General features: G+C 33.3%; 3 protein-coding genes across 4 annotated transcripts; 1 reads left to right on the forward strand and 2 right to left on the reverse strand.

Annotated features, from left to right (window-relative positions):
• Positions 1-24,359: 24,359 nt before the first annotated feature.
• On the reverse strand, positions 24,360-29,374 carry LOC142636077 (uncharacterized). The gene is made up of 5 exons (XM_075810153.1): positions 29,240-29,374; positions 27,007-27,304; positions 26,801-26,923; positions 26,110-26,400; positions 24,360-24,823 (listed from the first exon to the last, which is right to left on the reverse strand). The coding sequence occupies exons 2-5, from the start codon at positions 27,268-27,270 to the stop codon at positions 24,614-24,616; spliced, it is 888 nt and encodes a 295-aa protein (XP_075666268.1). The 5' UTR covers positions 27,271-27,304; positions 29,240-29,374; the 3' UTR covers positions 24,360-24,613.
• Positions 29,375-31,407: 2,033 nt separating this feature from the next.
• Positions 31,408-45,501, forward strand: LOC142636075 (beta-galactosidase 8-like). The gene is made up of 19 exons (XM_075810152.1): positions 31,408-32,033; positions 32,279-32,374; positions 32,539-32,651; positions 33,039-33,105; positions 33,201-33,293; positions 34,212-34,355; positions 34,521-34,609; positions 34,719-34,824; positions 34,905-34,992; positions 35,412-35,530; positions 36,420-36,584; positions 36,932-37,131; positions 37,700-37,806; positions 37,940-38,049; positions 39,601-39,708; positions 40,275-40,385; positions 40,849-41,060; positions 41,597-41,924; positions 45,086-45,501. Exons 1-19 carry the CDS (start codon positions 31,857-31,859, stop codon positions 45,194-45,196), a joined length of 2,544 nt encoding a protein of 847 aa, XP_075666267.1. The 5' UTR covers positions 31,408-31,856; the 3' UTR covers positions 45,197-45,501.
• Positions 45,502-56,588: 11,087 nt separating this feature from the next.
• On the reverse strand, positions 56,589-60,170 carry LOC142636240 (cysteine-rich receptor-like protein kinase 10). 2 transcript variants are annotated; one of them, XM_075810392.1, is made up of 7 exons: positions 59,316-60,170; positions 58,715-58,849; positions 58,503-58,567; positions 58,159-58,369; positions 57,640-57,877; positions 57,300-57,450; positions 56,589-57,198 (listed from the first exon to the last, which is right to left on the reverse strand). In XM_075810392.1, the coding sequence occupies exons 1-7, from the start codon at positions 60,106-60,108 to the stop codon at positions 56,872-56,874; spliced, it is 1,920 nt and encodes a 639-aa protein (XP_075666507.1). In that variant the 5' UTR covers positions 60,109-60,170; the 3' UTR covers positions 56,589-56,871. The 2 variants fall into 2 exon arrangements, with proteins under 2 accessions (XP_075666507.1, XP_075666506.1); XM_075810391.1 differs by having other exon boundaries at positions 56,590-57,198; positions 58,503-58,600; positions 59,316-60,169.
• Positions 60,171-72,089: the final 11,919 nt, after the last annotated feature.

The raw sequence follows: 72,089 nt of genomic DNA on the forward strand, positions 1-72,089 counted from the left end.
ATTAATTATTTTGACAATTATATATATATATATATTTTATAAAGGTGGTATTAAATTTTTTTTATAAAATAATCAATTAATAAATATTCTAAAAGTACCATTTTACATGACTTTTGAAACAAAAATCCATACAAGGCATTGATGACTAGGACGTCAGCAGGACGGGTTGGATCTTGAGTGTCAGGATGAAATCAGGGCATGTTAGAGATATTTTATTGATCCTAATGAAAGTGATAAAATATATAAGATATAAAAAGGAATGGCATTAGTTCAATTTTTAAGAGAGAAAGAGAGATAGGTATTTTGGAAATAGTTAAAAAAAAAAAAATGATAATTCAATAGTTGGGAAGTGAGGAATTTGAATTGAGCTATGTAGCTCTTGGTTGAAATGGTAATGAATATGTATAAAATTAATAATAAGTTATAACTAGGATATGTATAGAAATAATATTTATATATACATTAGGTGGGGTTAAAACCCAACCCCATCTCCCACTCCTTTGGAATGGGAAAAATTTGCGTAAGGCGAATCACAGCAGGACAAGTCATGCACAATAGGATGTTTTTGCCATCCCTCCATTGGTTCAAGTGGTAATTTTTTTTAAGAATAATTTATTATGGAATTCATGTTTAAAATCTTATCTGCCTCATTTTTTTAGAATTATTATTATATGATTGATTTGATAAATTCAAATCTTATCATATATATATATGTACACACACGTTCGATACTAATCTAGTTAATAGAGGACGATTCTCCAAAAAAGAAAAAAAAAATCAATGGAGGACTATAAATACTTTTTTTTAGATACGATGGAATTTAAATATGTAGCGTCCGTTACATGATGATTGTTCTTTATTATTAGATCAAGACATTAGTTGATTTTTAGTATAGGCAGAGTTTGAATTCGAAATCTTTTATCCGATGTCAAAAGAGTTAATTGGAACCCACATCAATAAATATATAAATACTTTATTAAGGAAAAAAACGTTAATATATTTTCAAGATATGTATCAATTAATATTCACAATTTCTCATAGTTAATTGAGAGTCAAATCAGCTAATGCGTGGTGCAATAAATGGCAATGCTATACTAAATTCCCATGGAAAAATTTGCTAAATAACATAATTTTAGGAAAAATTTGCTAAATAGCACCAAATCAAACTTATTAATTATGTAACACTTTTTTGGAACTTTGAGTTTGATAAATATTTTCAAAAATTATGCCAAATTCCCATCCAACCAAACATATTTCAGCCATGCCAAAATGTGACTCACTCAACCCAAGCGATTTGGTCATAGATGATATGATATGAGGTCTTGTATTCAATTCTTCCCGCCAATAAATTAGGTTACACTCTAGATATTTTTTCCTGTAAATACCTAATGCTTGTGGGACTTGGGGATTATGATAAAATTTGGTTACACATTTGATTATAGTCAATAATAGAAAGATGACATGTTCCTATCGCATGACTTACTAAATTATACTTAAGTGATGATTGTACACAATTATGTTAAGTGATTAAAGTGTAAGGGACACGTCATATTTTTATTGTTGGTTGTAACTAAGTTTGTTACCAAATTGGGGGGAGAGAGAGATTCAATCCTTGGATATATTATTTGGAAATATTAGGAGGTACCGATCAAATGAGTTAGAAGGCTCTTGCTGACTCCCAAATTTTGCCACCAACAATTAGGCCAATGTATAATAAAATGTTGTGTTTTCTTTACAAAAATATATCTGAAATTGAACATTATGATGTTTAAGGAAATTCAATATTCATCAACCGGAATCTCTCCACCTAATCGATTGGGCAACCCAATCAATCATACTAGGAAAGCTGTATATACATAGGGATATTGTCTGTGGAATTATTTTATATAAACAACAGATAAAAGAAACCTTGGTTTGGGTTGGTTGGACATGTTATATTAGACTTTTCATATTAGTCAGCTCAGCATGACTCTGATGGAATAACAGCCATAATCATCTTTACAACTTGCAAACGACCATTGGTGCGAATGAATGATTAGTGTTAATCGTGCTAACTTTTGGTAATTGAGAAAGTGTCACAAGCAAAATATTAAAGCTTTGGACCACGAATATATAATTAGTTGATTAGTTAATCAGGAAAATATGAAAAGCTAGGAATGATTGAAGAGAAATGCATACCCCCAAAGTCAAATGTTACAGCTCAGGTACTCCATAATTCTATATCTATGTTGTCGGTATTTTGGTGTTTGGACTTATTTTGGTCCAATTAACTCCTTCAAATGCAATGGAAAATGAATGAAATCATTCTATTTTCATGGAACGCCCACACAATACTTATTGTGGTTTCATTATTATTATTATTTTTTGGGGTCTTAGACCCAGTGTAATCCCAAAACTTTCAACCAAGGGACTAATTACTGTAGCAACGGGTGGACAGAGGTAAATCGTTGGCTCAGGGAGTTTTTCCAAAGTACTGGGACTAGAACTCAGACTTTTTCACCTTCACTTAAGTAGCCACTTTGGGACTGAGTGCCCAACCATTAAGCCAACTCCACTGGGTTGTGGTTTCATTTTCAAACCATATTGCGATGCTCTAAACAATATAGAAAAGAAAGATTTCCATTTCTTTTATAGTCTATTGCTTGACCATAAGCTTGTTGGATTATTCTGGCATGATTCTCCAGTAGTGAAACTTGGACCATTGCTAATGCTAATCATAGCTTCAGCTAGGATGTATTCTTACATTAAGCAATCTTTGTACCAATTAACTAGAACAAGTTAAGAGGGCACATGCGAAGCTGGAAGAAACTTGGTTATATAATTGACATAATAACTGTATAAAAGCTTATCACTGATGCTTGTTCAACCAAACCATTAAACCAAATTCATTACAAAAATCCCTTTGCATTAATTTATAGAGTTGGATAGGAAACAGTGAGTTTCATTATGACAACACTGTTGTTGTGTAGTGTATACGCCATGCATAATCACAGGTTGTATCTTGTGGGAATATATGTATTAGTATTACCTGACCTAAACATTTGAGCAACCAAATCAATGGCATCATATGTGGAGACTGTTAGCTAGCAACTCAGTTTGTATTTGAATTTTGCTGCTAGCCTTTTCCATTAAAAGTCAAAAAGGGCTAAATTTTCAACCTTGGGGGTAGGGGCCTTTTTGTTTGGTGTTGACACGTGTCAAGAGGATGACACATGATTTTTATTTTTGGGCCCTGGTTCTTGATAGGAACCAGATTCGAAACTTTTGCCAGGCCATAGACTGCCAACAAAGCGGCTCCTTGGGCGTGCAGAGTGCATACTGTTTTACACACAAGATGAGAGGTTGGGTATATGATTACCTCCTATGGGTCTTGGATGAACTCATCCAGAATCTCATGGAGATAGAATTGTTGGGTATATATAAGAAATATTATCTATATAATCTATATATCATATTATACATATAATAAAAGTTGGGTTTAAACGCTATGGTTACATCACGAGTCTTTACTAAATTATAGAAATTTTATTAAATTTTTAGATTTTTAAAGAACTAAAAAGGAATAGTATATTATCAGGATTCTAATTCATTTTTATCATTAAGTAGTTTATCTCTTTAAAAAAAATAAAGAAATAAAAAACTGCTTCACGTCTACTTCATGTAAGATTGTAAGTATATATTAATATTAGATTAATCAACAAAAATATTCATGTAAGATTGTAAGTATAGATTAATATTAGATTAATCAACAAAAATATTATATAGTAAGCATAAAATAAAAACTAATATGTAATTAACCCAAACTTTAATTCATTCTTATCTTTAATTCATTGTTATTATAAAGTGAGTGTATCTCTAAAAAAACATACTGCACGTTAACTATTTTTATGGGATAAAGTATTTTAAAAAAAACTAATATGTAATTAACCCAAACTTCTTGATTAGGTAACTTTAAGGAGTTTAGAGTATTTGACTTTTACTTGGACTCCTTTTCTAGGTGGAGTATGTATCTATATACACCGTTAGTTGGTGTAGTTTTTCATTCTCTAACTTATTGTACAGTTTTTTATTTTTATTTAGGCTTCCATTTTTCTATCTACAATCATGTAGGTATGTATTTTTTACTCTAATTTTTTATTATAATAAATTAAATACATTTTATGTATTTGTTGCCTTTTGTTTAAGCTAATTTCCTAATATTTTTCTTTTTTTGAGGTGGTAATTTCCTTATGTTTGATCTAATTCATATGTTAATGGTTTGATCCAATTTGATTATTTTGTTGTCCAATATATATGTAAGTTGTCGTAGTAAATTCCAATCATAGACTATTAAATTTACATACAATTTTGCAATCTATATGGTACTTTGTTTTTTTGACTTTGTTTAATTTTCTTCTTGATTTTTAAGTATTTTATCTCTTTAAAAAAAATAAAGAATTAAAAAACTGCTTCACGCCTGCTTCATGTAAGATTGAAGGTATAGATTAAAAACAAAAATATTATATAGTAAGCATAAAATAAAAACTGCTTCATGTAAGATTGTAGGTAAATTAATATTAGATTAATTAGGACTCTAATTCATTATTATCATAAAGTAAGTGTATCTCTAAAAAAAAATGAAATAAAAAATTGTAGATTAATATTAAATTAATCAAGACTCTAATTCATTCATATCTCAAATTCAAAGAATCAGGACTCTAATTCATTTTTATCCCTAATTCATTGTTATCATAAAGTAAGTGTTTCTCTAAAAAAAAAAAACATACTACTTCCTGTATGTTTTTTTATTTTTTAATTAACTTTAACGTAAACAAAAAAAAAAAAAAAATCTAATAACAATCTGGCTAATAACGTTAATTATTTTTTTGGGATAAAGTATTTTTAAAAAAAAACTAATATGTAATTAACCTAAACTTCTTGATTAGGTAACTTCAAGGAGTTTAGAGTATTTGATTTTTACTTGGACTCCTTTTCTAGGTGGAGTATGTATATATATACACCGTTAGTTGGTGTAGTTTTTCATTCTCCAACTTACTGTACAATTTTTTATTATTTAGGCTTCCATTTTTCTACCTACAATCATGTAGGTGTGTATTTTTTACTCTAATTTTTTTTATTATAATCAATTAAATACGTTTTATGTATTTGTTGCCTTTTGTTTAAGCTAATTTCCTTACGTTTTTCTTTTTTTGAGGGGGTAATTTCCTTATGTTTGATCTAATTCATATGTTAATGGTTTGATCCAATTTAATTATTTTGTTGTCCAATATATATGTAAGTTGTCATAGTAAATTCCAATCATAGATTATTAAATTTACATACAATTTTGCAATCTATATGGTACTTTGTTTTTTTTTAACTTAGTTTAATTTTCTTCTTGATTTTTTTTTTCAGGTTTGTCAAAAAAGATTTCAAGTATCCTAAGAAAGGTTTGAAATCTAGATGTAGAACTTTGCAAATTTTTTAAATTAGAACAAAGGTTTTATTCCTTGAATAGTTCTATCTTTAAAAAGTTGCCAATTTTATGTTACTTTGTCTAAAAATTTTAATCATTAATATTATTATTAACAATACTGCAAATCACTTATATTGTAGATTCATTAGATATAAAATTTATATGCGAATAGTTTGATACATGTAACTACAAATGATATTATAGCACAATTGTTATGTTAGAAGATAATTTTGTATTAAGGTGTTATCATTTTATATTTGATGGTTGTTATACCAATGCAATTTATTCCTTTCATTATAATAATTACTTATTTGGTTATAATAATTATATAAATTCTACAAGATTTAACATAAAACTGTGCAACGCACGGGCCTTCAACTAGTATATATATAAAACCGAAGCCTCTAAAACTCTTACAATTTTCCACGTCAGCATAATATTTAAATAAAATTATTATATTATTTAAATAAAATTATTTTTGTTTAGTCCAAACTTGACAAGGAGTGAAACTCTATCTCTCTAACAAATCTAACTAAAACTCAAACTCATCACAATTTTCCACGTTAGCACAATATTTAAATAAAATTATTTTTGTTTAGTCCAAACTTGACAGGAAGTGAAACTCTATCTCTTTAACAAGTCCAACTTCAACTTAAACTCATCATTATCATTTTTTAAAAATAAAATTATTTTTGTTTAAGTCGAAACTTTTGAAACTCTTACAATTTTTCATATCAGCACATAATTGAAATTATTCTTTTGAATGTAACTCACCTTTCTCTTATATTTCTTCATTGTTTAGTCATGTATATGTTGTTTTCTTTAAATAATTTCTAAGTAATGAATCATCTGATTCTTTAATATTTTTTGGTCTTTTAGAAGTTTTAATATATATCTGAATTTTTGAATTATTTTTTTTTGCAGTATTTGAAACTGTCTGACAAATTTTTTATAAGCTATTGCACGTTCAAGGCTTCTTCATCAAATTGTAACATAAATTGGAGTCATACAAGAGCAAATCATACAATGGCATAGTTTCTTAATTAATTTAAGATTTTATAAAATTATTTTTGTCTACCTCACAAATAGGTAGGTTCTCGTGCATAGCGGCACGCTTTGCACGAGTTAGTGACCAGTAATATCTAAAAGCTAAAGTGTAATATTTATTATTTTTTCGCTTATATTGAGTCATATCAGCGTAGTATTCGGTTCATTTTAATTGTAAGATCTATTAGCAAATAACTAAATGAGTTAATTTAATTATTTTGTCCAAATCTATTATTACATGACGTCATTTAGGCATTTTAAAAAATTAATATTAATAAAAAGTATATTTTAAATAATGCATCTTATGAATATTTTCATTTAAAATTTTAATATAAAAAGAACATTTAAACTATATCATTTACTAACTACAAAGTGATATTATTTTTTAGTTTCACATCAACAACATAATAAACAAATTCCTAATTATTTTTTAGTTTAGAATTAGTCAACCGATTATGATATATATATATATTTTAAATTTAATAACATCTTCTCTATTTATATAACAATATTATAATTATGCAAAATATATTATATGTTCAATTACATAAAACTTATAAAAATATAAAATACTTTTAAATGAGATGCATTATTTAACATACAAATTTGACATTATATTCTTATAAAATAATTATATTTTCCTACTAATGCGTGAGTTTGCAACTAGTATGAAATAATAATGAGAAGACTAAATGATTATATGAGATAGTTGGACCCAAACTCATTGGCATAAGCATAAGTTGCAACCTAGTAACAATAAAACTAGAGTAATGACCCAAACTCATTTTCTGTGTTAGAACCCCTTTCCCTCTCCCTTGTGTGTATGTGTTTGTTTCTTAAAAAAAAGGGTAATTGTCCCACATTGCTTAAGAGAATGTATTGTGTATAGTATAGCTTGTTCCACTCTCCCTTGAAAGTTACCATGACTTTTGAGTGAAATAGTGGTGTGCCTTGTGTTAAAGCCTCTTTTCCTTTAAAAATAAACTAGAGAAAATTCATAATCAATGGGTGATTAAGAGATGGGGGAAACGTAACTTTTGTACGCTTTGAGGGAAGTAAAACTTTTAGCTAAAATTATTAGCATTAAGAAGGGGTTTACTTGTGTTAGGTTATTTTTCAAGATAGAGTCTTGATTATGAGTAATCATATTGTTTTAAAGAGTCGAGTGTTATTGAAACTATGTAAATGACCTTTTGATCAAAACTGTACGTTACTTTTAGCTTCTTCCCACCATTTGACATGAAAATTGTATCCCCAAAGAGGGACGATAGAGTGGAACATATATATAAAATCATCTACGAAAGAAAGTAATAAAAATAGCATGCATTATATTAAAACAAATTTCCCCCTCAAAAATAAAATTAAAACAAATCAAATCAATGAAAAAGATAATCAACAGAACAAATACAATAAATATAACACCCTTTTCCAAATGTTGCAAAATTGACACTATTTGAAGCCATTATTTTTTTTTAGAGAGTTTCAACCTATAGCGTCCGCTTCTGATAATTGCTTTTTATTATTAGACTAAGACACCGGTCAGTTTTTGGTGTAGGCGGAGATTGAACTCCAGATCTCTTATACAACCATCAGAGACTTTACCAGTTTAGTTAATTGGAACCCACTATTTGAAGCCACTATTAGTGTAGGTAAAATGAGGTGAGAGTGGAAAGGAATTAATAATCATTAAACTGCCTTGCTATACTTCAATTGCATATGAAGTATATGAACTTTGGGGTTGCATATGAAGTATATGCATATTGTAAAATTAGTAAAATTTTGAACCTTTTGTTATTATGTACCCTTGACAAATAGAATTATTTATTTATTTATTTTTTATCATAGAAATAACAGTATTTCATTACAATTAAAATTCAATGTTCCATATTCCATATCACAACTCTTTTTTCAGTCCAAAACAAACAAATTTTCTCACAACACTTGAAACTCAAGATAGCGGAGGCTATATTTTAAACTCAAAATATTTTTTAAAAAAGAAGAAGAAAGTGATGCTTCTGTTTTATTTACGGCGACAAAACTCTCTCCATTACCAGAACCTTCTCAATTTCTGTTTAACAAAGACAAAATCCTTCTATTTGACGAATACAAAACCCTAACTGTAGAGAAAGACCAAGTTAGCGACCTACCAGAGTCGTTAATCGTCCACATCCTCACTTTCTTGGTCGTGCTCTACAATACACAAGATGTAATTTGTACAAATGTTTTGTCACGGTGATGGGGCAAGTTGTGGATCTCCGTTCTCTATCTCCATTTTCAGTGTGTGAGGAGGTGTTACATGCCCAGTGTCATTGATAATACCATGCGCCAATACCATGGCAAGAAACTCGAAAAGTTCTCAGTCCATTTCGATGTAACCGAGCCACACTATAAGCCTCACGTTGATCGCTGAATTAGTTTCACTTATGTCATATTTAAAGGAACCATTAAATATGTGGATTTCAGTTAGCTCAACTGGTAAAATCTCTGATGGTTGTATAAGAGATCTGGGGTTCAATCCCCGCCTTTACCAAAAATTGATTGGTGTCTTGGTTTGATGATAAAGAGCTATCATCAGAAGCGGATGCCATAAGTTAGAAATTTCTCAAAAAAAAAGAAAAAAGGAACCATTAAATATGATGTAGGTACCATCATATGTGACATATGTACTATTATATATGACTAAGGTATCATTCAATTTGAATGAAAAATATTATGAGAACCATCATATGTGACATATTTATACAATTGTATATGACGTAGCTACAACATATGTGATGTTAATAACATTCGATGTGACTAAAAAATATTGGAACCAATTTTTTTTTTTAATTTTTTTATTTAAAATTAGGCTTAATGTAGCATTTAGCAGGCCATGTGGGGAAATTCCAAATTTAATTAATAATTAAAATTACAGTCCCGTAATACTCATTTTAATTAAGAAAGGGTATAAAAAATAAAAATGGCTATAATTAAATAATTAGTAATTTATTAGATATTTTAAAAATTTTATTAACAAAATCTTAACTAGAAGATATTTTAATTAATTGAAATGTTTAACATAAATTTTCTTTAAAGTTAATTATCTTAGTAATTACATTTAACAGATTTTTTTTAAAAGACTTTGAGAAACTTTGACAAAACCTAATTTTCATTCTAAGTCTACTACCCTCTTAACTTTGACCTAAAGAGCCTTTAAATAGGTCAAGAAATCCTATTACAAGTTGGATTCCAGTTTGGAAAAATTCAAGGGAGTCAATTTTGTATCTGAGGTTGTTTCAGTTTGGCAAAGGGAATGAAATATTTCGGTACTGGTTGATATCAGTGTACTGTTTCAGAATTATCGCTATTTAAATATTTCTATGCATTTATATACATTTATGTAAGTACATTAATCCAATATATTAGCTTAAATAACATGTTTTTCTCACAAAATTTACAATTTTTTTTTTTTACATTTTTTTATTTTTTTTATTGCACTGGTTGAAACACTCAAAACATCCTGGTACAACTGATACAAGCCAATACAACTTGGTATTTCACCATATATATTTTAGAGGAGTACCGGTATTAATCTAATGGCTTGTACAATATATTTCTCCATTACAATTTTGACTTAGAAAAAAATCAATGATTTTTAGGTTACACTTAAATGAATATTGTTTCGCCCATAAAACGTTAAAATATGGACTTCTGATAAACTACAAATTTGTAGCCTTCGAGTTAGCTTTTCAACCCAACTTGAATCATTGCAATTTGATATTTAAGCTAAATGTTATGCTCAAAATACTAAAGCATGCATAGGTTGGAATCCTAAACAAAAATGGTGTTGGATTAATGTGAATTTCTTTTGATTCCTTACTCCAATTGGACTTAAATTTTTAAGAAGAAATGCTTCAAACTTTTATTAAAGAAAAAAAAAATCAGCCATGATTGGCTAAAAGAATAGCATGGAGGTGTGGAGGAACATCCTTCATCCACGCTGATAAACCTCTAACATGTCTAGCATGTTTAGCTAGGTTGTGTGCTATAGTATTGCATAGTCTACAGGCTTGGGAGTAAGAAATATTGTTGGAGGCAACTATAGAGGATCTTGCCGAGGCAAGGAGGTGACCAAATGAAGCAAATGACTCATTTTTGCTGTTAAGAGCTTTGATGACCACCTCGGAGTTTCCTTCAAGGGTAAATGATGAAAAACCCAGCTCTTGTGTGATACCAAGGCTTCGATATCATCTAAAGGGAAAAATCTCTTATGTGCTAGGTGCATGAGACTTGCCTCTCACAGGCAGGTGGAACCCATACCAGCTTCATCTAAAGAGGGAGGGAGAGTGACTTTTTTAGAGAGAAGGTGAGAGCCAGCCCCTTATCATCTTGAATAATCACTCTCAAACATGCTGCCCAGGGACGGACACAGGTGGGGGCCCGGGCCCCCCTGGCCCAATTTTTTTTAGTAGATTAATTTTCAAAAAAAAAAAAAAAAAGACTTGGGCCCCCCTTACTTTATAGCTTGGGCTCCCTCCAAAATTGTGAACCATTAACCCAGCCGACTAGCTCACATGTCAATCTAAAAAAAAAATGGTAAGTCCAAAAATATAAACCTAGCAGTCCAAAGACTCCAAACTCCAAATGGAAAAACAAAAGAAAAAAAACAAAAGAAAAACTAAGAGGTAAGAGCCACAAGATAGAGAGAGTGAGGGGAGAGAGACTAAGAGAGACCTTGCCACTGCCCATGCCGTGAAGCTGCCAAAATGCAACAGAGAGGTGAGAGCTTGAAATCTTGTTGCTGCCCACGCTTGGGCTGTCCATCAACCCGTCAAGCTTGATCCACTTGTCTGACTTGATCCTACCCAAAGGCCCACGGGCGGATTTGAATGCCCAACGGGTCAAGTGCGGGTCCATCAGTTTTAAAAATTCAGTTTTCGGTTCGAGTTCGGATTCCACATTTACTAACCCGTAGAAACTAACCCAACCTGTTAGAAACTTAAAAAGAAAAAGAATGGGTTTTTAGTTTTTCACATCTCAGTCTCTCTTACTCACCGTTTTAGACTTTTTGTATTTTTTCTATTTCACGTTCCGCCTCTCTCCCTTCCTCTCTCAAATCCCTAGCCCTAGCCCCCTTATTTTCGTCGCCATTGTCAAGTTGATCGTTCTGCCACTACCGTTGACTCACCGCCATCCTAGGTTTGGTCTTGCTTAAACCCCTCTCTCTTGAAGGTTCCTCTAATCTACTATTTGAGGTTCTAATCTTGTGCATCTGATGGTGGGTCAAAATATTATTTTTTAAAAATAAAATTTTCACTAATCTTGTGATGGATGTGGTGATGGTGGGCGATGGAGTGGTGGTGTTACCGGTTTAGTGTTTTCTTTCTCTTTGTTTCAATCTCATAGATCTGGGTTTTGTGGTGTGTTATTTGATTTCTGTAGGTTTGGATTGTGATTTTTGTCCTCTAGGTTTTTGATTTCTCTCTATGTTCTTCGGGTTTTTTTTTTTTGAAAAATCTCTATGTTCTTTAGGTTGATTTCTATTGGGTCTGGGTTTTGATATCTATGTAACTGTGTTCTTCAAATTTTCTGTGTTCTTGTTCGTGGTGTGTTATTTGATTTTTGTAGGTTTGGATTGTGATTTTTGTCCTTTGGGTTTTTGATTTCTCTCTATCTTCTTCAGGTTTTTTTTTTTGTTGAAAAATCTCTATGTTCTTTGGGTTGATTTTTGTTGGGTTTGGGTTTTGATTTCTGTGTAACTGTGTTCTTCAGATTTTCTGTGTTCTTGTTCTCTTTGTGCTTCAAACCTGAAATCACTCGACAGCTCCGACTTGCTCATTTGACGACCCAAGCCACTGGGTTCGACCATATGTTCGGGCGGTTGCGGGTCTATTTTTTGTTCACTTGATTCGATCGGGTCAGGTGTAGGTTGAGTCAAAACTCGATTCGACCTGACCCGTGGACAACCCTAGCCCACGCTGTGACTCCGCCACCATGCGAGACCCATCTCGCAAACCCACGCGACACCCACCACGCAACACCCATCTTGCCATGATACCGCCACTGGCTTGATTTGCTCCAACCTTCACATTTCACACTTCACACTCAAGTATTTAATCTATCCTTCAATATCTTAGAATCTGTGCTTATGGTGTTTGTGTTTTTATTGATGAGTGAATCTGTGCTTGTGGTATTTTTTTTTTTGGCTTTTTGGCTTTGTGACTTTGTGTTTGTGACTATCTCACTTATATAATAGAGAGAGAGAGAGAGAGAGAGAGAGAGAGAGAGAGAGAGAGAGAGAGAGTAGAGTCTCTAGAAATTAGAGAAAATATCAATGTTTGACTGTTTGTTATGCAGTAGTTAGCCAATAAAATAGTAAGGAAGTTAATACCGTACCGTATCGATCGGTACAGCTGGTTTTTTTCGTATCGGTGGACTGATAGGTACCAAAACCCCCCTTGATTCGTACCGCTCTGGGTATCGGCCCATACTGGACTGTTTCGGCCTTATTGGCGAAAATTGGATGTTTCGGCTGGTAAATCTAAATTGGGCTGGTACAAAAAAGAAAAAGAAAAAAAGAAACCCAAAAATCATCAGTTTTTGTCGTCACAGCCACTCACCATCATGTCGCTGGTCACTCCTATGTCTCCAGCCACTTCCATTTTGTCAATCACAGTCTCCCCACCTGCTTCAACTTCTTCTTCCTCGCCTCTTCACTTTTCCGTTCTTTGTTTTTCTTCAGCTTTTCCGCTTCTCTGTTCTTTGGTTTTTCTAGTTTTGGACACCCACTAGTATATCTTGTTTTGTAAGCTAGAGTCCCACTCCCACATGAATATACTGAAGTCATTAAGGCTACGTTTGGTTAGGTGTAACATATTTTTTGGGTGTAAAATAATTTCAGATGAAAATATTTTTAGGTGTTTGGTGGCATTTTAAAAAATATTTTGGAAAATATTTTCAGGTGTTTGGTTGTGATCTTGAAAATATTATAGAAAATACATTTTCTACTTGTTGTTCACATTTTCTTAGCTTCCAAACAAATATATAACATCATTTCTCAACAAAGAAACACAAAGGAAACATAACCAAAAAAAAAAAAAAAATCATAAAATCTGGGAGAGAAGAAGGAACAGAGAGAGGCGAGATCGAGATTGCGTGATCGCGAAGGAGGCGCGATCGCGAAGGCTGCGTCGGTGCTAGGGTGCGATCTCGCTAGTGCGTCTGGGGTTAGGGCGCGATCTAGCTCACTCTCTCTACTCTCTCTCTCTCTCTCTCTCTCTCTCTTTGCACGTCTGTGAGCTTGAAAATGGTTTGAAGTGAAAATAAGAACGGAAATAATTTTACGCTTGGAGTTCCTTATTTACAGTCAACCCTGAAAATATTTTCAGTTTGACCCTATTTTCAGTAACAACCAAACACACACTTTTACGAAAAAGCATTTCTGAAAGTGGTTTGAAGCCAAAACAAACACAGCCTAAATGAGTCGAAAGTTTTCAAAATTTTCAAACTTATCCCCAAGCACCTACGTGTCCTAGTTTTACCTTTTGCACATTGATTTTTATTTCTTTTGTTTTTTCATTACTGCATTTAGTAAGCACATGTACTTGGTACTATTATTAAAGTACAACTCTTCTTAAAATAAAAAGTTATACTACAACCATAATTATTAATATTTAAAGGAATTATTATTATTGGTCAAACTTTAAATCATTTTATATTTTTAAGAGAATATATATATATATATATATATATATATATATATATATATATATATATTTAGCGGTAATCTCAAAACGGTATAGTGGTACCGAAATATTTCGTTTCTTTAGCTAAACCAAAACGGCTTCCGGTACGGTATTGACTCCCTTGTAAAATAGGGACAAGTCACAGAAATAGGAAAAGTGATTCAACTTTCAAGGAATAAAAATGGTAAAGTGTTTGTTGGTAGTGCATGATAAAGATTGGGTTAGTGGCAGAAAAAAAAAGATAAAGGCAAAAATACAAAGACAAAAGACAAAGATAAGTCATATAAAATAATAAATTGTCACATAAATTTATTAAAATAATAGTGATTCACTTGCACCTATTATTAACTATAATGCTATAACTAGTGATTTGAAATTAGATAAATTTATAAATTGAAAAAGCAGTGAGAAATACTATTTATAATTAAATGCATCATGCATATTACTTAGATTCTAGTATTTTTCTTTACATAGTAACAACAATTAGTTTGTTTGTGAGATAATATATATAATTCTTATTTTATTTGTAGATCATGAGAAAATCAACTACAATGTTTGATTTTTTCAAAAGAAAAGATTCAAATTCTTCGAAAGTTAATGTACTATTGCCAACAACTAAAATGCCGATGTTCCGGTTCTAGAAAATGCCGATGTGCATTTGATTTTGATTTTGATTATTTTTATTTTTTTCGCTTATCTCCGGCCCCTCCTAGCCTGAATTCTTGGGTTCGTCCCTGATGCTGCCCCTATATCCTTGAATGCTGTCCCATTAAAGTTGATTTGAACCAATTGAGGGAGGGATCCACCGAACCTGTGGTTGACTGGGGCGGGCTCTGGGCCGCTGATGCAGGGTTGTATCGATGAAAGTCAAGAAGAGATTGAGTAGCATTGGAAAGTACCTGCCAAATATGGTAGTCGATGTTGCTGACTCTGATCTAGTTTCTTCGGTGCCATGTAGTCCAAACTACCATCGCAAAGAGTGCCATATTATTTCCTTTGTCATTGATATAGTGAACTAAATCAAGGAACGTAGAAAGATATACTCGTTGACAAGACAAGAACGAAGGAAGAGCATCCCAGATAGCTGTGAGAGATGGGCATTGGACTCAAATTTAAATGGTTGGCCATCTTTAAATTCATTATGGCCCTCATAAAAATACAGTCCATTAGCCTTTTTTTTATTTTTTGCACAAATCTACTCATGTCATTCTTACTATAATTAATTTTATTCTCCTACAAAAGATATATTCATGCATTAATTCAATTTAAGCACAAAACTTAATTATTCAATATTATTCCAAAACCAATGATAAAATACATGAATTAACACAAAATTATTATTATAATATTTTCTAATAATAATATAAATATTCAAAACAGAACAATGAGCCCAAACCCCAAAGTACTACCTTTAAATCTTTGTTTCATGCTAGAAAGCCTAATTTTCAAAATACCACCCTTAAGTCTTTGTTTTTCACCAAAAACCTTTATTTTCAAAATTCTTTGTCAAAAAATCTGTTTTCCACTAAAATCTTTGATTTCGAAGTTTCTTTTTTCTCAAAAACCCCCTATTGGCTAATCAAATCATGAATGAGGTCTCCCATTATGTAATCACTTAGTTCAAACCTCATCAATTGACGAACCACATCATTCATTATAGAGTGATGGGATCTTGGCGTTGGTTAGGATGGCCCCATCAAAATGTGAATGCAACATAAATAACGTTGAGACTTTTAGTTTATCTTGACATTAACTCTCGCAAGTCACATGTTTTTCAAAAGGTTTTTCAAACTAAAGCCATTTTCATTTTTCCTCTAAAATTGAAACCATAAATATCTAAACACATGCAGTATTCTTGATGCATAACCACTAGATTAATTTTTTTGGTTCTAGACAAGTTTTATCCGATTTAGGTTTAGAGTAACTAAATTTGGAAGAAAAAAAATTAATAAAAAAATATTAGATGGCCAAACATTTTTTTTTTGAGTAATAATAATAGTGTTTTAAACCAAAATTATTAGACGCTATTTTATGACTGTCCAATAATTGGTGTCAAGTGTCAACTCCACATGTTCTTTCGTACACACTTCTCACAAACCAGGTCAAGCGATGCACCTAACCAAAGCAAGTGAGATTTGAAGTTTGTTGGGCTGGTTGTTTAAGTGAAATTTGAAGTAACTCTCGATGCGTGGAGTCTGGCTCTACCTAAGTCCAATTTGTGGGTCAGACCAAAAATGGCTCAATTTAAACAGGCCCATGGGCCGGGCCCTAACCAGAGCAAGGACACAAACATCAAGAACAAACTGTACAACAAAATGAGCTGCATAAAAGTGATGTATCGAGAACACTCCTTACATCACCAATTCTTCGAGAGGTACCAGCAATAATTTGCCCAAAACTATCTCTAATAACAATCCCCAGACCAGCAGTCATCTCTAATAACAATTAACAAACCCTGAACCAAATCAATCATACTAGGAAAGCTGTATATAATATATACCAGAATACACAGACACAGGTACGGGTACAACACAGTGACATGAGCAATTTTTGAAAAATTATAAATACAGTGACATGAGCAATTTTTGAAAAATTATAATATAAAATAGTAGGTACAATACCGGTATGACACGAATACGACATGAGTATGACACTCTAAATAAAGTTGAATTATTTTATATAAACAACAGAGAAAAGAAACCTAGATTTGGTTTGGTTGGACATGTTATTACAGACTTTTCATATTAGTCAGCTGAGCATAACTCTGATGGAATGACGTCACTTTGAAAGTCACAGTCATCTTTACAACTTGCAAACGACCATTGGTGCGAATGAACGATTAGTGTTAACCTTTATCGTGCTTACTTTTGGTAATTGAGAATTTGTGTCATTGCAAAATATTAAAGCTTTGGACCAAGAATATATAATTAGTTGATTGATTACTCAGGAATATATGAAAAGCTAGGAATGATTGAAGAGAAATGCATCCCCCCGAAGTCAAATGTTACAGCTCAGGTACTCCATTTATGTGCAATATTTGGACTTATTTTGGCTCCAATTAACTCCTTCAATTGCTTTGGAAAATGAATGAAATCATTCTATTTTTATGGAACATCCACACAATGCTTATTGTTGTTTCATATTAAAACCATATTGGGATGGTCTTGAGGATATAGAAAAGAAAGATTACCATTCTTCTTTTATAGTCTGTTAAGACTGACCATTACTAAATACTAATCATACCAATTAAGTCTCACTAGGTAGAACAAGTTAAGAGGGCACATGGCAATGCTGGAAGAAGCTAGCTTGTTTATATAATTGACATAATAACTATGTAAAAGCTTATCACTGATGCTGGTTCAACCAAACCATTAAATCAAACTCATTACAAAGATCCCTTTCCATTAATTTATGGAATTGGATAGGAAACAGTGAGTTGCATCATGACAACACTATTGTTGTGTATACGCCATGCATAATCACAGGATGTATCTTGTGGGAATATATGTATTAGTAATTTAGTATTACCTGACCTAACCATTTGAATTTTGCATGTAGCTTTTTAAAATCAAAAGTCAAAGGGGGTAAATTTTCAACTTTGGGAGCAGGGGTCTTTTTGTTTGGTGTTGAAATGTGTCAAAAAGAGGATGACACAGGATTTTTGGGTCCTGGTTCTTGATAGGGAGCCAGATTTGAAACTTTTGCTAGGCCTTAAACTGCCAACAATGTGGCTTCTTGCGCATGCGTGCTGTGTACACACTGGATGAGAGGTTGGGTTTGTATATGACTAATTTGGTCGGGTGAGGGCTTGGATGAACTCATCCAGGAGCTCATGGAAACAGAATTGTTGCTTTGTTGGGTAGACAAGTGAGTGAGATATGGTGAGGTTCAATTAGCTCAACTAGTAAAGTTTTTGATAATTGAATGAGAAATCTGGAGTTCAATTCCCACCTATACTAAAAATTGATTGCTGTGGTTTGATGATAAAAAAGTTATAATTAGGAGCGAGGCTATAGGCTGAAACTTCAAAAAAAAAAGTGAGTGAGATGTGTCTTTTATATAATAATATCGCAGTTTGGTCCATTAGGCCCATTTCAATTGTAAGATCTATTAGCAAATAACTAAATGAGTTAATTTAATTATTTTGTCCAAATCTATTAGTACATGACGTCAATAGGATCTTTTATATAATGTTTTCATTTAATTATGAATGTTTTCATTTAAATTTTTAATATAAAAGAACATTTAAACTGCACTGTTTACTAACTACAAATTGACATGCTTTGGATACTGTTTACTAACTACAAAGTGACATAATTGGTTAGTTTTACATCAAGAACATAATAAACATAATTCTTAATTATTTTTTAGTGATATTATAGTTAGTACAAATTTTACTACATATAAGTCTTACAAATCTATATTTATATAATAAAAGCGTATAATTTATTATTATTGCGCTCGTTTTGAGCCACATCAATGTAGCATCTTAGTCCATTTGGTCTATTTCGGTATTTTTTGGTCCATTTAGTCAACTTTGGTCTGGTTCAGTCCACTTAGGTCTATTAAGTCCAATTTAGTCTCCACTGCGATATATTTGGTAAATTTGGACCATTTCTACACAAACTTCTGAATTTTTGGACGAAATACCACTGTTTGGCAAAGGCGACACTGCCGCAAATGAAGATCGATTGATAGTTGATAGTAGAAAATCTTAGCCTTACATTGTTCAAGTATGTTCTACCTCTAAATTTCTATACAAATCCCTTTCTTTGTGAACTCTCTTTGAATGGCTGTCTAATAACCTTAGATAAAGGAATTTCTGTGAATTGGAATTCACTTGTGCAACTGCATTTGAGGGATATGAGCTTTGGGGTTGGTGTAATAAGGGATGTGTTAAAAGGCACGCCTAAATTGCACACGATGAAATTGCTTTCCAGTACAGGAGTGTGCAATATAATCTCTGAGGGTTTGAACACTTTGATTGTAATTGAGCACATGATAGCACTACAAGAACTAGAAATTGTGGCTCCAAAACTTGAGTCATTTCATATTGAAGGCATTTTTAATTTTGTTGGGAAAATTCAAATAAAGGATGTGTCAACTTTGGTTAAAGCTAGGCTTATTGTCTCTAATATAATCCCCATCACAAAAAACAATCTAATGGAAGTCATGGATGATCAAGTGCAACTTCTTACAAGTGTGAAGCATGCCAAAGACATCACGGTTGGAGGATGGTGTGTTAAGGTCTTTCTAATTCTTTGTACAATATTGACTTGATTCAAAAACACTTATTATTCGTCATTTTACTCATTTCTAATCATTATATGGGCCTATGGAAATGGGGATTACCCAAAATCTAAGGCTGCTAACCACTATATTATTATGTTGTGCAACAGTTTGGTCGTCAAAGTGTGCTGCCACTTACATTTCCCGTCAATTGCTTTTCATTCTGAATTGCATTCTGATGTAGCAAGTTTGCTCCATTGGGAACAAAACTGCAACGTTGGTTGCATGTATAGCCAACTTGTTATCAACTCAAATCAACGGACTAGAGTAGGCTGCACTTCTTAATTGGTTAATGGGCTTGCAACATCAATGGACTTTTTTTTTTTTTGATAAGTAAAGAAATTCTTTCGCCAATACATGATGAAGTCTTGCAATAATTGTGAAGCTAGCACATCAAAATCAGAGATCTGTTCAAATGCGCTGCAGAAAGTGGTTCTCACAGGACAACGATCTGTTGATCAGGATGAGGATTTTGTTAAAGTTGCAAGCAAGTGGGAAGGATTTGATCGTGTTGCATTTCATAAGAACTGATTTCAATCTGCTTTGTGGTTAAATTCCAACTTCTCTGCAACTCTTATGTCTAGGAATCTGTTGTCTAACTCTGCACATGGAGAATAAAAGTCCACAGTATTCTCTTTGTAATTGCTCCCCTGGCTGTTAGTAGTGAGTATTTCTCATTTTATTTTGTTAGGTGCATTTCTAGGCTTGCTCTCAATTAGAAACAGATTGCATACTGACCATTCATTACTGCAGTGGGGTTTCAAAGGTGATCTGTTTTATGCAGAAACAATAATGAAAGTAGAGCTTGTTTCTTTTTCAAATTCCCTTACTCATAGAGGATTTGGATAAATATTATGCTCGGATGTCTTGCTAATTTCAGTGGGACAATAATGGGTTGGTGTGAATACTTACTGCATTCCAATTTTCATAATAATTTTTTTACACTTGCATGATCCCTCCCATGCCATGTCATCTTATTACACTAGTCACAATAGTTTCAGGCATTGCAAGACGATATAGGAATGACTTGATCAGTGTAAAGAAGGGATATACTTCATTGGAAGCTGTATTGTTGGGTCCCTAATGAGTTATTATTGTGTGGATCTTTCCTTATACAAAGACCTTAATTGTGTTGTTATTAAATGAAACAACTACCTCTTGTGAAAGATCTAGAGATCCAGTATGATGATTGTAGTATTGCACAAGCATGTTACTTTTGTTTGTATCTATCTTAAGATCCACCAGAAGGATTTATCTTTATATTTGTTGGATTCTTATGAAATATAATAGTTCTTTTATTTATTTTTTGGCGACTCCTGCATCTCTTGGTGCATTAAGTTTTTGAGTTTGATTGCCATCTACTTGCATTTATCATAACCTTTCAAAACTTGAGATCATTCATTTGGTCTTTTAGCACTACAGCCTTATGCTTTTTGGAATTTTGTAAATTTTGTGATTTATCATCATGGGGAAGTCACGTGTTATGAGTTGTATTCTTTAAACATTACTGCTCCAAATGGCTGGAAAGTAAAGTATTTATATTGCAGCATATATTTCTTTTCCTCCCACTTTCATTGTTCTCTCCTACAATCCTAATCTAACTCTGTGGTAATGTCTCTTGTTGGTTTGGGACAGGTAGATTAACGGTGATTGTGACCCAACTATGGTTGCCGGGTAGAATAATATCAGTTTTGCTTTGCCCTGTTAGGCTTATTAGGAATTAAACGATTTAACTTGTGTCTTTGGATTTGCATCTTAATTCATAAGATTAGCATGTTATTGAGTGATTTATTAGCCATAGAATGTGATTGAGCAGCTGCTGTCCTTGTCGAAGCAGGACTTCTTTATAAGGTGGTGATGTTTGTTTTGTGCTTTTGTGACAAGTATTTTCTTGGTTGACACAAGCTCCTCTGTTATCTGAATGCAGTAATTCCTTTTTATTGATGTGGGGCAGGTTATTGGTTTTTCCTGTTGTGGTTTTTGTGAATCAAATGCTTTTGGCATGTCTTTTAATATTGCATTATTTATTCATAAAATCTGTAAATGTTGCTGATTTATTTCCAAAGTCATAAAGGTTTCTGAATGCAGTAAAGGTTTCTTATTTTTGACACCAACAATTAGGCCTCATATATGATAAAATGTTGTGTTTCCTTTACAAAAATATATCTGAAATTGAACATTATGATGTTAAGGAAATTCAATATTCATCAATAGGAATCTCTCCACCTAATTGATCGGGCAACCAATCAATCATACTAGGAAAGCTGTATATATACATAGGGATATTGGCTGTGGAATTATTTTATATAAACAACAGAGAAAAGAAACCTAGACTTGGTTTGGTTGGACATGTTATTATAGACTTTTCATATTAGTCAGCTGGGCATGACTCTGATGGAATAACATCGCTTTGAAAGTCATAGTCATCTTTACAACTTGCAAATGAACATTGGTGCGAATGAATGATTAGTGTTAATCTTAATCGTGCTGACTTTTGGTAATTGAGAATGTGTCATTGCAAAATATCAAAACTTTGGACCAAGAATATATAGTTAGTTGATTGCTTACTCAGGAAAATATGAAAAGCTAGGAATGACTGAAGGGAAATGCATCCCCCCGAAGTCAAATGTTGCAGGTACTCCATTTATGTGCAATATTTGGACTTATTTTGGCTCCAATTAACTCCTTCAAAGCTTTGGAAAATGAATGAAATCATTCTATTTTCATGGAACATCCACATAATGCTTATTATTGTTTCATATACAAACCACATTGGGATGGTCTAAAGGATATAGAAACGAAAGATTTTCATTCTTCTTTTATACCAATTAAGTAGAACAAGTTAAGAGGGCACATGGCAAAGCTGGAAGAAGCTTGGTTATATAATTGACATAATAACTATGTAAAAGCTTATCACTGATGCTGGTTCAACCAAACCATTAAACCAAACTCATTGCAAAGATCCTCTCTTTGCATTAATTTATGGAATTGGATAGGAAACAGTGAGTTGCATCATGACAACACTGTTGTGTATACGCCATGCATAATCACAGGTTGTATCTTGTGGGAATATATGTATTAGTATTACCTGACCTAAACATTTGAATTTTGCATGTAGCTTTTACCATCAAAAGTCAAGAGGGTAAATTTTCAACTTTGGGAGCAGGGGTCTTTTTGTTTGGTGTTGAAATGTGTCAAAGAGGATGACACAGGATTTTTGGGTCCTGGTTCTTGATAGGGAGCTAGATTCGAAACTTTGGCTAGGCCTTAAACTGCCAACAAAGTGGCTCCTTGCGCGTGCGTGCTGTGTACACACAAGATGAGAGGTTGGGTATATGACTAATTGGGTCGGGTGAGGCTTGGATGAACTCATCCAGGAGCTCATGGAAACAAAATTGTTGCTTTGTTGGGTAGACAAAGTGAGTGAGATGTGGTGGGTTCCAGTTAGCTCAACTGGTAAAATTTCTGATAGTTGAATGAGAGATCTGGGGTTCAATTCTTACCTATACCAAAAACTGGTTGGTGTCTTAGTTTGATGATAAAAAGTTATCATTAGAAGCGGAGGCAATAGGTTGAAATTTTTTATTAAAAAAAAAAGAGTGAGATGTGTTCCTATTTCAATTGTAAGATCTATTAGCAAATAACTAAATGAGTTAATTTTATTATTTTGTCCAAATCTATCAGTACATGACGTCATTTAAGCATTTTTTTAAAAAAATTAATATTAATCAAACAATAGGATCTTTTATATAATGCATCTTATGAATGTTTTCATTTAATTTTTTAATATAAAAGAACAGTTAAACTGCACCGTTTACTAACTACAAAGTGACATAATTGGTTAGTTTCACATCAACAACATAATCAACATAATTCTAATTATTTTTTAGTGATATTGTAGTGAGTACAAATTTTACTACATATAAGTCTCACAAATCTATATTTATATAATATTTAAAAATATAAGTGTAGCGTTTATTGTTATTGCGCTCGTTTTGAGCCACATCAATGTAGCTTCTTAGTCCATTTGGTTTATTTCAGTAGTTTTTGGTCTATTTAGTCAACTTTGGTCTGGTTCGGTCCACATAGGTCTATTAAGTCCAATTTAGTCAATTTCGGTTGACTTAGGTTCATTCGGTCCATTGTGATATATTTGGTAAATTTCTATCTATTTTAGACTAGTTGGGCCTTAAATTGATTTTATTTGTAGGTTTCCTTTTTAATTGGCTTAACATTTTTTTCCCTTACCTTTATAGTTGAAAAGTATGAAATTTTATTCTATTTGGGCTAAACTCTTTACTTTTGGGTTTAAAAAAAATACAAACAAAATTAAATGAATTAGAAATTAGAGATATGGACCTAAATAGGCAATAAAAATGATAAATATAGACATTAAAAATAGAATATAAACATGCAAAAAAAAAAAAAAAGACAATATAGACATTTAAAAATAGACAATATAGACATTTAAAAGAATACCTTGAAATTCAAACATTATACTTATATTTGGAAAAAAAAAAAGTGCTACAAATCTAATTTATATAATAATTTAAACTTTTTTAGATAGATATAATAATTTAAACTTAATGTAACATGTTACATGTATTCTATAGAATGAGAGTGTACATATTTTTTGAAAATAATCTTAATTATGTTAAAATTAGTCAACCGATTATGATATATTTTTTAAAAATTCCTTTTAATAACATCTTCTCCATTTATATAAAAAGATATTATAATTATGCAAAATACATTACTTGTTCCATTACATAAAATTTATAAAAATGGAAAATACTTTTAAATGACATGCATTATTAACCTACAAATTGTACATTATATTATTATTGAGTTTGCAACTAGTATGAAATAATAAGGAGAAGAGTAAGTGATCATATGACATACATGATTACATTCACCAAAAATGCAGTATAAAATGTCTGGAATTAGCCTTGTCTTTCCAACTATGAAAAGAAAAAGAAAAAAAAAAAATACATACATGATTACATTCAAATCCACATTATCATGTCTACAATACCACAGGAGTCCAGAGCCAATATTACTATAGATTTCTCCCTGCTTCCGCTTGAGCCTTTTCAAATCATTTGTCCTTCTTGTTTAATTTAAACTTCGATTCAACGTCTCCACTGTAAGGTGAAACATGGTATGCATATTGCTGGAGAACAGAAAAGACAACCATCTCTAAACATACCAAGACATTCTGAATAGCTTCCTCAATGTGCTCCACATCTAACCAGAAATGATGAGATTTAATGATACCCAGTGCAGCTAGTACTTTAAGCACCACTCCCTGCATTTGGTCAAAGATGGAAATTTGTAAACAAGTATTGACATGAGATGTCCACATATTATTTCCATACTTATAAAGAAGAAATTCATAATAGAATAGAGGGAAAAAAACAGAAGTAAAAAAAAAAAAAAGGGGGAGAGAGAGAGAGTTGTATCAGAACAAAATTTTGAGGCAGAAAGGTCATACAATATGTTCTGTTTAAGTGTCATTTAAGGCAATACAAAGACCCAGGACCCAGAGAATACCTTTCCTAAGAAAATAAGTAATCAGATAATAACCATTTATTCAAAGTGCAAATGACAATGCTTGGGTATTCTGGATCAACACAATGTTCCAGGATTACCCTTAAGGTATAAGTTACTAGAATCACTTAAGTTTTCTGCTCTATTAAAAAAGAAAACATCCACACTAATTTTCCAATAGTATAATAAGTTTACATGAAAGCACCTGAAAATATGTTAAAGATTAAGGCATATGATGTTTAAAATCAACTGCTAGTTTGCGTCTTTACAGAAACTTGAGGCATCTTATCAATTCAAGCCAGACTTGGGTGCTAGTCTATAAACACAAACTACCAAGCTAGCAAGAACTTAGAGAGTCTGACTAAATTGGAAAAATAATAGTGAAGACCTCAGGTGCCCAATTTGGATGTTTCACTTAGTTATATTCATTCAGCCACCTGGAGGTGAAAGGAATTCAAGCATGTTAAATAGTCCCTAAAAGTTCAAATGGTTAGAACCATCGGCTTAAGTTGGTCATTGGGAGTTTCACGGTGGAGTACATTTGAAGTAGACTTTTGTGCATATTATCTTTAGTTTTTATATATAAGAGGCACCAAATCCTAGGAGCCTTTTTTTAACCTTGGAAACTCAAAAATCTTCACCTAGGTCTTTCAACTATAAAGTTAATGAACTATAATTGTAGGGACTGAGAAAGGCTGGTGTCTTTATGTCCAACTTTTAGGTTTTCAGAGATGCTTTGATTTCTTGTCCAAACTTTGGGAGTTCTTTTGCGTCCTTGGTGCATTTCATAAGTTTGTGTTAGGCTTCCATTCTATCCTTTTTGGAGTAATTTTCTTTCTTTTCAGGGGGAGAAGGGTTGTGTGAAGAATTAAGCTTAAATGCCAAAAAAATGAATGGGACGAGAATTTTTTTTGGATAGGTAAGAAATCTTTATTAAGTGTGAGATCTGCTTCAATCAGAGAAGATGAAGTAGCCAAAAAAACATAACCACAAACAACAAAGAACACACAAAAATAATAATAAATAACATACAATAAAATTTACCTGCCAAAAACAAAAGAAGACAATCCCTTTGATGCACATGAACTTTGCAAGTGGCTTGTGGGGTTGCAGTTCCTTTGCAAACACATGGTAAAAGAGCACCAGAGAATACAAGGCCAATGAAACTGAAATGTTAAGAATGATGGTGAATGTCCAGCTCAACCAACTGGGGTACATCCCAAGTATTTGCAAGGCTATCATCAAAATGGAGCAGACTGGGCGGATGATGACAAATTGCCATGTCCAATACTTGAGGAGCTTCAGGGTATGGTGGTCTAGCCGGACAGTGTGAGGCTGCAGTTTGTGAAGCCACTACATTTCAATTATCTTACATAGACTTAAACAGAAATGGACCTAAGAGATTGGATCAACAGTGCTGTCAAGAAAGGAAAAGCTTACAATAATGCAGAATGTATTTAGATCTGACATGTTTCAACACATCAGCTCAGAAAATAATATTTTAATAAACACCAGCATTAAAGGAATGATATGCTTCAGTCCCTTCCTAACTGAAATTTGGATAAGTTTATGATGAAGCAATTATGACACAATCTTGGAAACATAATTGTTTACTTTCCATGTCCCCTAGTGGGTCAAAATCCCATTCATGATGCTAGCATACACTATTTGTAAATATAGTTCCCATAACAAAATAAAATTCAGAATATTACAAAGTAGAAGCTGACTTTTGCACCTGAAAAAGAGTCATTGGAAATGAATGGTGAATTTCTCTTCCTTTAATGCCATCTGGTACAATATTTTTACTAATAGATATATTCAGGTAACTGTACATCAAAGCCATGAACTTAGCAATCACCTGTAAGTAGAAATATGAAAAGTCAGACATGAGATGGTAAGCCAAAAACAAAATTAAATCAAAACTGAGTAGAAGGCACTCACCAGAGCCTCATAACATTCCTTAATTGAATCCAAAAGCATGAAAAATACTTTACTTCCCCGGATATCCAACAACCCCACAAATGAGTCGATTGCATATATGGGAGCCATAAGGATAATCATTATTATGGCCTTCTGCTCCTTTGGGTTCTTCCAATAAAACAGATGCTGTGACAATAACTGTACTGTGAAATGCATCGTAAGCAATGAACAACATGCAGATCCAAAAAGAGTCATTTCTCCCCGACTCATTTTACTTATATCCATTGTTAACCAGAGAGACAAGAACCTAACTCAGGATCTGCAAGAGTTCAAAAAAATAGAAAATCAGGATCTATATGTTCATTTTCTTATGCAAGGAACTAAGCATTCAGCCATATACCAAGTAATGTGGCAGAATCAAGGAGAAGAAACCAAGTATATATTCATAACAGAAACAATCATATAAGGCTCCAGCAATCTCCATGTTACATTGTGCTAGTACTTCTAGCTTATATTTTGGCTGTTGGTTTTCTCATCCATTCTATAGGAACATGTGCCACACTTAAAAAGGATATCAACATTTGGATATTGACACTGCATTTTCCAAAAAGTTAATCACTGCCTTAAATCCTTACCATAAAAATTACTACTCATCATTTTTAAGTGTGTTGGAGAATAAAATGCTTGAGCTCCAAAAGATTGAACTAAGTAATACTGAAAACATCACAGCCACATATTTATGCACATAACATATGCATAAAAGTACATTAACCCTCAAAATAATTGATTTCAAAAGAAGGTGATGGTGGATGAGAAATCCTCTGCTGCTTCTAGGGAGATGAATGTAAAGTTTTTAAATTTTTTGGATAGGTAATGTAAAACATTATTAAAAAAAATAGCCAACCCAAGTATATTGGAGATGTACTGAAGGGGCAAAAATTAGGAACCAAAATTACAACGATCAAGTAAAACAGGAAGGGAAAAACTAGAAAAATGAGACAAAACCATGCTCCATTCTAGGAGAGTTTGCAAGAACAAAATGTAAAGCTTAAATTATGATGTATTTAAGTCATCATATGAAAAGCTTTTAGCAGCATGTACAATTTATTTTGTTAAGCTATCTCATTCATCACTACATTCCATATGTTATTTTAGCGGCATGGTTACCCCGTCTGAATCCTGCAAACCCTATTCCATTTTTTGAGAGCACAGTTACTAATCGATATGGTGCTGTAGCTGCACTTATACTTATTAGAGGCACAACTATAATATGAGTTTAAGAGTCTGACTCGCCAAGAGCTCTATGGCTTTGTGGCATTGCCTAATTCTCTCCATGGGGAGAATCAGGGTTCAACTTCCCTCAGCCCCACATATTGTAAACAAAAAAGTAACATGGGTCTAAGAGAAATCAACACATAAAACATTACCAGTGAATTCTTATTTTTTGATAAGTTAATGTTACTAGTTAATTCTACAATAACAACAACCAAGCCTTAGTCCCAAAATTTTAGAGTTGAATACGAATTCTCTACAAGAGGTTGGGCCTTGGTACAAAGCCAAGTGTGTTCCACTAAAAGCAATAGGTTGTAAGTTTAAGTCTAGGAATCAGCCTCTCAAAAAAAAGGGTACTACCAATCACCTCTCCCAACTTCCAAGCCTAGCAAAAGTGCGAGTTTTGTACTCTGGGTACGACCTTTCTATGGATTCTGAATAGACTAGTTAAGGTCTGCCAGAAAACATTACCAATTCATGGAAATAAAAAATAAAAAATGAAACCCTTTGGCTCTTACATTTGTTATTGATACCGTTAAAACCATTGAAATAGTATAATTATTTTATACACCCATTAAAGATTATACCCTCAGATTTAAATGTATGTCAGATTAAAAGAACAAAAAACATACAAGTGCAAAAACCCACTCTACTAAACTAAAACTACATGGTTTTAACTTTTAAGATTACTGAATCAAACATCTTCAATTGTGAAATATCAAGTTTGCTATGCCTGTGATTATTGACACTCATCAAACAAATACACAAAACTGAAAGAACCCAACACCGTTCAATTTCAGCAAATATAAGAAAGTTTTGATTAGTCATCATTTGGCTACCACTGTGAATTTTATCTAGCACTTATTTTGCATTCTGAAGCAAAAATAAAAGCAACTTTTTTATTTCTTTTTTTTATTTCTAAAGCAATGAAAATATCATTAAAACTACAAACAAAGAATGGCGAAGAGTTAAATTAACTCACCTTTAATCACTGGAACGAGTGGATCGAAGAAAGCTGAGAGATTTTCAGATCAAAAATATAAAAATAAAAATAAAAATAAATTTTGGATTTTGATTTTTTCTTCGTATAGACGGGAAGAGTCGTAGGATGTTTGGGACAGGGGGTGGGATATGCTGCTTTTTGCTGTTGAAATTGCAATTCTGATAGCGAGTAAGATTTTGCCAACTCATCATGTGGGCCACCGTATGTTTGTGTTGACTGTTGACTGATATGTGGCAATGTCTAAAAGTGGACAAGTTGAAACTTGAAACTAGGAAAATGTTAAGAAAAATGCTTAACTTAGGATGAATTTTATTAGAATATAATTAAAAAAATGACGTGATAATAAATATAAATTATATAATAAATGCCAAATCAATAATTAATATTTATATTTAATTATTAATTTTTTTTAGAAGGATTTAATTATTAATTTGATTGATCATTGATCATATTTTTATATTTTAATAGGTTAAACTTGTACAATGTATTTGCTCAGTAAAAAAAAAAAAAACTTGTGCTATGTATTTTATCCTTTCACTAGAGGAGGGTGGAGGTCACGACTCCGACTATTGGTATCCCCTTCCCTTTTGTAATCACTAGTTGGAATCCCTTTGTTGTTGTAACCATTAGGAAAAAATGCAAAATTGACCATCTAACTTTCTGTCTTTTTCATTTCAGTCCTCTAACTTTCAGTTTTGTCAATTTAGTCCTCTAACTTTCAGTTTTTGTCAATGCAAGATTCCGTTAAACCCAATTATAGGCTGCTGTTAACTTTTAGTTCTTTTTTTTAAAATTTCAGAATTAAAAGAAAAAATCTGTAAAAAAAAATTTAAGGGGGAGGTACCACTTAACCAGCACAGCCATCTACAACACGTGTTCTATTCCCATTTTCCAACACCACTCCCAACTTTTGGAAGCACAACTGGAAAAAAGAATGAAAGTTTGGATGTTATAGAAACAGAAGAGGATGAGATGGAGGAGGAGGCTCCTAAAACAAGTAACACAGCAGAACTTAGTCTGGGAAGCCTTGGTGCATTTGGTATTGGCTCAACCCCTACTGCAATTGCTCCAAAATTAAATCCATTTGGTGGTCCATTTGGTAATGCTGCATCAAGTCCGATGAGCTCAGCATCAAGTCCGACGAGCCTTTCTCCTTTAAATGTTTTTTTTTTTTATAGTTTTTTTTTAATTCCAATTTAAAAAAAAAAAATTGAAAGTTAACAGCAGCCCATAACTGGGTTTAACGGAATTCTACATTGACAAAAATTAAAAGTTAGAGGACTGAAATGAAAAAGAGTGAAAATTAGAGGGTCAATTTTGCATTTTTGGCTAACAATTATTAAAAAAAAATCCATACTACTAAAAGATTTTAAATTAAGTGGACACATTATCTCATAACTCTTTATCATCGTACCAAGACACTTATCAATTTTTTATGTAGGTGGAGATTGAACCCCAAATCTTATTTCATGTAAGTAATAGATCTTACCATAAATTTAATTAGTAAGACTTGTATTTCCAAAGTGAATAATTACTCCACTTTCAAAACTCTTGTTAAAGAAAAATTTATTTGATCAACCAAATAACTATTTTAAAAGCTAATTATTGTTGCACACGCTAAGTTAGATATTGCCATACACACTACTGAAATTGAATTTCAAAACACAATTTAATGATGACAAATCGTGTTTTCAAAAAGTGTGTATGTACACAGTACACTAAGTGTATAACTATCACCCCCTCATTTCTAAATATACTCCATTATTAAGGTACGGGTCTGCAAAGAAGTAATAATTAATTATACATTATTACAGACCAAATGACAAAAAACCTACAACTATATGGATGGATATAAGGTCTGGTACAGTGCAACTCCCTTCAAATAGAAATTGAAGCCACAGGCACCTCGAAAATGTGTTGTCTTTTGTTCTATATGTCGGCGTCTTCTAAGCACTAGTAGGTTATTTCTTAGTCACATGGTGATTAGGAGTGTGTTCCTATTAGGCTCTGTATATACCATTGTGGACTTGCATTGGTATCTTTTGATATAGATTCTAGTTTGGAGCTTGTGCCTTATCCATATCATACGTGTAGAATCTTACCACAGTAATTTCCTAAAATATTTTAGAACAAGAACAGTGTTAACTGTCTTTTAGTTCTCAGCTGCCGGCTGAAGCTGAAGAAACTGGTAAATGCTACCTTTTGTTCCATATTCTTTGTACTCTCCCTTTGAAAGCAACCCTTAAATTTACAATTCTGGGTCAGTAAGTACCACAGCTTCACTCCAAAAGGACCAAAACCAACCTTTGTAGCTCTGGCAATTACATTTTCGATGCTAACAAATGAAACCAAACAACTCCCACTATCACCACTGACCTCAATCATCAAAATATACGTCTATTGTAATCTCAAAAATATTTAAATTTTTTTGGGTCTTTTTTTTTAAAGTATTAAACTTTGCTCATGTTGGTGAAAACAGCCTTGTCCTAGTATTGGTTGAGGATGTTGCTGAGCTGTCTGGATTGTCTTGCTAAGTCTGTTTAGACTTCACTATATTTGCCATTCTGGGTACTGTGAGCTTTATTGAATTCAAGTTATGGGAAGCAAGAAAGTGAGAGTAATAGCTGTACTAGTTGTTTTAGTCTTTGAAGGTTATTATTGGGAGAAAGGAAATTCTACCACTGTGACATATGACCATAAAGCACTTGTTATTGATGGGAAGAGACGGATTTTGCAGTCAGGTTCTATTCATTATCCAAGAAGCACTCCTGAGGTGAATTTCATATTCATTATTTCTTACTGTGAGATGGAGTTTTTGATTGACAATGTTGAAAGCTGTTTGTGTGTGTGTGAACTTACATTAAGTGGGGGAGGGGGAAAGTAAAGTTCAACACTATGGGAATGGGAGAACTAGATAATGCCACTGAGCTACAAGGCTCTTGGTGATAGGCATAGCTAGTATTGATAGATGTTGCATTACTTCTTAATTTAAATTGTAAACATTGGGATGCAATGTAGATGTGGCCGGATATTATTAAGAAATCAAAGGAAGGTGGGCTGGATGTCATCGAGACTTATGTTTTCTGGAACTATCATGAGCCTGTGAAAGGAAAGGTATGGAGCTCAGGCCTCTCTAAATGTAATGGAACAATTTATGATGTCTACAATGGCTGATTGCCTAGTCTATTTGGCTTTTTAATTGATAATTATGGCAGTTGTCTTTCTTAATATATTATTATTCTTGTTGATTGATTTTTTTCTTTTTTTCTTTTTGGTAGTACTACTTTGAAGGCAGGTTTGACTTGGTAAGGTTTGTGAAGACAGTGCAGGAAGCTGGACTTTTGGTGCATTTGAGGATTGGCCCATATGCTTGTGCTGAATGGAACTATGGGTTTGTTTTTATTACATGCTTTCTTTTTGTGATGCTGTACATTCACTCTTTCTCTCTCTCATAGTTTTGTATGTTTATCCCTGTACCACTATTTTACCAATCATAATAACTGAAAGTGTGTTGTGTCTAGCCTTGGTTTGCCTAACTATAAAATATGTGGTTGATCGCTGCACTGTTATACAGTCAAGCTAATGTTGTAGATTCATATATTCATGGTATTTAAATTTAAATGGGCAAAAAGAGTTTGTTGGATTTTTTTTATAAAACCTAATAAAGTTGCTTGAGAGGTTCAGTCAATTGTGGAGATTTGCTTCAAATCTGAATCTGAAATAATTTTCTCTCCACTTTATTGTGCACAGATTCTTAAACTCCATTTTCTTTTGGCAGGGGATTCCCTGTTTGGTTACATTTCATTCCTGGAATTCAGTTTCGGACGACAAATAACCTTTTCAAGGTATTAATATATTTGATCTTTTTTTCTCTTTTTTGTTTTTGCTTTCAAAAACAGTTTGCGTAAGTTGTACGCAACTCATCTAAATGTGAGTGCAGAAAGAAATGAAGCTTTTTCTAGCTAAAATTGTTGGATTGATGAAGGATGAGAATCTCTTTGCATCGCAAGGAGGGCCAATAATTCTGGCACAGGTAATTACCTATATATTATAGCCAAGTATTGGTACAAACTCATTGATTCTAGACATTTTTGTTTTCAACAAGCTTTTAGACTCTGTGTTTGCTTAATAGTATATTCCTGTTTATTGTTAATGGAACAGACTATATTTAATAGTCATGAGCCTCTTCAAATAAATTTTCCATGTAGTTGTTTGAATTAGTGGATCACCCACTGAGATATACTTAATTTTGTAGAGGTTGACGGTTATCTTAATCAGGGATCAAAGTGTAGAGTGGCACTTATGTCATGGTGCTGTTGCTCAGACATTGTATCTAGTCATGTTGGGTTTATTCAAGTTCATAGTTAATGAATGTATGCTAAAAACCAATCAATATTTGATGATTTCTTTAATAGATTCAACTTTATCTTTTGATCAATGACACCATAATTACCCAGAAAAAAAGTACATGATACTGGATTCTGTCACATTTTCTACTCGCTATGTTTTTGTTTTGTATTTTTAAAAAGCAATGGGTAGCAAATATGCTAAAGTGAATCTTGCTAGAAATTCTTTGTATGCATATCAGAAGTAGAATTTGCTAGCATTTATATGATTGACTATAACATGCTGCCTGCTGAGTGCTTATCCTATCATGTTTATAACTAGCTTTCTGTAACATTGTGTTATGTTTTTACAAGTGTCCTATTGAAGGCTTCAGTTATACTTACACGTCCTTTTCTTTTGGTTGGAGGCTTCAGTTATACCTCCTTTTCTTTTGGTTAGGAGCTTCATTTCTGCTTAGCTGCACAATTGCTTGCATGATTTGTCATCTTAAGCATTCCAGTTCATGTTTATGATAATTAATTGTCAGAAAAAATTTAAAAAAAAATTATTTTAGGGATATTTATTATTATTATTTTAATTTCACATCTCATATGTGCTGTGACAGGTTGAGAATGAATATGGAAATGTTGAGGGGTCATATGGAGTTGGTGGAGAGTTATATGTCAAATGGGCAGCAGAAACTGCTGTTAATTTGAACACGACTGTACCTTGGGTGATGTGCGCACAGCACGATGCACCTGATCCAATTGTAAGTGATTAAATTAATTTGTCATGGACTAAAGCTGTTGGCTGTTGCTCATCATTTTAACATGTATTATCCTTGAACATACAATGCATCAAGTTTTCTCCTCCTTGATGTTCTTGTTTTCCAATATTTGTGTTCAATTCTTCTCTAACTAAAATTTACCTGCAGATAAACACATGCAATGGATTTTATTGTGATCGATTTTCCCCAAATTCCCCTTCCAAACCTAAAATGTGGACAGAGAACTACAGTGGATGGTAATGGACTTTCATTAAATTGGCTTGTTTGTTTATGTATTAATGTAGCCGAGATTTCTAGCTTTTGATTCATCTGAGATAGTGTTAAGTATCCTATCTAGTGTTGTAGGTTCCTTGCATTTGGCAATGCAATTCCTTATCGACCTGCTGAGGACCTTGCTTTTGCTGTTGCACGGTTTTTTGAAACAGGAGGCACTTTTCAAAATTATTATATGGTAAGCTACAACTTCTCTATTTCAAATTTGTAAAAACTTCATCAACATCATTATGATTTTCTGCTGATTTTTCCTTGCAGTATTTTGGTGGGACCAACTTTGGACGAACGGCTGGAGGCCCTCTGGTAGCAACAAGCTATGATTATGATGCTCCAATAGATGAATATGGTACCTTTTGCAGCGCCTGAAATTTAAAATTTTATGCGCTTTCAAAATTAGCAGATCGTTCAACCAGTTAATCAACTGGTTGGGCTGCATTTTAATGTTTTTTTTCCTTAAAATAGTTTTTAATCTTTAGCGGAACTACCAAGTAGTCGAGAATCTGATAAATGACAATCCAACTGAGTAATGTGATGTTATGGTCTTGACTGTATAAGAATATGCCTCCAATTTTTGAGCAATGCAATTTCTGTGATACTTCATGTGTACAACCTTTAGAGGCAATGTGAATTTCAGTTGACAACCTTTTGCAATGGCTAAGTTCAGAACTACCTTACAAGTACCTGAAGATGTTCATCTTGTGAAGTGTACTATATGTAGGTTTTATGCATTTATTTATTTTTTAATGGCTGAAATACTGTACTTAGGTTATATTAGACAACCAAAGTGGAGTCACCTACGTGATTTGCACAAGGCAATAAAGCTGTGTGAAGAACATTTGATCAGCTCAGATCCAATTCAAGTGCAACTTGGCACTAATCTAGAGGTATGTAACATGTTATAAATTTCTAAATGTAACTGGTCTATGTACAATTGAAAGAAACCATCAAATTAAATTCTAAGTAGTGATTCTTGCAGCTCTAGCAGTTCTTCTCTAGTCTAAACTGATATGAAAAGTCCTAGTATGAGTGAAATTGAACAATAGAAGAAAGATGTTGTATAAGACTAGGGGGACGGTTTAATCAATTTTAAAAATATTCAAACTTCCTAAAGAAAAAAAATGAAGAACATCCTTATTTTCAAAGTATTGTAGAGTACGCAAATCTCTGCATTCTTCTTGTTGTAATGCAAGCTTGACGTTTCTGTTCTCCTGGTGTGTAAAGTTTATATTCACTTTTACTCCATTGACACTGGTATTGCATTTATTTGATCACCTTTTGATACAATGGAGAACATAAAATTATATGTATATGATGCTGTCTCAAGAAAATAAGATTGAAGTCATCTGACTACCTATGGGCTGATAGATTCTTATATGCACAGTGTTTAGCCTTTCTATTGGTGTCTAGCTGACTACCTATTAACCTTCATCCAGTCACAAAAGGATATGATGATCTTATTCTGTTCATGAAATATGATGCAATGTGGGCCAAGCTTGCTGATGTAATTGAGTTATAGTTCACATTATATGACATTCTCAAGTTTCTGCATAATCTGGTTTAAAGTGCTTGCCTGTGTTCTCAGGACAAATGGTTCTTTAGTTTTCTCTTATTAGATGCCATTATTTTTTATTTGGGTGCCATTCCTTTTGGAACTCATGCTGATACCAATTGGATTATCACTTGCAGTTATGCATTTTGGCCCTAATAATTATCACTATTATATTCTCTTGCTTCCAACTAATTAATTGACACCATAGTTGCTTCTTTCATTAGGCACATATCTACTCCAAAACTTCCAATGACTGTGCGGCCTTCCTTGCAAATTATGACAGCAGTTTAGATGCAAATGTCACATTTAACGGGAATTCATACTTCCTTCCTGCTTGGTCAGTGAGCATCCTTCCAGATTGCAAGAATGTCATTTTTAACACAGCAAAGGTGCATTTTTTAATCTACTTTAGCGTTCTTTCTTTAGACCTTTGGTCAATCAAATTTGCATTTATTTTAGCACAGAAAATATGTTATAGGATTTATTGAACCTACAACTGATGTACACTCTCAAATTCCAATGACCCAAGTAGAAGACATGGCTTAAATTAGTTTGTCTTACCAGACTGGAGATACATATAATTGACTCTATATACATCACTTGAATAATTTTTTTTACCTCAGTCTTCCTTCTCTCTCACATCTCTGTCAGATGTTTCTCAGAATTTATGTTTTAAACTGTTTGAATATGTCATATCTATTAAGTTTGTTTCTTGCAACAATGGCTATGATTCTAGGTTGTTGCACAAAGAAATCTTCAAGTTATATCATCTTCCCATGCCTCCAGTGTTAATGAGCTTTTACGGGCACCATCCGCATGGAGTTGGTATAAAGAAAAAGTGGGTATCTGGAGTAACAACTCATTTGTGGAGTCCGGTTTATTGGAGCATATAGATACAACAAAAGACACTAGTGATTATTTATGGTACACAACAAGGTAATTTTTCAGTTTCAATCATTCTTATTAGTTATGCAATGCTGGTATGTGTGGAGACAAAATCTTGATGAAAGGTTTCACTTTCCAGAAGAGGGCAAGAATTTCCATCTACCAAATTTTGACGATGAGTTTGATATTGCTTTGATTATTATTACAAGCACAAATTTGCCATAATTCTATGCTCTTAATTTTTATAAAGTCATTAGAGAATTTTTTATGGTTATATTTTGTTGATTGTAGATTGTTATGTTCATTCTAGAATTTCTTCTTTCTGTTTTCTGAATATTCATGATTCATTTGGTAGGATAAAAGATAAAAATGATTTCAAATAAGAAACTAGATCTATAATTGACAATGTGTTTCCCGTATCTGTGTGTGTGTGTGTGTGTGTTTTTTTTTTTTTAATTTAATTTAATTTAGTTATTGTAAAGAATATATGAGTTCAATCAAGTGTTTTGCTCATCAGGCTTATCTAACACAAATCTTTGGCATTCTTGTCTTGTTATTTTTATTGACATTTCAATTCTTGTTACATTTTTTTTCTGGATGTACTTCACTATTCTGGCAGTATCAATGTGGAAGAGAACATAATGCCGGGTAAAGAGAAAGATTATTTATTGCACATAAAGAGTTTGGGACATGCAGCTCTTGTTTTTATAAACAAAAGGCTTCAAGGTTCATAATTATGTCCATCTACTATTTACTTACTATGTTTCCAGTTGGACTGCAGATTTGGAAACTGTTTTACTGTGTGTGTGTGTGTGTGTAATATAATAATTGATAACATTGTATATGGAATATAATGCAGGATTTGGATATGGTAATCATGAGGATGAAAGCTTCAACCTCACAAAGAAAATTACTTTTCACCATGGAAACAATACTCTGGATATTCTGAGTATGATGATTGGTCTACAGGTATATCAATTTTCCTCACTTCATAATATCACCTTGACCAATATCTTGCACATAAGCATCATCTTTTCTGTGTGTTGTGTTTAGTTTTAGTTTTTACACAAAGATAGTGCTACAGATTGACTCAAAATCCTATTTGGAATTGGTTATCTATTAAGTATTCTTTGTGTGGGGAAGGAAAGTTTGTTCCTTGTCAATGAAGTAATTTAGTATTTCTTGTCCACCACTGAAGAGAAGTTGGAGTCTTGCTTATAAATAGTCCTGTAAAGGGTTTGGTGGTATTGGCCTAAGAGGTCCTCCCATCTACAGAAAGGAGGAGAATTTAGAAAGTACGGTATGAGGTTCTTAAAAGGGCAGTTTGGTAGTTCTTTGGGGATTGAAAGACACCTGTGTATATGAGTTGATAATTTCTTTATTTTTTTGAGGGAGAGAGAACCATTGGGTGTGTTGGGATTTTGGATTGTGAGAGTATTCATTTTGGAAGGTTATTAAGTAAATATTTGTGAGGTTTCTGAGTGTTTGTGAGAGTTTGTTATATTATTTGAGAAGTTTGATTGAGAGTGATTATATCAAATTATAGTGGATTTTGGTTGACATTGTTTATGCTTGTAAATTGAGTTGGCTTATCCATGTTAAATATTGTTATCTTGTGTGGATGCTTTTTAGTTTTTGGTTATGTGAAATGAGCTTCTGCAAGCCCCAGATTACAACACATAGGAATCAGTCTGCTGTAATTTCTTGCCTATCCATTAGTGGACATAAAATGATCATGGCTCTGATATATTTTTCCTGCATTTGAATTCTCTCCAAATTGGAACTACTACTCGATGGCTATAAGAAGTTATACATGCAGATTATGAATTAAAATTAGTTTTGACGTGGTTGTTCATAATGCTTCATCTTCATGTGTAGTGTTTATCACCCAAGAGTAAGATATATCAATAGTGAGTCCGAAAAATAATATAAAGAGAGGCTAACAGTCTTCACTCAGTATAACATTTGTTTGTTTTCCATTGAAAACTGGTATAATCAGTCAGAAACAGGCTGAATTTCAATGTGCAGATTATGCAAATTGAGACATGCCTGAAATACAACAAGAACATATTACTGAAATATGATGAGACTGATGAGTGAATCATATTGAAAACATTTATTTATAGGCTTAAGCTATTGTTTCTTCTCTCCTTGTTGGCTAATTGATGACTTAATATATCTTTGAATAAGGGAATTATGTATTTATAATCTGCTAGAGCTGCTTGAACATATATAGGAAAACCATATGTTAGTGTTTGTTACAAGCTACTTAAAACACAAATGGAAGCCTTACAAGTTTCAGCAGACTACCCATTTTTACACTACAATGACACTAATATGATACATATTATGGCTAATTCTGAAAATACTTCTAGCAAGATGATAGTTCAGGGTGGGATGGTCTACTTGCTTAAACTACATTATTTGTGGAGCAATTATAAACTAGCTAATTTTTCTATTGTGGATCTTGCTTTCTTCATGCCAGGATTCTAAAGCTCTTCTATCTCTGTTTTTCTGCAGAACTATGGGCCGTGGTTTGATGTTGCGGGAGCAGGAATTTATTCTGTCATTCTTAGTGGCTTAATGGATGGCAAAAATGACCTGTCTTATGGAGAATGGTCCTATCAGGTCAGATTATATATGTTGATAAAATAGCTTGCCATTGGATACATATAAATTTGTACAGAAATTGACAAATGGAAGTAAATTATTTTGAGTGTCATTCCTGGTCTCACTGTGCTTGGTAGATTGACTAAAGGCGAGATGTCACTAGTATATTGGAAACACGCCAGATCATTCTGATGAGAATATGATGTAAGAATATTAAATTTGATGCTAATCATATTAACCAGTTAAAAGGAGGTTATGATGGATGAAACTTGCAAAAATAATGTTGCCTGGTTAAATGCTAGGTGGGACTGAGACCAATTTCTCTTCTTTGGGTAGATTTTTGCTCCCTCATTGTTGTTCAACAGGTATTGAATACAAACAAACACAGATTATGAGCCAGGGTCATGGTTTCCTCGCATGCTATGCACATCTCATTTTGTTGAAAAGAAAACCATACTTGGACAATGAACAAGTTAAAAAAAGGAAAAAAGGAGGAAATATTGGTTCACATATATTCACCATTTAGAGGATCTCTACTTGATACTCAAAATATGATATAACTCCACATGTTTCCTTATTTTCAGGTGGGACTTGAAGGAGAATACCTTGGACTAGATAAAATTAGTCTTGCGAATAGTTCTCTGTGGACTCAGGGGACTGCTCTACCAGTTAATCATAGTTTGATATGGTACAAGGTAGGTGGATGTGGTAATAAATCATGGTACTAAATAATAAATTAGTATCCAAACATATTTTTAGGTTTCTATGGATTGCACATGGCATCAAGTCAACATCTCAATATTCTCTGTAGCATTCAATTTTGAGTAGTGAACTTATTCTGTGCTAAGCCTGCTGAGACTTTTTAAATGAAGCAACCACAAATTACAGAAACATTTGTCTTAGCAAATGGCAACTCAACATATATGTTCTTACTGTCATCACATAGTTCTCAGCAGACTTTAGCACATAAAAAATTAGTGATATTGTAAACAGATATTTATGGTTGGAGTTTGGCAGCACATGATATTACATGGTGAAAATTGTTGTTTTGGGTTCTTTTGTTCAGTCATTCTACTTACAAAGATACTGATGAGTGTTTTGGTGTTATTTTTCTCTGTCTATTTATATCTTTTTTATTTATATTTTTTTCTTCCTCAGGTTACCATCCTTGCACCTGAAGGAAAGGGACCATTGGCCTTAAACCTTGCTAGCATGGGGAAGGGTCAAGCTTGGGTTAATGGTCAGAGCATAGGGCGATATTGGACCGCGTATCTCTCACCATCAACTGGCTGTACCGACAATTGTGATTATAGAGGAACTTTTGACCCATATAAATGCCTAAAGGACTGTGGTCAACCTGCTCAAAGTCTGTAAGTGTGCAACACATTGCATGTTTTAATTACCTTCCTAATGCTGCAGACAAGACAGAGGCCAGTGTATTATTTTCCCATTTTCATGAGGTTTCTTATATTCTTGATAGTTGATGAAAATTGTCATATATGCTGGATAGTGCATCAAGTTAGAGACATTATTCTATCCATTTGAGGGCACTGATTCATTTATCAGAATGAAGTTATCACACATATGAGCAAAAGAATAGAAAAATAAAAAAGGAATAAAATGGATATATCTACCAGTTGATCAAATTTATAAAGTAATTCATTATGCGAATAGTAAGTTGAATTATTCAATCAACAACACAGGATGCGTTTATTCCTCGGCTTTTGAAAATACTTGCTTTTGTTTATATATTGATTTGTTTCTTCAAAACCAAAATTATAACACTGGCAAGTGATATAATTAAAAATATATTATTTTACTTTAATATATCACCATCAGTCCTAGAGTCTTTTGTGTATATCATTGGTAACGTCATAACTAATCGTGAAGAGAGAGTAATGTTCAGGTACCATATCCCACGTACTTGGGTTCATCCTGGAGAGAACCTTCTAGTTCTTCATGAAGAGCTTGGTGGTGACCCTTCAAAGATTTCTTTGCTAACAAGAACTGGCCAAGAGATATGTGCACATGTATCAGAGGCTGATCCTCCGCCTGCTGACTCTTGGAAACCAAACCAAGAGTTCAACTCTCAAATCCCTGAAGTTCGACTAAATTGTGAACAAGGATGGCACATCAACATGATCAACTTTGCTAGCTTTGGAACTCCAAGGGGAAATTGTGGTACATTCAGTCCAGGGATTTGCCATGTAAACGTGACATCAATTGTTCAACAGGTAATGAAACTGTTGCTTGTTCATATATAACGAGACAATGAGTAACATCACTAATCTTGTTTTTAATGGAATTGAAAAGAAAAGAAAAGAAAAACTCTAAAATATCCCATAACTACAATCATGCATTTTATGTGTATCCAATTTCATTCTTTATGCATTTCTGTGGATATGTTTATGTTACATTTAATCTTCATAGTTCATTTTATTTGAAATACCATTATGGGTATCACTATCATCAATAGTTTTAATCTTTTTTTTAACCAAAAAAAAAAAGAAAAAGGATTTCATTCAACAATCAATTTAAAAATCAAAGATGCATCAGCCAAGAATTGGAAGTTTAGGGTGATATTCATTAGTTTATATATATATATATATATCTATTATTTTCGTTCTTATTTTGTTTATGTTTATGTGTATTGTTATTGGTAGCACTATGACCCCCTAAAAAGCACTCACTAGTGATATATATCATTGAAACTTTAGCAAATATAATAGAAATTCTCATATCAACGAAAAGTATTTAATGGTTGGCTAGAGTTCGTCTAAGTGTAAATAGAAGAAAATAGTTTAATTTGATTTCTTACAAAAGAAAAAAAAAATTCAAGGGTGGGGACTTACGAGGGGGCCATTTATGGAGATGCATTGGCCTTGTTAATATTCCTAATAAGATGGCTACCCGGAGTCGTTACCCTCCCCATGGCCTTCATGATTAATTGGTGTGAGTTCTACCTTACTAAGTTGATAGAAGTTTGCCGTGTTTTGAAGAACCTTCCTTGAACAACTCTAGCTTTAGGATTTCCTACTTTAATCCCCTTTATGACAATTAGCTTTTGTCATAGAGGCTAACTCCTTGGTATTAAAAAATATTTTTATTAATAGAAGTTATTTTTTATTCCTCATTATAAAAATTGGTGTTGCAATTATTAATTTATTTTTTTAAAATTCAAATAATTCCTGAATTTACAAAAAACAAAGTCCCTTAAAAATCATCTAAATTATTTTTCATTTTGTAAGGGCATAAATTGTTTTACCATATATATATTGCACAAATCAGTGACTAGTTACTATTAATAACAATACACATAAATATATATAAATAAATATCAACACCAACACCAACATAATATTAAAACTAATAATAATGGTAATTATGATGGTGGTACTACTTGATTTTTAACCTTAAGCCTTCATTTTTTTTTTTTTTACCAATAACTATAGGTTGTCAAAGGTGCATCAGAATATGGATACTCTCTAATTCTTTCATTATGCATTTTCGACTTTAATAATTAGGACTTGAAATGGTAAACTTAACCAATGTGCTTGGCAATGGCAAATTGAATGAATTGGTTGATATCAATATTGGTTACATTTGTATTTGAGAAATAAAATACCTCACACAAATATAAATGAAAATAAAAAAGAGATTTCACACTTGATGTGCAAGATAGTTTTTAGAATTTAATGGCTATTATATGACATATCTCAAAAATAAATAAAACTCAACAAAGTTATTGACCTACTGTTCAAAACCAAAGTGAAAAAAGATTTACATCAACTCCTCTTATATGACATTACGACTGAAGTTGGAATAAGAGATGAGAAGAAAGAATTGGGGTAAAAAACAATTTAGTATGTTTTGGGATCCCTGTTCTTTTTCTCATTGAGAATATATCATCTATAAGCAATAGATAAAACAAAATTATTTAATATAATTTATGTTGCCCACAAAAATTGCAAGATTGCATAATTAAATTCAAAATTTTTAACAAGGCTTTGAAGTCACAGAATAGAAATAGGTAGTTGATCCCAAGCAGAAGTGTTGGTTGTAACCTTATAGGCATATACTTGATAATTAAAACTCCTTTTTTTTTTCTTTTCTTTTTAACATAAAAACCCAGTGTACAATTCCAAAGGCGAACAAAAGGTAAAGGAAAATTTTTGAAAAAAAAAATTGTCATAGAAATGAATAATTTTTTAACACAAAAATGAATTTATTTTCTTAAATATCTCAGAGAAAACAATAATGAATTGAGGAGGATGAAGACCAAATAAAATATTTGTATATACTTAAAACAATCACTCAGATATCTAGGAATATCATATGACAAAAACATAACAATTTGATGCTAATTTTTCAAACAGGATATTTAAAATGGAGGGGAAACTACACAAAATTAATTTTTATAGACCATTTTCTTTAGCTGTGTAAACTATTCCTCACCATCTTATTGTTATACAAATAAACTAAAACTTGACAGAAACACGGAACAAAACATATTATAATATAATTTTCTCCCAACTTAGGTCAACAATAAACACCATTCATTAGAAGCATTCAAAATTGTATATAAAATAACAATACAAATACTTGCATCAAAGAACATATATGAATTTCTTAAGTATTGGACAATGAGGGTTAAACCTCTTGTAGATTTATAACACCCTTGATTTGAGCTTTTCTTATGGGACAATTGTCAAGTTGTATTATCTCCACCATCAAAGATTTAGCAAAATTTGTGAATACCTTTTATAGACAACATGTTCATTGATTTTACATTTTAGTTATAAACATATAAATTAAAGTTGAACAATATGTAAAATGCAAAGACAAAATTATTTGTAAATTTAAAACTGTTTAAGATGAATGTACAAACAATATATTTTTTTCCCATAAAAAAACAATATATATTTTTTGTTTTAGATTCTTCATTAATATCAATGTTTAGTTATAAACATCTAAATCAAAGTAGATGAATATTTAAAGACAACGTTTTTTATTCTTCATTCATTTCAATGTTTAGTTAACATCTAAATTAAATTAGATAAATATATAAAGACAAAGTTATATGTATAGTTAAAACCGTTCCAAGATGAATGTATAAAGTCCATCTACTCATATATTTAATATTGTCAAAACAAAAAACTAGGGGTGAAAAACAAATAAGAAAAAGAATAATGAAGCAACCAATGAGGTGGCAGGCAAGATGGTGCGGTTGGAGTATAGTAACATTTTATGCTAGCCTTTGATTTATTTATATAGAATATAGATATTTAGGTATGGATGCGGATATAGTGTATGAGAACCCTATCTCACTTCAGCATAAGTTTGTCTTCTGAATTATTTGCTTAGTATGGATTCTCACATATTTGAGGATTTGTAGGCTTGCATTGGACAGGAGAGGTGTGCAATCCCAATCTCCACTACCAAATTTGGTGACCCTTGCCCTCGAGTACTAAAAAGCTTAGCAATTGAAGCTCTTTGCAGTGCTTGAATGTTTCAATTACTACTTCAGAGGAGAAGTCAAAGCAAACAGAACTATGATCACAAAACACTCTGGTGCTTCAGATAGTTTTCTTGGCATGCTTTGATTAGTCTAGTTGTTCATTGTCAAAATATGCTTCCTAAGCCGGTCAATCTCTAAACTTTCAAACCTTTTTACTTCTAAATCTTGTACTCCCTTGTATTTGAACTTGTAAACAAGATATATTTACAATCTTGATTTCATAGTGTCCTCCATACTCCTTTTTCTTTGAACGTATTGGAGAACTACTTAGCTGCAAATTAAACCAATAATTTTGATGGATTGTGTTTGTGTTTATTGATGTTTAACACTAGGGCGAGTATTGTAAAAGACTCCTATGTAGCAAGCCACATAAAAAGTATAGAAAATCCCTGCATGGCATTAGTGGCATCATTTTGGGTGGTAATCTATCCATTTGAAGGTGCAATTGTAAAGTTTCTTGCCGGTGATGGGTTTTGCAGTGGAGGTGAGGCCTAGCAGCTCATTGTATTTCTCTCTATTACATCCCATTTTTGCTTCCTTTCTTTCCTTCCACTTGTAGGGTCATTGTCTACGTTTACGATCTTCCCTCTTTCTTTTATGAAAGATTGTTAGATCACATTTCCTGTGTGCATAATCACATATTCAGCCGATAAAGTTTGGTGGTGCAATTGGGTAGTATTGCGGAATTCTGAAAGTTAGCGAAGACAAGATTCCGAGTAGTTCGTTAGTAGTTGGAGTTTGGGAGACCTCAAGCATTTTGGGTAGATTAGCCTTAGAGGATTTTTTTTTATTATCCTTGAACTCTAACTTATTTACTAGTAGATCAATTCCAGCTTGGAAGGTCACGTAGAGGTTTTTATGCCAAGTTCTTTTGGTTTTCCTCTTCAATATACATCGGTTGTTATCTTAGGTGTAAAGCTGTGATTTACAACTATGTTTTTATGTTGGCTTTAATTTTGTGTCAAATTTGATTGTAATTTTGCTCAATCATTTTCTTGTATTTATTGTGGGATTTAATGTAAGGGTTGTATGTGAGAGTTGGGTGAAGATCTGTGAAAAAGGAGATTTCGCAATTGGCTCGCGAGTGACAACTTGTGAAAGGCCACATGAGAAGCACATGTTAGAATTTGAGCAGCCTCATGCTAGACTAGTTTTCACAAGTCACTTTGCGACTCAGGCCAAGTCTCGAGTGACCCGCGAAAATCATTAACTGAACTTTTTAAGTGTGCTTTTTCCCATTCCTTTACCAATACTATATAAGCAAACATTATCCACAAAATTGTAAGGAGTTTTTCCAAGGAACTTTTAAGAGAGAAAACTCTAGCTATACACTTGAGAGTTAAAGATTGTAAACCCACAATCATCTACAACATTTCTCTAAAGATTTCCTCTACTTCTACCTTTCCATTTACACATCCTTAAGAGGTTCTTAGCCTAAACACTTAACTCACCCAATCTGAGTGATGAGAGAAGTTTTGGTGCGTATGAGAAACATTGGAAAAAGCCATTGGTGGCAGATGCAATTTGGAGCTAATTGCGAGATCTGGATAACTAGTGAAGACCCATGAAGCCTGTTGGTAGTTGGAACTTGGAGGGTTCTAGTACATTGGGTAGATTAGGCTTGGAGGGTATTTTTGATATTTGTGTTTCCAATTTTATTCACTAGTGGATCAATTTCAGCTTGGAGGGCGGCGGAGAGGTTTTTCGCTGAATACTTTGGTTTCCTCTTCGATAACATGTCTCGGTGTTATCTTGTGTTTGCATCTCTCTTCCTTTACTTTTTAAGCTTTATATTTATTATTGCTTGCTTGTGGTTATGCCTTAGAGAGTAGTTCCGGTTATTGCATATCATTTACTCTTATTCTGCATTTAGATAAGTTAGAGTAAAAGCAATTAAGTCATAACTTAAAATTGGGGGTCTAAAGAAGCTATAGTGTCATTATTTGAGCTTTCATTGGGTTTGATATTATTTTCCCTACTGCCCTTTACTTTATTGCATTGCACCTTTATGTTCATCCATGCAATTGTTTGATGGTTCGGTTGGTTAATTAGTTAATTACATAAATTATGCATTAATTGTGATTAGCTTAAAATTAATTTAGCTGTAATTAAAATTTGGGGTCTTACTTGCACCTAGTAATTACACCAGTGCACTTTCATGCTGGATAGTGCATCAAGTTAGAGAAGTTATTTTATCCATTTGAGGGCACTGATTCATTTATCAGAACGAAGTTATCACACATGAGCAAAAGAATAGAAAAAAAGAAGAAGGAATGCAATGGATATTTCTACCAATTGATGAAATTTATAATGAGTAATTCTTCATGAGAATAGTAAGTTGAATCATTCAATCAAGCAAACAGAACGTGTTTATTCCTCAGCTTTTGCATATACTTGCTTTTGTTAATATATTGATTTGTTTCTTCAAAACCAGCACTATTACATTTTGGCAAGTGATATAATTCAAAATATATTATTTTACTTTAATATGTCACTATTAGTTCTAATATGCCTAAAATCACTCTTCATAAGCCTAAAATTACTGTTCATGGCTAATGAACAGTGACAAATGTGCGTCTAGGAAAAAAAAAAAAATTGAAATGTAGATGCATTACGTTTCAGCTCAATCCAAACGCTACCTAAGTCTAAGTCAGCGCAGAGAAAAAGAGAGATCATAAAAGACAAAAAAATAATCAAGAGGTCCAAGTCTAATCAATACACTGCATTATCAAAAAAATAGTCACAAGCCATACAATTCTGGGTCAGTAAGTACCACTGCTTCACTCCTAAAGGATCAAAACCAACCTTTGTAGCTCTGGCATATACATTTTCGATGCTAACAAATGAAACCAAACAACTCCCACTATCACCCCTGACCTCAATCATCAAAATATACGTCTATTATAATCTAAAAAATATTTAAATTTTTTTTGGGTCTTTTTTTAAGGTATTAAACTTTGCTCATGTTGGTGAAAACAGCCTTGTCCTAGTATTGGTTGAGGATGTTGCTGAGCTGTCTGGATTGTCTTGCTAAGTCTGTTTAGACTTCACTATATTTGCCATTCTGGGTACTGTGAGCTTTATTGAATTCAAATTATGGGAAGCATGAAAGTGGGAGTAATAGCTCTACTGGTTGTTTTAGTCTTTGAAGGTTATTATTGGGAGAAAGGAAATTCTACCCCTGTGACATATGACCATAAAACACTTGTTATTGATGGGAAGAGAAGATTTTGCATTCGGGTTCTATTCATTAGAAAAAATAACATTTTTCTTAATCTAAGATTGATAATAAAATCAATTAAAAACAGGTGACCAATCAGACCTTAAAAAAACCTAATGATTGATGGTGACCAATCATACCTTAAAAAAACTTAATGACTGGTAGTGATTTCACTTACCTTTAATAATCTCTTAAAATTTGACCTAGATTCCTGCCATAAAACCAAAGGTAAACCTACCTTCCTTTCTCTAGCGTGGGTGTGGGCAGCGGCGTCACTTTCTCTGTCTTGCCTCTCCCTTTCTTTTCTTTTTTCTTTTTTTACTTTGTTTTTGGCTTTTCAATTTGGTTTTGGTCCTTTTGGAGTGTTGGACTGGTTTTCTTTTTTCTTTTTTTTCAATTTTTTTAAAGGTTTTCACGGGCTCTTGCCGCCTGGGCAGGCCGGCTGGGTCCGGGAATGGTTGAGGTGAGGGGACCTGAGCTAAAAACTAAGGGGAACAAAGCCTATTTTTGTTTTTTTGTTTTTTTTTTTTTTGAAAATTTTGCATACAAAATTTTTTTTTTGGGTCAGGGGGCCCAGGCCCCTTGGGCCCCCACCTGGGTCCATCGGTTTTAATATTGGTTTCGTTGGTGGAGAAGACTAAGTCCGAGAGGGTTTGATCGAGGTTTGCCTCGTAGTGGCTTCTAGTTCTGTAATTACCCTGATCGTATAAACAGAAGTGGGAGACGCTTGACTGTGCATTAGCTTGAGAAATGAGCATGAACACTGTACAAAGGAAAAAAAGTAGTGGTGATGAAATCAAAGCCATGTTTTAGGCAAAATGATTGTTGAAATCATGAAGACTTGAAGGTTTATGGAGAAGATAAAATAGTTTGATGTAAATGTAATCAATTTTGTCTGCCGTGTTGAAAATCATAGAAAGTTGGCGATCAGGAAAAATTTTGGTTGAATTTTAAGCACCTGTCGTTTTCTATGTTGGAACTGAGCTAGGAAACTACCAATAATTTTCCTAAGAAAATAATTTTCCTATATACATATGACACGTTCCTATTCGGCAGGTGAGTAAAGCTAAATTATTAACGAGTGGTCAAATGAATTTGGTTAAGATAAAAATAAAAATGCATAGTAGGCGAATATGTCATCGCACACTTAGTGCTCCTTTCCATGTTGCATGGTCTAATATATGCCACGTGTATTTTCCATCGCCTCACTTTGACACACATTCCTTTTTTTCCAGTTTCCATTCCTAGTTTCCCATTTGTAAAAGAAAAAAAAATTGTCCCGTCACATATGAAATGAAACCAAGGACTGGGAACCCAAACCCACCCCCACCTTCCACATCCAAAGTTGGTTTATTGAGAACCAAAATATTCTTTGTTGACTTTGAAAAATTACTTGACGCAATTTTATTTTATTTTATATTTTATTTTCAGTGAAATTAAGGTTATAAGGTTTGGGTGGAGAGGGAGGAGGCCAGACAATTAAGAAATTATTATTACTATTATTGGGTTAAAAGGATGATAATATTGAAATTAGCTAGCCATAAAAGGCAAAGTGTGGTTACAAGCCTTAAAGAGTACAAACCAATAGCATCCGAGGCTAAAATATCACTTATTTCATCCGTAGGTGGATAATCTAAAACAACAAAATTATTTAGGTTGTGTTTGTTTTGACTTCAAATGATTTCAGGAAATACTTTTACACCTTTTCGTGTGTTTGGTTGCGCATGAAAAATAGAATTTTTCGAAAAATCATTTACTTTGACCGTAAAAAGAGGCATTTGACCCGGAAAATGAATGCATGTTCTATTTTACCTTCAAATCATTTTCGAGCTCACAGACGCTCAGAGAGAGAGAGAGAGAGAGAGAGAGAGAGAGAGAGATTGCACCCCAGTACCGGCGCCGTCTAGTTCGCGCCGCCGAGATCGTCCCACCGAGATCGCATCACCATCGAGATCGCACCCCAGCACCGGCGCCGCCATCTAGATCATCACCACCCGAGACTGATCCACCCAAAACCGATCTTGTTCTCAACCTAAAGCTCATTGGCGCCGTCGTTCTCGTTCTCGACAAAGCTCATCGGCGCCGTCATTCTCGTTCTTGACCCAAAGCTCATTGGCGCCACCGATCTCGTCATCTCAATCTCATCACCCATGACCGATCTCGTCGCCCATGACCCATGACCGATCTCTCTCTTTCCCTCAATTTTCGATCGATCTCTCTCTTTCCCTCAATTTTCGATCGATCTCTCTTCCTCCCTCTCTCAGTTTGAACAAATTTTTTAGTTTAATGAATTGTTTTAAGCAGATTTTTGTTTCTTTAAAGGTATATATTGAAATTTTCTGTAATAAAATTTGTTTGGATGTTGAGAAAATGGCTGAGAAAATGTGAAAAATTTGTAGGAAAATAGCATTTTTAGAATGTTACCAAACACCGAAAATCAATTTTTAGACTATTTTTCATTGCATGACCAAACACTCGGATTTTATTTTCCTTACGGGAATTTATTTTCTCCGGCATTCATTTTACACTCGGAATTCAATTTACATTAAACCAAATGCAGCCTTAGAAGACTACAGCCTCCCTTAGCAAGATAGTCAACACTCCTGTTCGCTTCCCAATAGGCATGGTTAATCTTGGATCGGTGCAGCTGATGTAGAAGAAGCTTGCAATCATTAAGCAGAGATGAATAAGGGTTATTAGATGATTTGTTAAACTGAACCAGATCTACAATGACTTTGGCATCCATTTCCACCTCAAGATGAGTAATGCCAATTTATTTTGCTAGCAATAGGCCGTCCCTCAATGCCCACAACTCAGCTGTTATGCTGGTTGCAAGACCAGTGTGCTGCATAAACCCCTTGATCCATTTCCCTTGATGATCCTGAATTAAGCCACCGCCACCTGCCTTGCTAGGATTCCCCAAGGATACTCCATCAGTGTTCAATTTATACCACCCAAGGGGCGGCTTAACCCAGCACACCGGTGTCACAATGTGATGCTTAAGCTTCTGCCCCTTTCCCACACAGTAGTTATAATCTCTAGCTTCTTTTTTACACACTTGGTGTAGCTTTGGGTTAATCAGGGTGTTCTTAAAGGTAACCCAATTCCTGTGCTTCCATAAAGACCAAATGGCAAATGGAAACTGTACACTCCATGGTATGCGGTTGGCTTTGATATGGGGATTGCACACACTATTTTCTTTTAACCAGTCCAAAAGATTGAGACAAAGAAAGCTTGCAAAGGCTTGAGGGACTCCCAAGTTAACCCAAAGTTTCCTAGCAACAAGGCAGTCCCTTAGAGCGTGTAAGATGGATTCTTCTTGCCTGTGGCACAGAGGACAACTCGTGCTGCAGCATATCCCCCTATTGTTAAGGGTCTACCTAACAGGTATGCTTCCATGATGACAAAGCCAAAAGAAATGCTTGATTCTTGGCAGCGTGTCCAACTCCTAGACCCACCTGCCCGTGAACTGGAACAAATTAGCTTGCTCAGGGAGAGCTTGGTAGTAAGCCGAAGAAAGTTTAAAATTCCCGTAACGAGAAAATTTCCAAATCATGGTGTCTTCCTTTTCATCAAATAATTGAATGGGAATTGCTTCAATTCTATCCACCGCATCTTGAGGGAGAGTAAATGAAATTTTCTCCCACTGCCAGCTCCCATTCTAGTGGACATCAGCCATGGACAGAGCTTTTTCTTGCAGCATGAGAGGCCCTTCAATCTGCTCCCTCACAGTGAGGCCCTTAACCCAGTTGCTTTCCCAAAAACTCAGGTTAGACTTATTTCCAATATTCCAACATATGCCTCGCTTGAATATAGGAAACCCAACCTTGATGGCAGTCCAAATAGCAGAACAAGGGAGTTTGTTAGGCTCATTTGCTTGCTTTCTCGATTGAGAGCAATTGAGAAATTATTTCGATATGAGTGAAGTGGTAGTTTTAATAATTTTTATAACATCTATATATATATATATATATATATATATATATATATATATATATCTATTTATATTAATATCAAAGTCTGAATAATAGTATTTATTGTTGTTATGCATATTTTCAAGACTTTCTTCCTTATTTTTAACTATTTTTCTTCTTATTAATTTTTTACGTTAAAATTACACTTCCTCCAAAAATTTCCTCACTTTTACAGTTTTACCTCGCCGCTAATTTTATATCTTAAGGTTACATACCTCCATCTATTCATCATTATTTTATTTTGACTCTTTTTCTCAAAAAAGATTTTTCGCCAAACTAGATTAAATAGAAACCTCCAAACTCAATTGATATCTTTTTATTGAATGTGAATTTTGAAAATTTAACCATTGAATTGTATGTTCTTATTATGTTTAATGATCGAATAGTAAATAACATCCAAATTTGAACGAAAATCGACATTTGTGTAAGAAAAACATAAAAAATATGCAATCCAACAATTAAATTTTCAAAATTTATATCCAACAAGAAGATATAGAAGGAATTTGAAGGTTTCTCTCCAAACTAGTTTCGAGAGAAACCTTTGTTCCTTCTTCTCTCTATTTTATTTACTATAAAAAATTGTTACTATCTCTTCCATTCAATCCATATTTTTTCACACAAAAAGATTAATATTCTCTCTCTCTCTCTCTCTCTCTCTCTCTCTCTCTCTCTCTCTCGGCTGATTTTTAATTCTTTATTGCATCTTTACTTAGGTTGATGAATTTTTGTGTTGAACTTTTGCTTTATGGGATTGATTCGATTTGGTTGTGATTTAATTTATTATCTTTTTTTTTTCTTTGATTGATAGATGCTATCCTATTTCATTATGTAGCATATAATAATATAATGTTATTCTATTGTGTAGCATAACTAAATTAATTTGGTGCTTACAATTATACATTTTCTTTTGAGTATTCTTCTAGTAATTTTCTTTTATATAATGTTATTTCTCTCACATTCTATGTCAATCGTATATTTACTGGGAATTTTTTTACAAAGTTAAAGCACTTTAACATGTCAAACGTCTTAGAAGGCAGCATCCCTTTGACCTTAGGTAATTTTTCTATTGAAATATTGGACCTTTCCAATAACATACTCACAAGAACAATTCCACAAAGTTTGACTTAAAATGGCAGCTCATACACATTGCCCTATTTAAATCTATCAAACAATAAATTGCTTACAACTTAGGTTACGTTTGTTTTCGAATGAAAAGCCTTTACAAAAAATATTTTATAGCCTTTAGGATGTTTGGATAAATAGGAAAATCTGGTCAAACTGAAATTAGTTTTTAGTTGATTATAAAATAGGGTAGAGTAGGGTGTAAAATGAAATACAATTTCATTTTACAGCAATTCATTTTCAACCCAAGCTCATACTTACATTCATTTGAACACCCAAATGAGAGAGAGAGAGAGAGAGAGAGAGAGAGAGAGAGAGAGAGAGAGAGAGAGAGAGAGAGAGAGAGAGAGAGAGCACTTGAACCTGGGTCTGAGAGATCATCACTGTTGTAGCCTGTAGATTGTTGCCACCACCTTTAGATCAAACCACACCATCCCACCCGTGACCAATCTCACTGACTATGCCTCAAGTTCATTGATGTTGGCTCTATATCTCGATCTTGTCTCCACCAACTCTAGATTGAACTATCAATACCCATGACCGATCTCTCTCTCTGTCTCGATCTACCGCTGTCTCTCTCTCTCGTCCTCCCTTTCTCAGTTTGATCGGGTTTGATGTATATTTTTGTTTTTGTTCTTTGTATTTGTTTCTTTGGGTTTATATATTGAGATTTTCTATTATAATATATGTTTAGAAACTAGGAAAATGTGAGAAACTAGTATAAAATTTGTTTTCTAACACAACCAAATACATGAAAATATTTTCTAAAATAGTTTATGAAATGCAATCAAATACCTGAAAATATTTTCTTTTCTGAAATATATTTTCACTTGAAAATATTTTATACTCGGAAAACGTTTTATGTTAAGCAAAACATAGGTTTAGTGGCAATCACTTTGAAGGAATCATCTTACCCACAATATTAAACAATCCCTCCTTGGTAATCCTAGATGATAGATACAATTACTTGCCTAGAAATATTCCAAGGTGGTTGTACAATCCTCCTAGCTTGGTAGGAGTACTTCTAAGAGGAAATCACTTCCATACGTGCTATGTTGTATAAAGAAAAACATAAAGAAAATATTTACTAAATTATCAATCTATTTGACAGTTCAAAACATATAAAAGGAAAAAAATGATAATGGAAAAAATAATAAATAAGAAGCAGTTCTTTCAATCCAAGATTAAAAAGGAAGTACAAAATAAAATATATTTACTAATAATTTAAAAAATCATTAAATTTATTATTCTTTATGAATTTTTGCATATAAAAAATTAAATTTAAGTAATGTGTATATTTCTTAAAATAGTTTTTTATTTTGTTTATGCAAATTATTAATCATTAAATTTAGCATTTTTTTTTATGTATATTAAGTTATCTTTAAAATATTAATATTGTAAAACCTTTAGAGTGAAATACTAAGTCTATAATTGATTGGAATTTGATATCGTCGTTAATAGAAGTAATGAAATACATAATGTTGATTTTGATTGTTGATTTCTTGCCAATGTGCTTCGAGAAAAAAAAAATGCCTCATATATCTTAGCCCTAAAAATGATTAAAAATATTTAGAAATTTAGTTGGATGCAAGTTTTAAAATCTAAGTAGGGAAGTAAAAAGTTCATCCTATGCTTTGGATGTATATAACAAAATGTTCAAAAAGTTGTGGACACCCAAATTATAAAAAATAAAAACAAAAAGTTGATATTGATAGTCCACTTTGACAATTTAGCACAAAGGAAATGGTCAAAATTTGTAAATGATAATTATATATTTCAAAGTTTGTTATAACTTAAATTTTTTTTTTTGAAAGTAGGTCAACTTTCAATATTTTACATGAAAGGTCACCTATCAATATTTTTCTGGTTTATATAAATTATTAATTGTTGAATTTAGTGCGTTCTTTTGTGAATGTAAATTAGTAATTTTTAAATTATATGTTTATGTTAATGTTTATGAGGCAAGCATCAAGTTGAAACTGTTTACAAAAGATACCTAAAAAAAAGAATTACCAAATAAGTAAATGGTGATTTTATACTGTCTTGTACTTGCCTCAAAACTATTATATAAACGGATACGTTCATAAATGAATTTTTTTTTTTTTAAAATTATAGAAGGTTAGCAAGGTTTGTATGGAATGTGAAAACTTCCTGGCCCTCGTCCTAACATTTGAAGTCCCACTTGCCAAATCACTTATTGTTACTCTCACTAGCTGGTTAAAAAAAAAAAAAAAAAAAAAAAATCCTCCGTAGCTCTTTTAAAAAAATTTATTCATTTTTAAATTCCTCTCTATTTTAGATTATTGTAAAAGTTTTTAGAAATTTAGAATACCGGAGTTTGAAAGGCTTTTTTATTTTTGGGCTGTGAGTGGTGTTTGAATGTTTGGAATGGATTGAGTGATTGGGTGGGCTTAGGGCAAGAGGCCTGACATGGGTTTTTTTTTTTCTTTTCTGTTTAATGGGCTCCGTGGTTAATCACTGGGTTCTAAAAATTAAGCCTTGATGGTGAAAGTAAACACAACGAAATGCTTCCTTTTTTTTTGGTTACATAAGAGATGCAACCGCAACGAAGGACTGAGGAATTCTTGCAATCTGACAAATACACTGCTAAAAGAACGATTCAGTCTAAAAGTTGGCCAGGGAGGCTATAATGGTTAAGTCAGTAAGTAAGTGAGGGGAAAATATTGTCATAAAGACAATGATTCTTTACACCTCAAAACGACAATTCACTCAAGTGAAGTTTCGAGCAAAAGAGTTTAAGGCTTAATAATTTGTGCCATATGCGAATGGCTAGTAACAATTTTAATATTTTGAATGTTGTAACTCTTCAATAGTGACATTTAAATAGTGCTTAGTGTATGTTTATTTTCTATTTATATTCATATTCAGTTTTTATTTATTTTTTAAATTTTTTTTATAGCAATTGTGGAGAATTAAAACTTGTTATATCTAGAAGACAATTTGTTAGAAAATTACTCTCTCTGAGTGGGGATAAATATTGTTAAAGACAACGATTCAAATTTCAATGTACCTCAAAACTAATCTTTCAGATATTTTTTTGTTCATATTCATTTTCCTAGCAAAAGCCCCATTCAGAAATAGATTTGGAATTATGCCTTCCAATTATTTTGTCATCCTAAAGTCCAAATTCTCAGACAATGGTAATATGAAACTTACCATTTTCACACATTTTAAACATTACATACATTTTTACACATTTTTTCACCCACACGTATATCAAAAACACTCGAACAACATAACTTAAACTACTTTCCCAAACACCCTCTTAGGTTCCATGACAAAAAAAAGCTAATACTAATTTCTGTCATGACCAGGTTGCGTTTACACTATCGAGGGTATACTTCAGTAATTGATGCTTCATCAACAGACAATAATATTGACTTCCTGGTAGATTGATCTGACTCCGACTCTGGCATGTTCGTCTGTGCTCTACTTTGAAGGAAAGCTGCTGGCGGTTGAGGTGGTAACATAGTAACAGAGTCACTATTTAGCATGAGAATTATTGAGTCCATTGTTGGTCTTTCCGCTGGATTTTCTTGAACACATAGTAAGGCAATATGGATACATCTGTTAACTTCGATTTCTGAATAAGAATCTCTTATAGTCGGATCCAACAATTCCAAGGATGTTCCACCCTTCCAATGCTTCCAAGCCTGAATCAATTGATAAAGTATTTTTATATTGTCGCCCTTCTCTGCCTTTAACTCAAAGGTGATGATATATGCATTAAAACAAATACTGGTTATGTACTCACATAGCTCAAGAGGTTCTCGGTAGCGTCTGATGTATAGAAAGAAGTGTTCTTCTTGCCACATAAAATCTCTAGTAATAGGATACCAAAACTAAATACATCGGTCTTAATAGAGAATTGTCCATACATAGCATATTCTGGAGGCATGTAACCACTGAAAACCAATATCACCAACACTCTTAGTTAAATGATGATATGAAGTATTGGAACCATATCTAATACTTTCTTTCATGTTTACGTTTAATCAAGAGCTAGGAATTCCAACCCCCCCCCCCTCCCTCTCGACACACATAGTTTGGTTTACAATTACACGGTTATACCTGCTGAAATGTAATATACTTACTATGTCCCTGCTATCTTGTGGGTATTTTCTAGGGTTTGATCGTTCCCAAAGATTCTTGCCAAGCCAAAATCTGAAATTTTTGGATTCATATTTTCATCTAACAGTATGTTGCTAACTTTAAGATCACGATGTATAATTCTAAGCCGAGAATCTTCATGAAGATAAAGGATCCCTCGTGCAATTCCTCCAATAATCTTGTAACGCATTGACCAATTTAATATTCTTTGTTTTTCAGGGTCTACACAATCATCAAAATTCAATATTCAAGTTAGAATCAAGCACATATTAAAAAAAATATATTTCATTATTTTGATTCAATTTAAAAGGACAAGTACAGAATGGAAATTTAATTTTTGCCTCTCTTGCATCTTCATAAGGTCTTTAATATATACAAGGAAGCAAAACGCTCCGTTATCTAGGGTTACAAGATTCTATAAATTTGTAGTAGGGTATAATTTTAATAGCAATCATGCATTCGCAAACACAAGGAAATTAGAAATCTGTTTAGAAACAACTAACCATTTAGAAAATAGTCAAGACTTTTGTTAGGCACATATTCATAGACTAGTATTTTTTCTTCTCCTTCCAAGCAAAATCCAAATAACCTCACCAAATTTCTGTGCTGAAGCTTAGCTAGAATTGCAACTTCATTCTTAAATTCTTCTGCACCTTGAGTGGAGTTTTTTGAAAGCATCTTCGCAGCTATTTCTTGTCCATTTGAAAGTGTGCCCTGTTAAGTGCTTTTCAAACGCTGTTAGAGCAGCTTATAAGGTCTTAAAATGAAAAGGTTCTGAATTTAGAATTGCTCAGAAGATTATACCGGAAAGAAGAAAAAATAAAGATATATTATACTAGTTTAATACCTTGTAAACCTCTCCGAATCCACCCTTACCAAGCTTGTTATCTTCTGAGAACTTGTTTGTGGCAGCTTTAATCGTAGCCAAATCAAATAGTAAGGATTCTACAGTTGTAATTTCATAAATCAGAAGCTACACAATCAAATGACAAATGTAGGGAATACTCTATATAAGAGCAACACGTACAACCAATGAAATAAATAAAAATTGTTCATTACCATTTTCCTCCTCCATAGGGGATTTCTTTCTTGCACTCATCCTTAGGAGGCAGTACACCATAGCCAATAGCACCATTGAGACAGCAATTGGAGTAACGATGGCAATGATTGTTAGTGATGAGATTCGGTTTTTTCCTGCTTAATCAATAATGTCTTTATCAATTGCTATGGCAATGATATAGAAAAAAAAAAGAGTTTATTGTATGTTCTAAATAAAATTTGGTTCCCCATTAAAAAAAACGTAAAAAGGAAACATGTCCTCTAATTCACATCCGTTTTTTTTACAACAATATCAACAATTGAACACTAACACAAAAATATTCACATTTCAAATCTTTTCTCTTTTTGCAATGATACTTTAATTTACACAGGTAAAAGTATCATTGCAGAAAAAAAAAGTTTTTAACTCTTACATTCGGTTTCATGTCTAGTATCAAAATATGGATATTTTAACAATATGAACATTCCTGCATCTATTATTGATATTAATATAAAATAGTGGATGCAAACCAGTATAAAAGGATATTTTCTACTAGAGCCAGTCATTCTTAAAGCAAAGAAAAAAAAAAAAAAAAAATACAGGAGACAGTTGGGACCAAACCTGATCGAGGTGGTGGCATAGCGAGGTTCCGGTAAAATTGGTACGCTTCGTACCTAAAATTGCAATTTGGAGTTAAAGCTATTGCCCCCTGCTTTCCACTACAACTAAATGGAATATTTGCGATTAGTCCCCGAAGACATTTATCACAATCGTAGCTAGAGATGTCCGGAGTGCACTGAACAAGGCAATACAGCTTTATCGATGAAGAAAGGCTGGCTTCTTTGGTGGCAAACTTGGTAGCACCGGGCTCATCATGAGCACCTGTGGCCTGAGTCACCGAGTCATTAATCATGGTTCCCAATATCTGATCGAAGCGGTCTAGGACAGTTATCTTGCTATCGTTACAAGAGTAAGATCTGGGCCAGTCAATCATGCTGGAGAAGAATGATTCGTTTGAGTAGCGTAACATGCACTGGTCGTACCAAATTGTGGCCTCAATTCCTGTGGGACAGTAGTGCTGAACTATGTCTTTTGTTGCTGTTGATACACAGTCTTGGCAGACATTGGGGGTGACATCGCCGCGGCAGAGAAAGAGGCCGTATACTATGTTGGGTGGGTTGTGACCAACGGTGGTGTTATAGAAACCAGTTTCGAGATTAGCATTGGAGGAAAGTGAAGAGAGGAGGTGGTTGAGATTGGATTGGTAGGTGCTATTGGGAGTGAAATTGGGTTCTTTTGGACAAGAATAGGCGCGGCTAGCTGAGGCAGCTTCACTAATTTTGCTGTGGAAACTAGTAAGCAAGGAAAGGAACACGAAGGTAATCATGGAGGCCTTAACCGAAGGCAAACTCATTTTGGTATCAGTTCTCTCATGTTCTTAATCAATATTCAAGATAACATGTTAACATGTCTTTGTTTTCTCAAAAAATTATATAAAAAAAAAAATGTTAACGTTGACTTGACTTGTGAAAGTGAGTGGACATTGACACGGTAGATGTTCGTGGAAATTAAAGCGTGTGAAGCTACTTTAATTCTGTCGTGTTCTTGTTAGAGAAGAAGAAATGAAAGTGCTAGCTGGAGTAAGACTAAGGTGGTGTTTGGATCCGGATGAATGAAACTGTTTGTTTGTTTGTTTTTTTTTTCTTTCTTTTTTCAGCGCCTTATGAACAGTAATATGCACTGTTTATGCATGCGGATTACTGACATTGTACGCTGTTCACGGGATCCACAACTACTTTATTTAGAAAAAATATTAAAAATGGGTCTCACGGTACTATTTATACATTTAAAAATTATTTTATTATAGCGTTTTCAACTTTCAGTTTTTAGCAACATAAGCTGTATCTAAATGGACCCTAAGATTCCACTTAGAGTCAAAGTGGAAAATATGGCACAAGAAAAGTTGTTGATGGAGAAGGAACATGCAAGGAAATGATGGCGAGGTTTGAGTAATGCTAAAAACAAACTATTTTATAATATTTTTACAAATTGTTAATGTGACATATTCTTACTAATCTCATCTAGAACCACTACTAACATCACATTTTTACTTACTAATAACCACTCACTGCATCAACAGTTTGTAAAAGAGTTTGTGGTTAGCATTTTCTTTAGGGGTGTGCAAAAAACCAAGGAACTGAAAAAACTGCTTCAAACCAATCGAACTGATGAAAACATTTCAGTTCGGTTTTCAGTGGCATATTTTTATGCACCGAACCGACCGAACCGAAAAAAAATATTATTATATTATATTTTATATTAAATATATAATATAAAATTTGCAAATATTTGAGACCAGAGATACGCTTTGGCAGGGGCAACTTTGCATTGGGCCTGCATCATTTTATTCACAATTGGGCCTTGTAGATCAGTCATCAAAATTTCAAATGATTCAAAATTGGGCCTTGAATAAAATGATGACTGATCCGGCCTAGCTTATCTAGTTATCTTAATAGCTTTTCAACGTTTTCATTTTATCTTTTTAAACATAACATTTTAAAACCCACTAGATTAATCACCTATAATTAAACTAAGTAAATATCTAATGATTCTAATTAAACTAATTAAACTAAAACTAATTAGACTATAAAATCAAAAGTTGGAAACCCTACCCTACATACCCCACACTTTTCACACACACTTTCCACTCTCTCTCACGTTCAGCCATCACTCTTCAGAATAGACACTAGACTGCCTCCACTCTTTCTCACGCTGAATCTCCCTCTACCACCGCCAGGCCGCCTCCACACGCTACCCTCTCCACACCGACTTGATCATTGGCTTCTCATCTCACGGTGAGTCTCCGTTTTGAAAATCTTGATACCCTCTAACCCTTTCTCTGTTTTGTGTTTTGGTTTTTGTAAATAGTGAATCTCTGTTTTTTAGTCTAAACATAATATCAAGATGTTTATTTTTTTCAAGTTTTAATGTTTAATATGCAAATAAAGTTAGGGTTTTGAAAAAATAGATAACCCATGTGTTAAAGTTAGCTCAGCTGATTGCCTTTGTCTCATGTGCTCGATAAAAATCTCGATAACCCTCTCTCTGTTTTGTATTTTAGGTTTTGCTTAATACTGAATTAATAAAGTTAGGGTTTTTAAAATACTGAATCAATAAAGTTAGTGTTTTTAAAATACTAAATGTCTGAATCTCTGTTTTGTAATCAATGATAGGCCAAAAACGTATTGACCCCTTGTGATGAATTAAGTTGATTAATTAGCCAAGTTTATTAATTAATCAAATTAATATGCAAACGCGTGGTAGCACAAACAAATCACCAATAAACTAAAGTGCAGCGGAAAATAAATTGACATGGTGATTTGTTTACGAATGGAAAAAACCTCCAAGACAAAAACCCCACCGGGTGATTTTAAGGTTACCACTCCCGAGAATCCACTATTATCATAATAAGCAGTTACAAGTAAAGGAATCTCAGTACCTTATATCAACCTACAGTTGAACCATTACTCCAATACCCAATGGGACTTGTTTTGTAGTGGCAATCTCTCATTTTCAATGCACGGCTCCTAGTACGTGACTAACTAATTGCGCGGATCCCAGTACGCGACTTCAATCACCAACTTGAGAAAGATGTTGGTTGCAAAGTTCTTCAGTTCATCCTCACAATGAAGAACGAGAAGATGCTTAATTACAAAATCCTATGGTGCAAAGACATAACAGCTTCTTCACAAAGAGATGAACTAGGGAAAACTTTGTCTCTGGTCACAAATTACTTAAACAGACTTTGCTCATTGCTTGTGCAACTTGTGCTAACTTTGATGGCCCTTAAAATAATCATTTTATATGTCTACGATTATGAGAAAAGAAGGCCCAAAGACATGTCCACAGATTAGAATCAAAACAGTACTGAAAAACTGTTTTTCTTAAATCTCGACAGCTAAAGGTGTCGAGGTGCTGTCGAGAAGCTGTCGAGCCATGGGGCTAGAACAGCTTCTTAAAGCTCGATAGATGTAGTTGTCGAGTCAGCTGTCGAGCTTTAATAAAAACCACTTCTCAGCTTGTTTCTTGGATAGACTTGCATGACTTTAACACTTGATCTTGAAACCTTGTTTCTTGAAGTATCAAAAACATCCTAGATCTACCCAATTACAAGTAAAGTGTGTTTTGTCAAAGAATTTGCCAATTACATAAAATAATGACATATGTTCTTAACAATTGAACCACATATATCCTGACAATCTCCCCCTTTGGCAATCCATGAAAAAACCACAACAAACAAATAAACATATGAAAGAAGTCATAAATCACTCAACTCATACTCACTTGTTGAATACAATAAAATCTATCCTAATATAAATTCTTGAAAAACTTTGCAAGAAGAGAGTTCATGACAAGTAGACTTTGACAACCTGTATTTCTAAAACACTTTAAACAAAACACATCAAAGCATCTTTGTGTGAAGCAGAAATAATAGATTGCATGCAAATAGAAGAATCATGTGTATAAAGAGAGAAAAGAAACAACACATGTAGAGATAGGTGAATAAAACATACATTATCATATATATACCACTTGAGAAACATAATGTATGTAAAAATGGTCACAAGACCTAGGTACAAGAACAATGTATCTCTAACAAGAAAGAAAAGAGAAGATACACATAATCCTTACTACATCCCTCAAAAAACAAACTCTTCCCCTATCAAAAATCTCCTAACTCTCCCCCTAAGAGTGACTACTCTCATATCCAAAACTAATCCCATTTTTTGTACGAGTGACAAAGGGTAAGAATGTCAAGTAGACATCTCATCAAAACTGGAAGAGCTAGCATCTCTATCCTTATCATCATCATCGTCGGAACCATCATCAGGTATCTCAAATGCCTTAGGGGGAGGAGAGGGAGACTCTATAAAACCACCAAGGCGAGCTTATCGTCTAGCAATGCGGCCAACACGGGTGTTCACCTGATACAACTCCGTAGAAAGTGTATCAAGATGAGCATCCATGCGCTGAAGCTGCGCCATGATCGCATCCAAAGTCACACCTCCTGCTGAAGAAGAGGGAGCGGAGGTAGAAGGAGCCGAAGGAGTGGGAGGAGCTGTCTGACCAGACCGCCTCACATGAAACTGTGCCTCTCTTCGTTTAACGGTAGCGTAGTCAATGGCACACATAAAGGAGAAGTGGTCGGATGAGGAAAAAGGAACGGAAAAATGGCATAAGATCAGCGTGATAGTAGAAGGAAAGATGAGCTTATCACGGGTAGCCGTATCCCTATAAACATCTATGATAGAAAGGATAAAATGTGAAGGAAAATCAATGGAAAGATCCTTAAGAAGGGACAACATAAAAAAAGAACGAGACTCTGTAATGGAGTTGTAGTGAGAGAGAGGATACAACACAAAAGTTATCACCATGTTCAAGAATCTAGGACCTTTAGCAAAAGGTAGACATGATGTAAACTGATGCTCACCCTAATTAGCTGGACGCTCACAGAAAGTAGAGATCATCTCGTCTTTGGACACGGTCCGTAGACGCTCACAACCGGGGTAGTCAGGATGCACAACTCTCGGAACACAAAGCACATCGGATACCAACTCCGGTGTGACGACAATGTGTGTACCTCGAACACAAGCATGAAAGAGAGGTACTGAAGGATCAGTTCCATGCATGTTGGAGTAAAACTCCTGAATTAGCACGGAAGGACATGTGACTGGGACGTCACATAGTGACTCCCAATCCCGTCTGTGAATGACATTGGGAAGGTCAATGTCAAAAAAATATGACAAGACAACTTGGCATTCCGAATGAACACCTAGTTTAGAGAAGTTCTCTGAGAAGTCCTTTTGGGCTATCTCATCACGGAACCGGATAGAGGAGGGAGTAGGATCAGAAGATGAAGATGCCCTAGAACGCAAAGGGTTCTGGGTAGGAGAAGACTTATGTTTTAGTGCCATTGACACACTAACATAAACTAGAGAGAGAGGGGGAAAAAGAAAACACTCAGAAAAGTTCTAACACAGTTCAAATATAGCAAGTATATTGAAAGGAAAGAACGTATGCATGAAAAATGCATGAACATGTGACATGCAAAGAAAATACATCATGGGCTCCGCCCAATCCAATCCTACCAACACACAGTCAATTGCACACATCTAAATGCATGATAATATAGTTATAATGCTTATGAGATGCAATGTATGAGATTTGAAACTCATCTAGGCAAAAACCCATCCCAAATTTTCACAAAAACTCAACAATTTTGAAAAACCCCAAATAATTTCAAAAACTCAAAAACCTAGGTATGAATGCATGAAATGAACATGAGGAAAGATAGAAAAGAAATCATACCAAGTGATTTGAAGCAAAAGAGGCCGAAAATCATGCAAGTTAAAGGTTTTGAGAGAGAAAAGAGTGTTTGGGAGATGAACAGGTGTGGATAGATTGAGAGAGATCAAGAAAAATGAGATCCAAATCGCACTGAAACAATATATAAAACCTCAATAAATCTTGACAGAAAGAGGTGTCGAGAGGTATCGAGACAAGTGTCGAGGTAGGTGTTGAGAGTACAGGCGTCGACAGATGCAGCTATCGAGGAGGTGTCGAGGAACAAAACATCAGACATGAGCAAGAAGCTCGATTGATCCACCAGTTGTTGGGAATCTATTGAGAGGTCAGGAGGTTTCTCGATCGATCCAGAAGTTATCGACCCAATTGCTTTTCTCAAGACTCATTTATTTATTTTATGGGCCTATGATCCATTATTCCTACTGTTAATGGTTCCTTCCTATCAATCTACTAACTCTCTTCTTGCCTATATTGTTAGGCTTCTTCTTGCTGCTTGGCTTTTCAAAAATAAGCCTCAACAAAAGTCTCTTCACTACCATGGTTGTCAAAATCCTGATCTGGATCCTACGATTTTATGATCTCACCTGCCCAAAATGATCTAGATCTTTCAAGGATATTTGCGATAATTCAGGATCGGTAGGATCACATGATTCTGACGATCCCAAACGACATTTATTTCTTATAATATTTTTTTTAACTTGACAGAAGGCTCAATTTGACTTAAATGACAAATAAAATCTAAATAGACCAAGTTTTTCCACTCTAATATAGAGAGAGTGTCAGTTGGACCCAAATAAAAAATATTTTAATAGAGTGTCATGTTTTGAGATTTTTGGCCTTTTTAAATGATGCTTACAAATGGATATAGTGATGTATGGTAATTATATCAATGAATGTATAATTTATGTGATTATTTAACATACCAATGTGTATTTTTTTCTCAAATAATGTAAGATCTTACGATCCATGATCCGATTCTACGATCCACAATCTCAGCTACCTCCCATGATCCTATGTAGGATTCCTATTTTGACAACCTTGTACACTACTATTTCTTGCCTATTAAGAAATGTGCCCTAAGAATATATTTTAATCATCCAATAGAATAGTGTACTTAGTGGAATTTATAAATTCTCAATTTCAAAAGCTTTTGAATTTTTACTAGTCGAATTTTTGCGAGAATTAAATCCGTAATAAATAGATGTCTAGTATCCTAACAAAAATTCCGAAAAAAAAAGAGAGAGAAAGGAATACTAATACCTTGTAAACCTCACCAAATCCACCTCCACCTAGCTTGTTGTCATCAAAGAACTTGCTTGCGGCAGCTTGGATTGTAGCCAAATCAAATTTCAAGGACGCAATAGTTGTCACAACTACACACACAAATGGAGTAAACATTATTGGAAACATTGGCCTATAAGAGCATTAGTATTTGTGGTGCTAAAAAGCTATATTGCTATTTTTAGCATTACCAAATACAAAAATAAGGCTACATTGGTGGAGCCAAATCCAAATAATTTGGTTCCACAACTACAGTGCATAACTACTTTTGACTGTCAGTGGCGACGCCACGTTATAGTCAGAATGTTCCTAGGAACACCTTGACTTTGAAAAAAAAAAATAAATATATATAATAATAATTAATTTTTTTTATTTGTTTACCCTTAAAAAAAATAGGAACACCTTTAACTAAAATTCGGAACACCCTCAATTTAAAAAAAAAAAAAATATTTGTTCTACTTTCAAGAAAAAAAAAAACCCAAAAAAAATTTTCAACTAAAATCTGAAAAAAAAAAAAAAAAAAATTGTAACAGTCCAAATCAAAGGACGACAAGCCCAACATCAAGCCCACGGCAAACCCAACATCAAGCCCAACAAATTACAGAGGAAGCAAACCCATGGATTCTCAAAAAAAAGAAAAAAGAAAAAAAAAAGCACATCAAAAATCAGAAACCTCAAATCAGTACATCAGAGATCACTAAAGCTAAAGCAAACCTAAAAACATCAGAAATCACTAAAGGCTAAACTGCTAAAGCAAACCTAAAAACAGAGCAAAGAGCAACGCCTCCCCTTAGAAGCTAGATCGGTCCAGTCGCAATCCAGACTCTAGAGTACGTCATCGCCCCTTATCAGAGAATAGATCGGTCTAGTTGCAGACCCGCAGTTTAGAGCACATCGTCTTCGTCGCAGTCCAAATGCTAGTCGGAGATCGCTCATCGCCTCGTCGCAGTCCAAACGCTCGTCGGTCCAATCACAGTCCAAACACTCATCAAAGATCGCTCGTCCTCGTCGGAGATCGCTCGCACATCGCGTGATTCACATCGCTCACCGTCGCCGTCGCACAGGTATTTCTCTCTCTCTTTCTCTTTGACTCTCTCTCAGTCTCTGACTCTCTCTCTCTCTCTATCTGAAATCTGAAATGAAATGAAATAATGAAAGTCTTTGTCTCTCTCTTTATTCTTTAAGAAAGTAACTTTATCTGAGCTGAAGTTTAACTTTATTAATATTTTGCCTATTTTGCTTCTAAAAAAAAAATTAAAATTTTGCCTATTTTTTAAAAACTATTTTGCCTATTTTTTTGACTGTTTGAACTTGGCTTTATCTCGGCTTCCCAAAAAAAAAAAAAAAATTGGCTTTATCTCATTATTCTTATTCATTGGTTGGTGTGTGATTGTGTGTTGGTATTGGTGTTGGTGTTGGTGTGGGTTAGATGGTGAGATATTAATTGCCTTTTTAGTGTAATATTATTATGATTTATGATTGTGAAATTTTTTGATTGGTAGCTGACTCTTGTAATTGGGGCATTAGGCAAGCTTGCCTATTGAGTGGGGAAGCAATGTAATAATTTTATGTTAGGCTAAATTAATAATTAATAATTTAATAATTGAAGCAATGTAAATAGTAAAGCAATAATTAATAATTTAATTAACTAATACATTATAAAAGACAAACAAATTAAATTATGTTAGACTAAACAATAATTAATAATTTTATAATTAATAAAACAACAATATAATAAATTATAGTTAATAAAAGACAAATAAATTAATGAAACAACTAAACAACAATACATTTGGGGGCTGGAACCGCCACTGGAAAAAATTTTGTTTCTTAAGTAACACCCTGGAAAAAATTCCTGGAGCCACCACTGTTGACTGTGCACTATAACTCAGAGATAATATATATATATATATATATATATATATATATATATTATATTCTGTCTCTCTTTTATTATTATTTTTTCTCTCTTTCTCTCTCCGGCTTCTCTCATTCTTTTCAACTTCTTTTTCTCTCCAACGCCGCCCCTATCTCCTTCTCAACTGAACTAAGCCTTTCTTCTCTTTTTGTGGTGTCACCTAGGTTTGTTGAGATCACCAGTGTGGGTTTGTGGTGGGGGGCCAATGTGGGTCTATAGTGTGGGTCGGTTGGGTGGGTGGGTTTGTGGCAGTGGGTTGGTGTGGGTCGAGTTTGTGTGGCTGGGTGGTTTGGATCGGTGGGTTTAATGGTGGTGTGAGTTATTGCTGGATCAGTGATTGGGATTGGTGGTTGTGGTGGTGGTTTCATCATTATTCAATGTGACTTTTTACTCAGATGTGTATACCGAACACATCATACCAAATGTGCGTAGTAATCACTTCATTATTAGTTTCTCATTTGCCCGTCCTAAAGGAAAGAAAGTACATATGATCTAAATGAAGTTGTGGAAAATAGTACATGTGTTATAATACATGTTTTTAGTTTTTAAACAATTTTACACGTATTTTTACATATTTCTTCACCCTCACGTATTTAAAAAAAAATTAAAAGCTGTTATTTAAACACACGTACCAAACAAGCTCTAAAGTATTCAAAAATTTATGGATTTGAAAGAGTACAAAATTGGAATTAAGGAACTAAGGAAGACAGTGACTGAATTCAACTGTCATTCAAAGTCATCCAAAAACTTGCAGGAAAGATTTATTTTTTATTTTTTATTTTTCCAGGAAAGAAGATTCCGCACTAGAAAGAATTTTTTTTCATACATTCATACAAAGAAAAGTCGTAGAGATTGGAGAATTTTGTGTCCTTGATTGATGGACTAGTAAGTCTAGTATGTCCTACCATAGACTTTGTACACTCTTGGGCTCCATCCGCGTCAAAATCCTGTGAGTGGAGCTTACTTCCATCATGACAAATTATTACTTCTGACTCCTTCCATCCTGACACTAGTATGTTTAGGAATAGTTTATTTAATTAAAAATAAAATTTTTTGCTAAAAATATTACAAATAAAATTAAAAAATAATTAAAATAGTATAATAAAATTTATAAATAATATTAAAAAGTGTAATAATATTTATTAATAATGATAAAAATAAGTTAAATAATAGCAAAAATAAATTATATAGTAAAAAAAGCTAATTTTTTAATTCAAAACCAAATGAAACCGTATTGCCCGAAGTGGGAGACTCATGAGTAGGCTCACCGTTCAGATCTCTTTTATTTGAGAGCAATGTTTTCTGTTTTCTCTTTCAAAAAAAAAAAAAAAAATTTTCAAACAATAGAAAATGATTGTCTTTTATTCATATTAAAAAAGTAGTATGCCTTGGAAAAAAAGGTGTTCTTAATGGACACGGAGTCGAATACATATAGACGAGTACAAATATTTTTTTTGTTCCTTGTCACATTTTTTTTTTTGACTTCCCTTATAAAATAATCAAAATTCAAAATAGGAAAAAAAATTAAATACATAAAGTTGGTGGAACAAAAAGTATACGGAGCAAAAAGTACAAAACAAAAGATTAGATAAAAAGGATTTGCATTCCATATAAACGCCATCCTCTTGTCACGTAGTTAGGCTCCATCATCCATGTGAAAATAAATAAAATAAAATGAAAACCTACAAGCTTGTGCCATAGTTCTTATTTTCAAGGATAATTATTACACCCACTAGGGAGTGCTCCGCCCATCTCTATCTCTATCATTTGGTGCGTGTACATATTACGTTCTTAGTAGTGGACTCCACATAAGAAAGTAATAATGTTTCTATAATTTATAATTTCTTAATCATGTGAAACAATGAGAGCGGAAGAAAAAGCTAAAAGGCTATAGTACTAATAACTTTTTGTGTGGTTGGTGTATCCACCTTTCATTGGCTGAAATACAATAAGATTTTGTCAAAACCATTGTACACACTATATTAAGGTTAAAGTCTCTTTTCTCCACTGAAATATCAAATTATCAAAAAAATCAAAAAAATAGAAAAAGAAATATAATGATGTTTTACTCTATATTTTTATGTCACATTACCAAACATCATTTATTACCTTGATCATTTTCTGGACATTTATTTTAACAATACTACGTTTATTCTATGTTTTAAATACCGGATCGAATTGATCAGTTCAACTATAAAGTATAAACAAGCATCAATACTGATCCAGTCATATGAAAAAAAAATGAAAAATTCTTAGAATACCAAAAATAACTAGAAGGCAGTGGTATAACCTGAACCAATTAAACTGTTTTAGAGCAAGTCTTGCCCACTGAGGAAATTTCATCGGCAACTAGATTAATTCAAACATCAACCATCTACAGCTTCGGCCCCTAATTATCGGCCATCGCTCACTCTCAAGGCTCTCCAGCCTCACACCACACACGTCTCTAATCTGCCACATCATCATCATCAAAATTTTCAGTCTTGAACCACTCAAAGTTACATATCCACCAATTTGTTTTCGCTGAAATCCTACTTATTCGATTTTCTATTGAGTGGGGGTAACACAGGCTTTGAGTTTTGGAAGAGAGAGAGGAAGAGAGAAACAGCAATGGGATTGACTTGTGGTAACCATGTATGAGATTTTTTACTAAAGTACATCTTTAGCACTCAAAGTTTAGAGTTGTTTTCATTTTGGCTCTTCACATTAATTTCAAAATTTTCAGTTTGGCCTTGCTTTTATTTTCATTTTCACCTTGCCATCCATTTTTATTAGTAATTTAACCGTTAAGTGTCATATAAGTGGCTCAATTTAAAATATGTCACTTTTATATATATATATATATATATATATATATATATATATATATATATATATATAATGTCATTTGTTATCAAATTACTAACAAAAATGGATTGATGACACAGTATGAAAACAAAAGCAAACATGAAGGGTCAAAATAAAAATTTTACAACCTAAAGAGCTAACAATCAAAATAACTCCAAATTATAAGCCTAAAAGTGTACTTTAGTCATATTTGTTTGATAGTTTCTTTAGCCATTATTTTGGCTATTTTATTTCCTTAGTGGATGAGGTAAGTTTTGTTAGGTTTTGAGTTTATAATGTTGGCAAATCATGACAAAAAGTAAGTCTCATTTGGTTTAGAATAGTTTACATTCAAGTCCAAGACAAAAAACTCAAGTTCAGGATGAAAAAAATGAGTTACAATTTGTTTCGTTCGATTAATACTCAATCGATCGAAAGTTGCATATCAACAAAAAATCAGCAAACATAAAAAGCCCATAACTTGACCGTTTGAAACCCAAATCGCAAGCCGTTTTTTCCAGTATTTAAAGGACATTATAAGATAGCCCTAGAGAGGGTTTCAGAGTTTTTTTAGAGAGATTAGAGTGTATCTTGTACCACTTTTGTGGATCTAGGGTTTTGTACCCAAAGGCTCTCTAAAGCCTTCTACCGGTGTTATTCCTTGAAGAATCTCAAGATCCAATGTTGTAGAAGTTGCTGCATAAGGAGATCCAAAACCTTTGAGTGGAGTCTCAAAGTCACAAGCAGGGTGAGCTTGTATTGGTGCAAAGTTCAAACAAAGAAGGAGTCCGTGGATTCGGAGCTGTCACGTGGTCATGTCAATAAGTTCTACATGTGGTAGTAATAGGATGTTAGTGGTCTAAGTCTTATTGTAAACTTTAGTTCCTTCTAGTGGATTTGCTTTTTACCTTGAGGATAGCCAGGTTAAATCCTCCTTAGGTTTTTTATCGATTTGATTTTCCTAGGTTATCATATTGTTGTGTTATTTACTTTTCTACTGCTTT

The sequence above is a fragment of the Castanea sativa genome, chromosome 5 (genome assembly GCF_040712315.1).
Source record: "Castanea sativa cultivar Marrone di Chiusa Pesio chromosome 5, ASM4071231v1".
Classification (NCBI taxonomy): domain Eukaryota; kingdom Viridiplantae; phylum Streptophyta; class Magnoliopsida; order Fagales; family Fagaceae; genus Castanea; species Castanea sativa.

Excerpts from the sequence above, each read along its gene's own strand:
- LOC142636077 (XM_075810153.1), bottom strand. The coding sequence starts at position 27,270 with ATGGATATAAGTAAAATGAGTCGGGGAGAAATGACTCTTTTTGGATCT. Across the intron at positions 26,401-26,800 it reads TTCCAATGACTCTTTTTCAG|CCTCACACTGTCCGGCTAGA; the intron begins GTGCAAAAGTCA and ends CACAAACTGCAG. Across the intron at positions 24,824-26,109 it reads TCTTCTTTTGTTTTTGGCAG|GGAGTGGTGCTTAAAGTACT; the intron begins GTAAATTTTATT and ends GACCAAATGCAG.
- LOC142636075 (XM_075810152.1), top strand. The coding sequence starts at position 31,857 with ATGGGAAGCAAGAAAGTGAGAGTAATAGCTGTACTAGTTGTTTTAGTC. Across the intron at positions 40,386-40,848 it reads ATAGTTTGATATGGTACAAG|GTTACCATCCTTGCACCTGA; the intron begins GTAGGTGGATGT and ends TTTCTTCCTCAG. Across the intron at positions 41,061-41,596 it reads GGTCAACCTGCTCAAAGTCT|GTACCATATCCCACGTACTT; the intron begins GTAAGTGTGCAA and ends AGTAATGTTCAG.
- LOC142636240 (XM_075810391.1), bottom strand. The coding sequence starts at position 60,108 with ATGAGTTTGCCTTCGGTTAAGGCCTCCATGATTACCTTCGTGTTCCTT. Across the intron at positions 57,451-57,639 it reads CACAAGATAGCAGGGACATA|TGGTTACATGCCTCCAGAAT; the intron begins GTAAGTATATTA and ends ATTGGTTTTCAG. Across the intron at positions 57,199-57,299 it reads CCGAGAACCTCTTGAGCTAT|GCTTGGAAGCATTGGAAGGG; the intron begins GTGAGTACATAA and ends CAATTGATTCAG.